Genomic DNA, 72,089 nt, shown 5'->3' with positions numbered 1-72,089 from the left:
GCGTATAGCGTGTGGTGCAGTCCTTCGATTTGCAACAATCGGTCGGGTAACCCCAGCAGGACGAGGTTATGAAGAAGACAAAGAATACTTCTTTTTAATGCTCTTGGCGCATGCCTTTCTTCTTCTTCAGTCTTTTACTGTTCCAATAAACACCGAACGTGCTATAGACGGTTCTGTGACTTCTTTCATTCCTAAAACCGGTCATTGTAACAAATTTATGAGTGAAATAAACAAATGTATTAGTCAGGCTTATTCTGCAACCTTCGTGACCAAGGAATGTGATTATCTAGATGACGTGTGTGCGAGAGTGAAATTATTGGTTCTTACTTTTTTACTTTTGTCCCTTCTTTGGTTTTTACACGTCTATTCTACCATGCTCTGTCATTGTTTTGTTATCACGTGGCTTTGTGAATATACTTTTTCAATTTGTTTTTCTTCTTGTTTACTGTTGCCTCAGGACAAGGAAAAGGGAACTCCTATAGGAATTGTCTTATACATAAGACAATGTATATATATGTATGTATATGTATATATATATATATACACACACCGGATGTTCCACATTAAGTTTTAAGGAATTTTTAAAGATCACCTGTGGCAGGTAGCATCATTCTTATCATTGAGCTGGGTTATTCGAAGAGGCAGACATAATTAGTTGCACGAGAAATTGAAACACATATTCAACTAATTAACAAAAATTGACTAATGAAGTTCTTAGTTAATAACTTTACAACACATATTGCAATTTACGAATGGTAGCCGGTGAGTTTGCAAGAAGCATCCACTTGAAATGAATATCCATGATGACACAAGTTTCGAGATATTATTTCCCAAAGTGTGGGACGAAATACATGGGCATTCCAGTTACTTTAGTGCTTCAATGTATGAAACAGCATTTTGGTAAAAAAATAAATGGAACAACAGTGATTTTTACGGCGAGTTTAAAATAATAATAACTTTATTTCCATCAACTTGGTGGAGGAGGCTGCAAGTAAAAGCTGCTGCAGTAGAGGGAGCTTGACGAGGCCCGCAGCCCCTTTACAGAATATTCGGCAACAACAATTCATACATGTATACACATGTGCATTATACACACATATATATATATATATATATATATACCCACATGTACTCACATACACGCATCATCATCATCATCCTATTTTATCTTCAGTGCAGGACGAAGGCCTCTCCCTGCGATTCTCAATTATTCCTGTATTGCGCAAGCGTATTCCAACTTGCGCCTGCAAATTTCCTGACTTCGTCAACCCATCTGGTTTTCTGCTGACCTCGACTGCGCTTCCCTTCTCTTGGTATCCATTCTGTAACCCTAATGGTCCACCAGTTATCCATCCTACGCATTACATGGCCTGCCCAGCTCCATTTCTTGCGCTTAATGTCAACTAGAATATCGGCTATCCCCGTTTATTCTCTGATATGGGGCAGAAACTTGGAGGTTAACAAAGAAGCTCGAGAACAAGTTAAGGACCGCATAAAGAGTGATGGAACGAAAAATCTTAGGACTAACGTTAAGAGACAGGAAGAGAGCGGTGTGGATCAGAGAACAAACAGGGATAGCCGATATTCTAGTTGACATTAAGCGCAAGAAATGGAGCTGGGCAGGCCATGCGCCCCCCCCCCCCTGAGACCGAGTTAAACCCGCCTTCCCCCACGCGTCCAGCCCCACCAGTCCAACATGTACCTTCAGTGCTCTGTTCACATTGTCATTACAATTCAGGAGGTGGCTTAAGGTCGAATTTTCCTGATTAACAAAAACACTCTATCACTGTCTTGTATTTATTCATTCACTCTTAAATTAATTTGAGTAAAACGCTGAAGAAATCAACATCGTCATCATCCTTGGTGTCATTATATTATTATAATTATTAGGCATTTTATTTGTTGTTGGATTCCTCTCGCTAAAGTTTAACGGTCAGTAACGGCCCTGATCCGCAGGCCAGAGGTGGAACCTGGGCAGCCTTCATGGGGGGGGGGGGGGCCTCATCAAAATATGCAGAAGAGAAGGGGGGGCCTCACTGCATACTATGAGCGCTAAAATGCCTACATTCTAAGGGGATGCCTGGGCCCCCAGGGCTCAGAATCTGCCAGTGCCGCAAGCTCATTTCATTGTAAGCTTCGGCGAGCAGGCACCAAACACAATTAAGCCATGCACAGATACTTGTGCAACTAGCTTAGTACCATGTTTTTGCGGTTTTTGTATGTTTCCACTACTTTCACTGTTCTAAAGCAGTCAGTGTGTAGTAATAGAGCTTTATGAATGCTTGTGCCTATATTATATTTTATGGCGAAAGTAACTGATAGTGCCTTAGTTGTAAGAATGCTTGTTTGCAGATTAACAGCCTCACATGAAATAAAAGAAAGTCCCAGTGCTGCAAACAACACTCTTGCTTGTGAGTTTGAGGCATCAGTGAAAAACTCTGAGCATGCATACTTATATTTCAGTTCTAGATAGTGCAGTCGTAAAAATGCAAACCTAGCACATGCTTGGAAGTTTAAGAAATTAGGTGTCACACTCTTTGCACTGCCACTGTCAAGGTGGCAAATGTTTAGCAGGGGTCATTAAACTATTTTTAATAATCGATATATCTAAGATCTGGCAGCAATGGTCCTAACATGCATTGTGAATGGCAGTCTGCACGTCAGCCATGTAAATAGATCAGAGTATTCAACATATCCTCTACTACAGTGTGGCAGCGGTGTTCAGGATCTGAGTGAAGAAGTAGTTTAATGATTTGAAAATGTAGAGAGGTCGGCCGGAAAATGGAACATCTGGCCTGCTACTCTACGTAAGGGAAGGGGAAGAGGGGAAGAAAGAGGGTCACAATGGGGGATGACAATGGGAGGAACGAGGTGAAAGGACACATTGCATAAATGTTATCACAATCGTGAGTCCAGGCCCGTGTCGCCAAAGAAACGTGAAATAGCACGCATTGTCTCTATCGTCTGCCAACTCTGTGGCCATGCGCCCAGCAAGAGGTCCTCCGACAGTGGTCCATTGTATAAATGCCTCAAGGATCTGAGTGAACTATAGCATAAGTCTACTAAGTGACACACTTGACTGGGGACTGGGAGGTGGGGGAGGGGTGGAATGGGGCTTTGCCAACCACAAACACACACAGACATTTTGGGGAGGGGTCGCGTCCATTGTGCCCCCCCCCTGGCTATATGCAACTGACTTTGCTACAGGAGCCGAGCACTTGGGGCACATTTCTTAGTTAACTTTAGGCGATCTCTAAGGCCAGTGGATGGATGGTGTAAGGGTCACTCCAGGCCAAAGTCTATAAAGAGATACTTCCTGTGCCCATGTAAGATCACAGGGAATGAAGGAGACATACCGGGGAAGTAAGGCGTGTGTACCACCAGCGGTTAGATTTCAGTGCCATATATGGTGTCACATATGAGACAGGTGATTGAGCCAATTGGTCGGCCCAAGAAGTTGAACCAATTCCATCTATGGCCTTGTACTCAATGCACCTCAATAATGAGATGTGAAGAGTTGTAGAGTCTGTAGATTTATTGACAGATGTGTAGCATTTTTAATTGTAACTTATTTGAGATGCTTCACTGCAGTAAGTAATTGGGCACGTTAAGGCGCTCGAGCGCGCTCTAGCAAGCAGAGTGCGCTCTTTTAAACTTGACAGCTGGAAACGGTGCGCGAGAGAGCGCGCCTGCACGGCTTCCGGAAAAATGACGTTAAGTTAAGCTCCGAAGGCGTTGCACTCGAGCGCACTCGAACGTGCTCCTTTGGAGTTCGGAGCGTGCTAACTTAACGTGCCCATTGAGTCTTTTATCGTAAGTGATCAAGGAGTGATTTGCACTATTGTGATGTTGGGTGCTGTACTGATGGACTTGATGGCATCGTGTGAGGTTTGCAATTCAAATAGTAGTGAGTTGGGCGTTACAGCTTTGTAGGTGATGGAAAATATAATATCGGGGTCAGATGGGCTCACATAGTTTTTCTATGCTCAGCATGTCACAGATGCCCATTTCTGGTAAGCCTCACAAGATGCCACAGCGCAAAGTTGTGTCACGTACAAGCTTTTTCCATATCTCGGAATGTAGATAGAGAGAGAATCTGATGGGCTCAGTGTATACCAATTGTGGTTGATCGTCAACTTGCCCTCCCTAAAGCTGCATTGATTAAGGATTAAGTAGCTTAATTTCTAGAAATGCATAGACAGCTATAGTAAGTACCACAGCCATGTAGGTAGCTGCCGAAGATGGATCCCTTGCTTCCTTGAGAAGAGGAATTACAATGGCTTTTTTCTTATGCAGTACGAAGATGCCCGCAATGACAGATTTTGTTTAAAGAATTTAAAGGATCATTATAGTGTTTCAGGGTGCAAGTGTTTTAATATCTCGTGTATATATATAATTAGATCAAGTTCGATCCAGGGGCAGACTTATTACAGAAATTTAAGAAAGCTTTAAGCTCAGAATGATAATGGCATTGTGGAACATACTTGCAGTTGAGTTGTTTTTGTTCAGCTATTTCACATAAAAGAATCTTATAATGTGAATTACTAGGAAACATATGTTCAAAATTTGCACCTCCCACCCTCCCAGGTGAATTCTTTGCCTGGCCTCATAATGTGTTCCCTTAATTGATAATTAGCCAATGGCAAAGCGCGGCTTCGCTTTCGTTTTAGCCTTTCAAGACCACCAAACAAGACCCACGACTGAGTCACCTTTCAGCACAGTTTTGAATGCATTTTCAAGATCTCCAGGATCGGCCCAGTTTACTATTACTCTATCGAGAATCGGCTCATTTTACTGAACGATACGCACGAGGACGTGGCTAATCCCGGGGACGCGGGAAAGTAAGGCTTCTGAGCTGTGGTGCAGTGCGTGCGCAATGGTGGCTGCCGCATCGTTTTCTCCGCGGTCCGAGTCAGTAATGTTTGCGCAGCTATGATGGCAATAAGACGCACAGCGCTGCAGCAAAGGCAGTGTCAAGAGGCCAGTGGATGATCATACTACACAAGAATAGCTTCACTGGTTGCTTCGATCTCGCAAACAACCTCGCGGTGACAGGTAGACAGCTAGCCAATATGGACCCGACCCTTTGAGGTAACATTCGAGTGACAGTGCAAGGGCTGCAGTTTCACGTATCTGTCACACTGTATGTAAGTCTATATTGCGGCGTGAATGCTGTAATGCTGTAAACACAGCATGCGGCTGTGTAAACGTCGACATGTAGTGTACCCTTGCAGCGCTTGTTGCCGTCTGCTGCACACACGCTCGCCAAGTGACTTGCGCCTGAGAGGTAACGGGGGAGAAGCGTGCCTGTTCCCTAGGGCTCTCGGGTGCCGCGCGGGGAATACAGCGCTCAAGATGGTCAATAAAATTGCTTTCTTTCTCTGCAGGCACCTAATAGCTAATATAATATTTTGCTGTCTTGTAATACTGAACGCTAACTATTATTATACAGGAAACCATGACTAGTATGGTTGAAAACATTTTGCGATGATGTCCTTAATCAAAATGTGTATATTAATTAACGCATAAGCAGGGTGTCTACCAAGTTGACATTTTCAGATTCCCTGAGTTTTCCAGGTTTTCCCTGAGTGATTTTGCTAAATTCCCTGAGTGAAACGGAACTTTCTTTTACATCAAGATGGGCTGACACCATGTTGCCTGATGCTGTCACTCTTTAGTAAGCATGTTAAAAAAATGCAAAGCATCAATTGCGATAGCAAATTAGTAGAGAGCTATACGGAGTAAGGATAGTAGTTTTATCGATCAGCTGTATAAACTTAGACATGCAGCAGCACGAGCAATGCGCCGAACTGTTGTCGACGCCGTCGGCGTTTTGCCCGCGTTCGCACCGAACGCGCACGGCGCTGGTGACTGTTGCCTGTGCCTCTGGGGGCGGCTCGGAAGTTTTCGACGAGATCAGAACGGGACACTCGTTGAGCAGCGTCCGAAGTCTTTACCACCTTCTCGCCTCACCACATTTTTATATAAATACGCATTTGGTGGCGCAGCTAAACGTCGCCTCCCCTCCCTCCCTCCATTACCGCAACTTTCGTTCCCTTTCAATTAAATTACAGCTAATTTAGGGACGGGCGAATAGTGGATTTGAGGTTCGAAGCGAGTAGTGATTTGGTCAAATAATTTCGAATCGAATAGTTTGAACAGTATATATCACATATTACAGTAAAACCTAGTTAATTCGAATTTCACGGGATTGAAAAAACAAAATGTCCGAATTATCAGGGTATGCAGAAAACAATAAGCAAATGCTTACTACGTCAGCACGATTTTATTAGTATAATGGATGAGCCTTTCGCTATTTAGCACAAAAGCAGTGCGGAAGCTGCAATTCTCGTCATCTCGTGACTGATTGGCTCTCGCAGCGGCGATCGAGGCCTCGCGACTTCCTTCGCAGCACGGCTGCGGCGCGCGCCATCATTTCCGACACGCTTTGCACTACCGCGCGCACATCCCGATAATTTTTTCGCCAGTAAGCTCAACGCCAACGGATCGCACGTCCATCGTAATATAGCCGGTGCGCTTCATCCTCGACAGCTTTGCCCCGAGTCAAACCGAAACAACTGCTTGTCGCAACCGCGGCCGCTATCGACACGATTATGAACGGCGACTTTGCGGTGCTTAAGGGTATGGCCACGATAGCGGCAAAAACGCCCGCGTCATGCCGCGAGCGGCATCGCATCATGACGCGCGCGGCAAAAGCGGCAGAAATCGGGGGTTTTACGGCTTGCCGAGGGTGCCGAGTGCGACGAGGGTGACGTCACGGAGCCAATGGCAACCGGACCTCCGCCGCACCGCGCCGAGTTATCAATTGACGATTGTCGTCTCTCGCGGTTCTATAGAGGGATTTCTGGACGCTGTCCGATTGCACCCTTTTCGCTCACGGTGATTCCGCGTTCCGAGAGCGCGCGAGCTCATATCGCGCTGCCGCGCGGCGAGACGCGATTGCCACGGTGGACTTCGCGGCAAGGCGCTGACGCGCGGCAACTTGCCGCTAGTGTGACCGTACCCGGCCGACGCACGCACCGAGTCAGAACGAAGCTACCGTTCACTGCAACAACTTCAGACGAAATCGCGGTCGCTATCTATGCGATCATGGATGGCCACTACGCAGCTCTTTAGGCACGCGGCCGACGTGCGTATTGAGTCAAAACGAAAGTAAACGAAACCGCTGCGAAAGAAACCGCGGCAGCTATCGCCGCGATGATGGGTGGCGACTTTGAAATCCCGCGGCCAACGCGTTGTTATGCGCGGCGGTAAACGCAATAAAGGCACAAATAGGCACGAAGCGTTCCGTCGTTGCTGTCATTCACTTACGATTTCCGCTGCTGACTATGGCTATGCGGACTCCGCCGCTTCGTTATGGTTGTGCGCTAGCGCCGTTTCTGCTCTTCTGCGTCGCACATTTCAGGCTCTTTAATGCAAAAACATATAGCCTTCGAGATTTCTGGTTGATGTATGGCAGCCATGACGTGAAGCATAGCCTCCGAGATGTGCACCGACCGTCCGTGGTTTTTGGTTGCCTATTCGGGACCGCTGAATAATTCGAAAATATTGAATCCATGAATTCGAATCGAAGCGAATAACGAACATAGAATTATTCAATGAAATATTCGACAATACCCTATATTCGCCCATCCCTACAGTAATTTTCCCTGATAGAGGCACAAATTCCCTGAGTTTTTCCAGAATATTCAAAATCCCTGAGAATTCCCTGTTTTCCCGGTTGGTAGACACCCTGATAAGACAACTTTCTATCATATTGATCTAGGTTCAACGCATTGTCTAGTAAAATTTTATATATTTCGCTTGTTTTTAGTTTAATTTGTTAAAGTGACGTCACTTCCGTGCGTTGCTGGAGCCGTGTCTGTGTGGACTCGTCTAGAGTGCACTGCGGCACAGGAGATGCTGCCATTTAGAATATGCGCCCGGGCAAGCTTTTCATCGGGCGAGGAGGAAAGGGCGCGCGACGAGCTTTTCCTCCTCTCTGGCTTGAGCGAGCCGGCGCGGCGCGGCTTGAATGTGTTGCCGGTCGCGCGCTGCCGGACGATTTGGAGGTGTTTTAGCTAGTTCTGCGTGCAATTTACGGGATTTCAGTTCTTATGAGGTCGTCGAACAACCACTGTCTAGCCTTTAGGTGCAGCAGTAACTATTGTATCTGGAAATTTCTCTTGGATGTGCAAAAATGCGACGAGCATCATCAGCCGTGGTGTGTGTATGTGTTGTGAACTACATTGGATGTATCGGTTTTCACTCGACGAAGAGTTGTAAAACATTTTCATCAGCCACCGGCATCGTTCTCACGCATTTTAAGTTTAGTAGACTTCAAATCGCTGTCTACGTTCAAGGCCGAAGGCATTGCTCAACACAGCGAGCACTGCGGTTGGCAAACCAACATGATACACACAATTGCTTTGTGCTTCGATCGGCATTGCCTTCTTGCCCTGTAAGGCACAATATACAAAGGGGATCGCATAAAGAGAATCCGACAGCTATTTGTAACGACACAATTTCCGTAAGATGGGTGAATGCGTCGTAGATGACTGAACTTACGAGACTGAAAAAAAAAAGAGTTCATATATGTCCTCCTTTTGCGGCAAAATAAAACAGAACACGGGATAACGACGCAATAAGACTTCGCATGGTCGTGCCGCATGCTTGGACCACTTGGAACATGCGCTATATAGAACAGACAGATCTATAACACAGCATTTAGTACTGCCTCGGACGCTCACGCAGTCTGCAGCTAGTCCTTCGACCACTCGAAAAGTGTGATTTACACTGTACGGTATGCGGCTATTATTAACCAACTTATTTTATGTGAGCTCAAACCTTGCCCAGCAAACAAGGCAGTCGCCCAATGTATCTACAGATAACAACTTGAACGCTTGTCAAAGTAAACAGCACGACTTATTCTACAGCAGAACGGTACCCACGCTGTTAGGATCGTCAAATGTTTCGTAAGTACTCGTTACAGCTAAACCAAAGAATGCTACAGTAAGGTAACATTCGTGAAACGAATTTTCAGAAATACCTAACTGATATTCGAGGCTCATTGTAAGCTCAAACAAACGCGCACACCTCACGCTGGGTGCTCCGTCCGCCCTAACGTCTGCATAAACTCCAGCCGCTTAATTATACTTCAGACTTAAATTCCTTCACTACGCCTCACACGACCATTCCCCACGTAGAAGATGCCATTTCATGCTAAATAGACCGCGCGAGTGCGAAAAAAACCACCAGGAACTGCCGCCGAGCGCATACCACAGCATACAACATGGGCGTTCGCCCAAGCCAGCATGCCAACTGCCCATAGATGGCGCCACTGCCTGCGCAGTGGCCGCGCCCATGAAAAAACGGTCTATAGATACATGTATAAATATATAGATACATGTTGTCAAAACTTACTGTGCTTTATTGCCATCTTTAATACATTGCTTAACGTGGCCGTTAAGCGAAGGCTAGGCTATCTTGAACGTGGCAATCTAGCAACACTGCTTCGCCGCGACGAAACGCGCAGGGACGCGCGGCAACTCGTGCATCGTTTGGGTGCGTGCCCTCTTCCTCTATCGGACGCGACGTGACGTCGAGTGAGCGCGGCGCGTGCTTACGCTTTCCAACGCGTACGTCTGGTTGGAGCTATATTTCCAACGCATACGTCTGGTTAGGGCGCACCACCTGCGTGGAGCGCCGACGGGGACAATGTTTCAGACGGACCACGTGCGAAGATCGCCGAAAGGGGTTAAACAAACGCTTCAAGGGACCAACACCTCCGGAAACACTGCGACGGCTGTGAACGACCCTTGGCCGCGCAAGCGCGCGGGTGGGTGTTATGACGTCAAATTTCAGTTTCTGCCGGCAGCCGCTTGGAGGCAAGGTTCAACAGAAACTCGAAAAATAAAAGATGTTTCTCATTCTTTTTTTAAAGCAGCTTGTTGTATTCGTCGTTTTCAACAGTTCATCTTTTGTTCCCTATGCAAAAAACCACCCGCCAACTTTTGTGTCCATATCCCTTCAAAGGGGTTGAGACACCAAATTTTGAGGCTATAAAAAGCCTGCTATAAAAAGCCTCTGCATGCAAGGACACTCAACATGAAGTGTAGGACACAGCATACGTTTAAAATATATTTAATTCGCTTCCAAAGAGTGCCTAACAGGTAATGGGAATTGATGTCTCTTGCTGTAGCGAAAAATGCGATGTGCAGTCGGCAACACACAATGTAATGCTTCTTCCTCCTCTATCGTTACTGCTGCTACGTGTAACGATGGCGCGTACCCACTATAGGGGATTTCAGCAGCTGTCAAAGTGCCAAGTATACCTTTTTTTCTGCAGACGAAACAGGAAAAGTATGCATGTATTCGACAATGTAAATCCGCTTGTTGATAAAATTTTCGGCAGAACCAATTTTGGCATGACTGTCAACGTTAATGCGAATGTTAATGGCAGCAATTTTGGCAATGTAGTGAAACACCGTACTGCCACTGCCGAAACGAGTCCTTTACGAGACGTTTTGGCATTGTAGCCATAGAATAAAGAACGTCAGAACATAGAATAAAGTAGTGGCAGCGTGTAGAACTGCGTTCCTCTCGCGAACTTCCCTCTGGACAGACTGCGCCATCTAGTGCGTCTGAATAGGTCAGGCACTCATACAACCCATACACTGTTGGACGCACAGTGTGGAAGGCAATAGCCGTACCAGCGACAACGTACGCAGACGACGCGCTGGCCTACTCCAGCGAAACCATAAAATGCCTGGAGTCCCATCAAATAGAACTGGGCCGCTGGCTGCTGGGGGGTAGCATGGCTACAACTAATGCAGCAGTAAGCGGGGAAATGAGCTGGTCCTCGTATGAGGCAAGGGAGGCGAGGTCCAAAATACAATACGCCGGCAGACTCAAGTTCATGGCAAACACAAACTACAGTCGTAGAATATACCTACACCTAAGATACGAAAACATCAAGACAGCCTGGATATGGAAATACATGTCCCTAGACACAAAATACAATCAAAACTCCAAACACCACGAAACTAAGACAGAGACAGAATGGCGCAAGGCAGTCGTCAAAGAAATCAATGATGCTGGAACAACAATATGGCGCGCTGGCAGTAGCAAAGAAGCAAAGCCTGGCACTCTATCACCAACACAAGCCGGAACCGTGCCCATCACCACACTATCGAGAAGACAGAGGCAGCGCCCTACTGTTTCAAGCCCGCACTGGCGCGCGCTCTCCTCACAAACCAACGCCGCCACGAACTATTCGGCGTGGATCCGACGTGTCGCTTGTGTGGTGCACAAGAAGAAACCCTCCTCCACGTCTTACAGCAATGCCCGAGGCTTCCCCCAGACGCCCGATCGTGTACCCTGCCCGAGAGCCTAGCGCTGACCGGTAACACCGAGAAGGAGCGAGCAGCACGCGCCGAGGCCACGAAGACCCGGCTAGAGCAGTGGGAACGTCAGGGCAGGCACGCCGAAAAATCAGGCAAAGTAACAACCGAGCAGTCATTTGACTCTCCAGCTAGAGCCACCTCATCACAGCAACGGTGAACTCTGACAGCGGCAGGTTTGCCGACGCCGGCCACGCCAGGTGCGCCAGCCTCTGCCGGCTACAGCTGATCGTGACCGACGAAGCGGCAACGCGGTTGGATGGACGTTGCGGGGGACGCACGGACTTGACCCAGGCATGGCTGATGGATCGGATCGTACTGGCTTTGGTGATAATCCGAGACGACTGGTGAACAGTGAACCGGACCAACCAGACGGCCTGAAAGACTGTGATGAACTGTGTTTTGTTTTTTCCTCTTTGCTTTATACGCCTCTTTCTTTTTTTCTTGTTCTTTACGTCTCCTGTGGCATTGACAAACGCCCGCCCTGCGTCAAAAGGGATCAGGACCACTCACTTACTTACAACGCGGGTTTGGTTCCGACCAGCGCTGGAAAATTTTTCTTTACAGTGAAGCTGTATATGGCTAAGATCCGGGTTTTCGTGTCGTCTGTGTGCAGAAACTATCATCATCAGCAATGGCTCGCTCGCGCCCCTCGGCGCAACTGCGTGAACGCGCTCGTGTTACTACTCACGCATTCGTCATCGGTCTTCTTCCACAGCTGGCTCCGTTGCCGCTCATCATTCCAGCGTAGTATTCCATTTCTCTTCTGTCATCGTAATGGGGAGGCCGCATTTACAGGGGTATGAGCCATTCATTGTCTTACGTGACGAATGCATTTAATAACAGAGGTGATACGCGAATGTGTGCACGTACCTATCGTCACAATGACCACCGATCCGGACAATGTGTTCGTACCTTTGTTCAAAATTGTGTTGCACTATACTTCTGTTAGACTACAGCTGTACGAGCTCAGGAGCGCAATTTCAAAATTTTCTTTGCATATTCACTTAGCTCGTACCATTCATTTAAGGCATTCAGTCTTCTAGCACTGTACTTTTTATTTCTGAGGGTGGTGACTATGACTGAGGGTGGCATTACCTCGTTATTTGTTGTATAATGAGGTCTTTTGCCTGATGGTGTGCCGCATGCATAAATAAAAATGTAGTTTCAAAAAACCACTCGTGTGGGCAGGACAAACTTGGCCAATCCCCCGTAGTGGGCACACACCATAATACAGGAAGCAAGCAAGAAAAAATCTGTTGCTTTTCTATGCAGGTGCTGGTGCCTGCCCATCAAAGGTTGGAAACCTCACAAGGTCAACCTGAATGACTTCGTTCTACATTAAATTTTGCGAGTCAGGCCGATAATGCTGACCTCAGTTGAGCTCGAGTGTTGAAGTGACTTTTCAGCAGCTAGTTGTTACACAAGTGGTACTCCTGAACTAACAAGTCAACGGCAATTATTAAACTTTCCCGATATAAGCTTTTACATATTCAGAAATAAGTCTACAGGTAGGCATTACTTTCCTATATCTTAAGATGTCTTGAAACACCCATTTCCAGGCCAATCTTGGGTATGAGCCACATTTTCTCTGGACAATAGCAGTGGCATGTTTCACAGCTGAAACACAGGTGTTTCACAGCTGATGTATTGAGTTTGCTGTATTATAATTGAGTCACCTGTATAGGAGGCATCAACACATTGGAAACTGAGTATCTGAACTTGGAACTCAAGAAATTAAATTGACTTTGAGGACCCTACCTCAGCCACTGAAAGTTGGAGAGATCTGAATGTACCTCAACCTGATGCGATCAGGTTGGGTGCGATCACCAAATCTGATGAGGCAGAGTTGCAGTCGAATATTAAGAGGTCTTGTTGTGCTGTACACATATCGTGCACACAAGGTCACCGCATGTATTTTTCATGGTAGACTCAAGGATGGGACAGGTTAGAAGCCCCAACAGTTTCCGCACTTCAAACAGTTAAAAACGTCGAACAGGCGTAACAGTACCTTTGCATAAATAAACACATTGATTTATGTGTAGGAGATCATAATGTACTATACAGATAAAAGAATTAAAATTAGTTTATTGGGCGTTTGACCCCTGCAGCAGAGAAGCATACAAAACATACACAAAATACATCCGTGTAGACAACCGTCCTGTTTGAATAAGGCACTGCCACCTACAGTCTAATATGACTTGTGACATCTTTGAGACAGCAGTAGGACGGGGGAGGCCGACAATTTTTACAAAATACTTGCCTACCATGGCACAAGCTAAAAGGGCTGCTCTCGGTACGCCTGCAAACCTGTGAATGTTACAATACACAAAACCCACTGACAGGACAAAGGGGGAAGAAAGAAGGGGAATAGCACACTTTTGTATGTATGCCCACAGCACATCTCTTGTGGGATACATAGGCACTTTATTAGCGATGATTTAATTGTGCACTTGGCACACGAGCAACAATACAGACTGTCAAGCAGGACATAGTCTTAAGATCACACTCAGCTTTTCAGCAACATTGTTCTTGTGGTATATGGTGTCTCTTGGGCTGCCATGAAGAGGGTGGTGGTGCTGATACCATCACAATTTTTTTGTATGCACTTTTTAAAATATTGCGCTACCCCATCTTTCAATACCTTATTTTTTGTAAAACTTGATGCAACATTAATGAAATCGTAGAAGACCACATTGGCAAGTTTTACAAGAAATTCGGCAGAGTTGGCAAGTACGACTTGTATGAAATCAAGTGTGGACTAGAAATCCCAAATCAAGCTGGTCATCTTGCCCTTATGAGGCAGCCCAGCTTTTTCTCTATAACAAAATCAATGAGCTGCTCAATTACTTATTACTCCAGTTATAGTATACAATTAAAAAAAGTATTCTCACAGAATGATGAATCGTGGACGAAGATAAAATCACAAGAAAACTGATAACAATCTACCTTAACCATTGGTAATGCTCGTGTCCAATGAACAAAAACAAGCATAAAAACTGACACAAGAACTGTAGAGCACTATAACTTATTTAAGAACAAGTGCTTGTTGAATGTCAGTTTATTAAGTATTAGACAGTTTTTGTTTAGCGTGTTTACCGTAATAGCAGGCTTACCGGAAAAGCGGGATCGTAATTCGCATGCACAGAACCGCTAACCGACCCATACCATTTACCGTAGGCACGCTATTTCTCAGAATTAACGTTACTGTCTTTGCGTGGTTTACGTAGTTTACATAAAACATGGCGGCAGTTGCCCGCTTCAAACTGAATTTGGCATTGTTTTTGTAGAATTCACTTCGTTCATAGCAAATGACTGTGTAAACGGCTTTCGCTTAGTCTCATGCTGCTTCGACGAGAGAGTGTTATGGCTAACCTTGAGAAATGTTCGAGATCGCTTCTCGTTTTGAACACACCTAAGCCTAATGAGGGAACTTTTCTCTGAGATGCGAGTCGCAAATGTCGGTAAAGTAGGGAGATAGGCGCGATGACGGCATATGGCCTCTGAGATGGGAAGATTTCGGAGGCTATGGTGTACAGCTTGTACTGCTTCTCTGTTTCTCTGCAGATCGGCGGACATGGGAAGTAAAAATACAACGTGCTCCTGGCTGCTATTGCGCTGCCTATTGCACTTTCCGGACGCACACACACATAGAATTAGGTGCCCTATGTAAGCGAAATTCAAAGCATAATAGAATAGCGTCTCGCACGTAAACTACACTAAAACTCTATTGCTGCAAAGTTCGTTTGCGGAACGGTAACGCTATTTCTCTTAACCCCGCTATTGCACTAACGTTAAGCTAAAACTGTCTATTATGATTCTCTAATGAAGTTAAAATAATCAGTGGAGACAGGTAAAATGTAAAACAATGAACAAAGCTTAAAACATGATTAAACACCTAGAGCAGGAAATTCTCCAGCACAAGACATTTTAAAATAAAATCGAACACATTAAATAAACCTGTGCCGGTCTCACATTATACATCGATATTCCACAGACAGCGAGTTTTCAAATCACAGCATTCAAGCGTATGATGCAAAATGCGTGTTCTCGTGGCAACGTACGGACCCACAATGTGACTGCAACAAGAAACTATCAGATACGCAAGTTATATTTTAAAAAATCCGTGTAAACATTTTATATACGCTGCTTATATAACAATGCATCTACCATTACGTTATGCACAACGCTAAAATACAAAACTGGGTTGACTAGCTTGTAGTAAGAAAGAAGGAAAAGATCATCGTGCAGTAACATTTATAAGGTGTCCTTGACACTGGAAAGCTCCTCTTCTTCATTTGCCTGCCAAACAAAACAAGCACCAAAAAAATATAAATGCAAATCAGACAAACAGTTTACATGTAGATACAAGACTTGAACTGAATAACAGTGGTCGAACGAGGGAAGCCTAAGCATGGAGCCAATGTTTTTTTGTTTCAACAAGCAGACCAATGTAGACAAGTCGAAACACTGGCTCCAAGGCTCAGGTTTCTATTGTTTGGCCACTGTTGGTGATGTTAAGTGCGTCGTAACTAGTATTAGTAAATTGACTGTAGATTGTATCAATAGCTTTTTTTAGACTATCAACAAAAGCTATCACTACTACTATCAATAGCACTTGATAGTTTTGCAATTCTTGGCTAGTAATATTACCATAAATATTGAGAAAGCTAACCATCAGTAACACTCAGTTTATGTCATGAAAATTGTGTGGAATGTCGCGAAAATTTAGATTACTGATGGTTATATCGATAGTACTGTCGATAGTGCACCAATTTGTAGAAACAAGTATCGCAGCATATTACGCAGGGCTTCCCAACACTTAATAGTACATTTCCTAGAGCTTAGACCTTTATGACAAATAAAATGTGATGCCAGTGCTTTAACTTCAGCCACCAGGGGTTCCTGCATCCAAAGCACAGAATCAATCAGAATGTGGTTGCCCCAGCCAGAGACCAATCCCAAGACTTCATGTTCAGCACCAGAACACCATAGACACTCAGCCACAACACCATGCCGAACATGAATGGTGTTCTAAATAACACACACGCACTTTGTTTGCAACCCTGTCCCTAATATTGACCATCGTTGAAGTGGCCGTATGTAGGGCCTTCATCAATTAACACAACCAGCGTGTATGTTCCTGCTCATGCTTTCAAGAATAGAGTGGGCCCAGCATGGATGCTGACAAATTGAATTGAGAAGAAACGTTACGCTATGCTTTCATGTGGGTTCTTCTCATGGCTGTTAAAATATCCAAAAACTGCATTAAATTACAAATGCAATGCAATATTACTTTGCTAAGTACAGAAATAATGTATTGTGTACTATAGAAGTTTTTCAAGAAAAGAGAACATTTTGTCAAATAAAAAAACTTCACATCCATACACGAGCTAAGGTGTGGATGTACTGTACACTCCAGAATGAACTTCGAATGGAAAAATGCAGCACTGCGCCTCGCAAACTTGATTACCGAAACTGCCACACGCAATTCTGGTACAATGCAGTGCTAAGTGCACTCTTGCACCAAAAGCAAGTGCTCGAATGAACCACACCAGCTGTGCGAGCTTCATCCCAGCATGTTAGTACGACAGACCTACATAGCACCCACAAAATGACGGTAAAATAACCTGCCATGTAATGCCACAAGCACCACATTGCTCACCGAGAAGGGGTTCTCGATTGTTCCATCGTCCATACTCAGGTTGAACGGCACTGGCGGAGGGGTAGAGTTGGACCTGAAATGAGCCCAGTTTGCAAATGCTACCACCTCTCCTAGTATGGTGGCTGCATGCCGTGAAGAGCCCGCTCCTGGCAAGCTCTAGGGGAGGTTTCTTTCCCTAAAAATACTAGATAAGAAATGCACAGGCCAAGCACCTAATGGGAGGGTCAACTCAAAGCCTAGAGTCCCACCACGTTTATTTTAAAAAAATCTAATAACGTTTTGATGCAATGGAAACATGTACATTACTGCAAAGGGGCCAATATAACATGTTGCAACATTAAGTCTCTGTCAAAAGGGGCAAAAGCAGCTAATATAAGTTCATCTTCCACATACTTACCTAGGGCAATCGCATAGTATACACTGTCTATTGACCCTTTTCGCGGCGATCCCGTGGGCGCTGCCATGTTTGATCACGTGGTGACGCGTCCATTGCTTGCCTCAACTGCCTCCGTTGCCTCCTTGTTTACAATGGAAGTGTATGACGCCGGCGCGGCTAAGAAAACCTCTGTTTTCGGAGATATCGTAGACGGTGACTAGGTGGACGACACGAAGCTTTGATCACAGCTTCAGCGAACATGCAAAAGTGCTTTCGGAGCTGATTAAGCTATGTCCAAATGGCGCAAGCAGCGTATATGGTGCTTGTTCTAAGAGCGGGGCTAAATAGGGATTCCAAGCTATCCCAGCTTTCCGATTATGAATTCAGTCAGGATTAGCGTGTTTTGCTCTTTGTTCTTTATTCGGCAAATATTTTGAAGCAGTGGCTTGTCAGTTTTCTCACTCAGTGAAGTTCCTCGGTTCGGCCACTATCTGATTATTTTCTGCCGAATCGCTCGCGGGTGTGCTCAGTTCGGATAGATTGTTCTTGCTGCGCACAATGCTTGAAACGTAGCTGTTTTAGACATTGTAATGCCCTGTAGCAAATATATATTACAGCTAGTAACTCGCTTACTCTTGTGGACCGTCACGAAACATTCAGCTTCGACCATTCGTGCGCCATAGGTGGAGTCCGCCATTTATTGTGCGTATACAGTGCGCATATATTCAAGTGTGTGCCCATTCACTTATTCTTGATACGTCGGCAGTAGAGTGGGCGTAAGTTTTCCTGCCGTTTGGGACAGATGTGTATAGATAACGTGCGCGAAACTTACTATGACAGGAAGCGGCGCTACTCCCTTTGTCATTGTTTAACGAGTGGTACTCACTCTTGCCGACGTTCTGGGGATGAAGCCCTTTCTTTGAAGGTTAGTGATACAAGGCTGGCGGATGAGCAAATTTCTGTATTCTCGAGGAAAGCCGTACATCACGAAGTGCCGGTAACACGTTCGGACAGTTGCAGCAGTGGTCCGCGAACTTGGCCAAAAAGATTAATTCTATTCCTTAACATGCCAGTCACTATTTTTCCAGCCAACTGCTGTACACGTCTCCCATCCACATGATTCAATCTAGCATGATTGGAGCACAGTGTGTTAGCGAAAACTCAGTTGCATTTCCGACAGCTGATCGCGCAGAAGCAAGATAGAAGCGGTAATGGTTTCGTATTCGTGCGCGGTCGCTGAGGAGAGGTATGGCGTGCTGCCGTGAACGCCATCTCGTTTCTCTAAAACAAACTGCTCCGCGAAAAGGGTCAATACAGTGAACACTTGCTAACTTCAACTCTGATACCTCAAAATAGATGTTAAGTCAAATTTTTTTCCAGCCGTGTGTCAGTCCATGTGTTTTTCATCTCTTAAAAGTTCTTGTGCCGGACTCCGAATTATCTTGATATCCTGACTTTGAAAATACTAGGGAAAAGGCAGCCTTGGCAGCGTCGCTTGCACTCGCTATTCACCCAGCGGCAGTTCGATAGCTGAGCTAGATGCCACGCCACGCTCCTCGGCTTGTCTTCCCCCTTATTTTTGTCAATCACTGCTCACTGCCACTTCAGTGTGGCCTCACATGCAGCGTTGAGCTGGTCTTTTTTTCCCCCCTCCCATTTAGGACACTGTCAGTGACGCACCAATATGGTCACAGTACATCAACCGTGACTTTGAGCAAGATGATCAGCACTTTTGAGCCAGCACGATCAGCCCACACATTGCAACTAAAAGAAGCCAGCATGCAAGCCCACTACAGCACTTCAACGCGGTCACGGCATGATAAGGACGCCCGCTTGAGGATGCCACATCACTTGTGCATGTCTGCTAACAATATGACAGTTGGGCTCTTTCACAGTTCAGTTTCGGTCTTCTAAGTGAAATTGTCCGGCACTTTGATGCAGAAAGTAGGAGCATCAGCTTTTTGCATGTCTGGAACCAGTTATGCTCGGTTGACTGGCTTCAAATATTATGTTAGGGTAAATCACCCCGTCTCTGTGTCAAGCACGCCGTCTTGGCACGGTGCCAATAATGCCGTTGCCCATAGATGCCAGTGTGTTCGGCACTGATGCACATGAAAGTGACCGGAATTATTACTATCGGCATTTTAGAAAGGTTCCATGTGGTCTATGCACGGCCAGGGGTATTCCTATTTTTGCGATTTCACTTATCTCAAAACTGTACAGTACATACTTGCCAACCTGCGAGCTTAAAAATTTGCAACAACCTCGCTGACATGACACAGACGGGGGACAAGCTTGACCCGAGCACAGGCTTTTGGGAAACACACACACTTAATGACAATTTAGCCTTAGACGCAGCACACAAGCAGAAGTAAACATGGAGCAAGTTCTGGTGTCCCTCTCATCCATAGAGTTCCCTACTAAAATTACAAGGTGCTGTGATCGTTCATCAATCATGGGAATCATGTCCAACCTCCGTAGCTTCAGATGTTCTTGTGGCATTATTTACTACACTGGATCTGCCTAAAGTATTAGCGTCAATTCTTAAGGCAATCTCATTTTTTTTAAACGCACGAGGCAATAATATTGCACATGCATAACAGAATATTTTACCGATAATGATCATTTTGCACGTGCACAAAGCTGTCTGAAGTCAGAAGGATGGAGTTTAGGCTGGCTGAAACTCTATGCTTACAGCTCCTATATACGTTAGGGAGGTTTAGAATAGGGGTCTAGAACTTGGGGTAGCCAAACAAGCGACCACTTTGCGTTCGCAGTTGGCCCCGCTGGGAAGGTGCTTTTGAATAGGGTTGCCGGCTTGCGTTAGCATAACACAATTGCAGCGCCCTTCCTCCAAGCGGAAAGCAAATGAAAACATAATGCCAGAGAAAAAACAAACATGACATAATGTGATCCGTAATATTCTACAGGATGAAAAGTATACACGAGAGTTTATTATTTTCAATGAGGAGGCAATGATGTATTTTTCAGATGTTCACGGCGATGTTGAGACAACGCAAAGCCAATTTGGGGCACCAACATTATTTTCGAAATTGAGCGCTAGGGGCGTGAAAAAACCCAAACCCAAAGATGCCGTTTGGGTATGGCGCATGCACTGTGGCAATACGCCAATCATTAGGGGCCCCCAACTTCGGTTGCCACTATTCTAAAACAGCCTACAGTATTTTCCGGTCTATAAGTCGCACCTTTGTATAAGATGCACCTGTTCACTCGGTAAGCGATTTAAAAGTATTACAGTGATGTTTCAATCCGTGAACACGGGTCATGCGCAAGCGTATGAGTGCCATATATTTCCTATATACAGTCAACAAACGATTTTCCGGATTCCCGATTTTTCGCACATGCCCGATAATTCGGACTTTCGCGGCACCACCCCAGAGAATCAATGTATAAGAACGTCTGAAGTTTCGGACGCAATGAACCTGCACCGTCCGATTTTTCAGACTTTTTGCTATGACCGCAGGTCCAAAAAGACATTTATCTAAGCCACCACTGCCGCCACTTACGCGGTGAAGCACCGCCGCCAGCAATGTTACGCAGTGAAGCATACAAAGAGTGGCAAGGGGCAATTGTCACAGGACACGGTATGTTCCCCGTAATTATACACGCGTGTACAGTGCAGTCCACTTATAACGATATCGAGAAAAACGAGAAATCCGATCGTTATAACCGATTATCGCTATATCTGGACTGCGAAAAAAAAAAATGCCGAATATACCTTTGCAGTCCCGAAACCGAAACTGACACTCGCGATAAAAAATCGATGTCGTAGAAAGTACGCCGTAAAAAATGAAACTTTTATTTATACCTCTAAATAGCGTCTCAATCGTTAGGCACGCTGAAATAAAAATCTGCACTTGCTTCCGCGGTAGTTCCGGATTCACAACCGCCGTGTGCATCGCGTCCATCTGCTGCGCGAACACTGGCGGCTATAATTTAGCGTGCATGAATTCAATGAGCGACTCGATCGACGATGTTGCACTTTGGTTGAACCTCGGGGTCGGTGTCAAAGGCGGGCCATTGTCAATCTCGTCGTCACTGCTGCTGCTGTCATCGCCTCCGTCGCACAACGCCGCCGTCTGTCGCGACAACGATCGCCCCGTCGGAGTTCTCTTCGCAGAACGAGGCAGCACTATTTTCACTCAGAAGCTCCTCCATCGAAGCACCACCATCGTCAGTAGCGACGTGCTCCCAGAGTTCGGACACCACCTTGTTGGTTTCACCCATGGGGTTTTCGTCGTGGCGCACGAAGCCGCCTTTTCCGTTGATCGGCATGGACACTGCTTCTAGCCTTCATGATCGTGGCGCTCCCGGTTTTCATAATCGTCGATATCATCCACTGCGCGAGCTCGTACTTCGAGTCTTGCAAAATTTGCAGCTTCGTCTCGAGAGACGCAGCTTTGCGCTTTGACGGCGCACCTCCCGCTGCTTCCGCAGTGCATACATAGGCCGCGCAGGCGCCGCTTGCTTATCGCTTTCTCCCCTCCTCTTACAAAATCATTTTCGTCTCAAGGGGCGCACCTGCCGCTGCTTCCGTTGAGAGAGAGCGCGGCAGGGAGCGCAGGCGCCCTTCGCCAGAGGAGGCGTTGCCTTCACGTTGCCATCGCCTTTCTTCCGCCCTCTGCTCGCGCGACCGCCGGGGACGCGGGGGTGAAGCAGCTGGCGCCATCTTGTGCACGCTGCACCAACTTGCGATGCTCTCCGTGGCTTTCGCAATCGGCGCGCGGGCGGGATGCGCTGCGCGGTAATGGCGGCAGATACGAACTCGCGTAGGCAAACTTTTCGCCCCGTCTCGGTTAAGGGCCAGGTACCCGCCATCTCCTATCTATTATAGTACGAGCACCGATACGCCTAATAAGTGTACTGGCAGGCCTCTAGAGCTATTTCGGATGTGCCTGTGGCGATTTGAGCCTTTGGTGGCAGTAAAAGGTATGCATTCATTTTTTCAGACTGCACGATTTTTCAGACGTTTTCGCGGGCCCTAGGGAGTCCGAAAAAGCTTAACTGCGATAGAAATGATACGGACGCTGCAGGCGCATTTCTGCTGTCATGGTTGCAGCGATGTTCTGTATAAAGTCCAAGGGCGATAACATTGTCTAAGCATGTCGTATGCTGTACATGCGAGTGAACGCGTGCGAGAGTGAGCCAAATCGCGCAGAAGGGAGGAAAGCGGGACGGCAGCGCGGGAGGAAGAGAAGCGGCTTGTACTTTGGTAGCAACTGCGTAGTTTGCGCTGTGGTGCATGCTGTATCTTGACAGCGATCTGCAGATGCGATGACTTCGAGGTCGGTCAGCTCGCCGAGCCTGCCGCCACTTGCATTGCTGTTCCGTCCTTCTCGCAAGGCCCTCGGGAACTCGATCACGAGAACCCGGTACATTGATAGCGCACACAAAACCCATCGCAATTACGTTAACCAGTGTGCTTCGCGTGGCCATAACATCAAATTCAATTTTGACGGCAGTTTTTCCAGAAAAAAAATGTCCACAAGTCGCATCGTTTTATAAGATGCACTGACGAAAAATTGAGAAAAAAATGCGTTTTATACAGCGGAAAATACAGTAACAGCACTACAGTTTCCTCTAGTAATTTCTGTAGGAAACTATGCTTTCATCATCAGAAGACTTCCAACCGAAGGTTCGTAGCCCAACAAGCCATTTTTTTACAATGTATTTTTGTAAGCCTCTACGCATTTCTAAAACGATCCTAAATTCGTTAACTTTACGGGAAATCCGAGAAAGTTAGCTGGTATATCGACAGATTCAGGTGCATAGTGCAACTCAGCCTGGAGATTTGGTGCATCACATAATGCGCGCTAAACAAGTGCAAATGCCCCTCCCAGCCTAAGCCTGTGCAGAAGACTGGCATTGCTGCATCTACTTTACGGCAGTAGCCCAAATGACAGCTTAGGGTCCAGTCTCTGGAGGCATGGAAACGAGACGTGCGTATGTATGCACCTACAGAGAAATAAGAGTGGTGATATAATCAGCCACTGAACACTAGCCAGAGCACAAGATATAACCTTCCACTAGACACAATACAATATATGAAACAAATGCAACATAGCAAAATAAATGTAATATAACAAACACTGATATAAAGGATTATGGGAAATAACTAAGTTAATCTAAAATGTTTCTTGCTGTTATCTGCATGTAAACAACCCAGTTGAATCTCGTAATAACAGTCACATATGACATGAATATACCCTCGATATATTTAATATTCGTTTAAGTGTACAGACTGATTATTAGTGTAAAGAAATATTAATTTCAGATTTGTTTTGCTGTATCCAAGAAGTCACTATATCCACATTTAGTATATTGACATTTTAATGCATATGCTTATAACGAATACAACGGAGATACCCTCGTGTCAGATGCGACTGCCATTTTCTTAGATTCCAATATAGTTTAAAGTAAAGCACAAAAATCAACTGAAAGTAAGGGTGCGACATTTCTAAAGGGGTGTGTAGGCGTAAAATTTCATACTAAAATCACTAGAGAATTCTGGTGCTTATGTGCGCGCTGCAAGTACAGCACTTCATTCAGCATTGGAATGATAACTTCAGCACCATCTCTCAAACCCTATAAACATTGTTCAGCATCACAGTGTTCATTGCTCTTGATGGAAATGACAGGGGCTGTACTACCCACCATTCCCATGGTGTTCGAACGATAACAGTGTTAGATTTCTCCTCTAGTGATTCTTGTAGAAAACTATGCATGCGAGAGCATCCTCTTGGAAGCAAAAATGAAGCTCACAGACCTCGAACGCCGGGAGAACAAGGCCGTGGGTGTGCTGTGCAACCGCTGGTCATGCCTATGCCGAAGCGGCTTAGGTGTTGACCTGCCAGGGGAGGAGAAATACATCATTGCAGCCCACAAAAACATTAATTCCACTTGCGTCAAAAAGTGGCAGATTTATCTGCCCACAATTCTGCTTCTTCGGGTACATCTGGATATCTATTACCGTCGTCAGCCTATTTTATGTACACTAAAGGACAAAAGCTTCTCCCAGCAATCTACAACCAACTTGGATCAGCCAATGCTGTGCTATGCCCAAAAATAATTTCTTTTCATCACCCCCTAGTTGTCCGCTGTCCTTGACTGTTTCCCTTAATTTGGTATCCATTCCATAACTCTATTAGACCAATCGCTCTAAGCATTAGGTGGCCTGCCCATCTCCATTTATTCTTGAACTAAAATATTAGCTACCCACATTTCCTCTCGAATCCACACTGCTGTCTTCCTCTACCATCTTCCTGCCTCTTAACGTTTCCTTGGCTTTAAACCTGCCATAACTCTGGTGGTGTGGGTTTCCCTCAGATTTATTTATTTATGTTTTTATCAACGAGGTGCTCAAAAACACGCCTCTTAACATTACGCACATTTTTAGTTCCACTGCTCATTGCACCGTACTTAGCTTCTTACCAAGGTTATTTACCTCAAAGTTGCAGCCCAAGATGTTTGTACTAGTGGAATCAATGACTGTACACTTTTCGTTTCAAGTATAGGGGTAAGCTACCCATCACGACTTGGCAATACCTGCTGTATGCGCCCTCCAATCCATTTTTATTCCTTTGAGGCACGAAGTCATTCTGTCCCTTGTCTGCTTCTGCAAATGGTTGCGAATAAAAAATAAAAAAATAGCTCCTCCAGTTCCCTTATTCATCTTGCTCAGAGAGGTTGGTTATACTTCGTAGATTACTAAATTATCTTATTGATGAGATCCATTGCTGAAACTTCCTTCCTTTAGCCAGCCTTGACTTCACTCTAGATTGAGCGAAGTCAAGTGTTGCCGTGATCCTATTGGAAATTATCTTGGAGAGTCCCTCTTGTACGGTTAGCTTGTGAAACAGCTACAAGAAGAGGGGCACAAATTCACACATGCACGCGAGGTATAGATTAGAGGAGGAGCATCTCCTGTGTATTTGTGCTCATGTAGAATACCAAAAGCAAGCTAATAGGCCTATAATTCCCATCTTCAATGGGACCCCAAACCACTTTTTATCTAAGTTGAGAAATGCATTTGAAGTTAAAATAGGCTATTTTAGAAATACTTCTGCCACAAAAAGTACTTCAATGTGTTCAGCAGAAGCAGAGTTATTGCCAAACAAACACGACCTTCGCGGTGCTTCTGATCCTTCTTCAATGATTTGCACTGTGCAGGCTACGGCGGAGCGGTGTGTGCCCACAACCTCCCCCTACTGAATGTCACTGCAATGCGGCGTTCAAATTTGATTGTGGATGTTAACGTAGACACCACTACTTCTGATATTGCCGTCAACGATGCGCCAAACGTAAGCCAAATGCAGTTGTCCTCAGTGAGCCACAGCGCCCTTAGCCTGCGGACTCGTCACATAACCCCTGGGCAGCCGCAGTATCTATGCCACGTAGCAGACCACAGCTAAACGCAACTGTAGCTACATGCATGACAGGGCTTGAGTGTGTGCTCGCGCTCATATGCTGCAATCTGACCATGGTGCGGACGGCTTTGTCTACCACCAGATTGACCAACGGATAGTAACCACATCCAACATGTGCATTTTGAAGTGCTATCAATAAGTTTGCCAAGGCGTCTAGCCAGGAGTACCCACGAGTCGGAGCGCACTGGCAAGCGTGCATGTTGTCTGGCCTTAAGCAGTGGTGGTCCAGCCAGTTTAAGGATTGGAGCAATTTTTCGAGCAGGAAAAAAGCTGTTTTGTAGCAATTTAGGAGCAGCCACATTAGCCTTTTGTAGCAGTTCTGTAGCACAAAATTTTGCTTTCTGGATCAGTTGGAGCAGGCGAAAAGCAAGTGCATGACATTTGGTGCAGCTTATTACTACTACACAATTTTTAACTACTTCTTTAGAGCAAATGGACACAACCAAACAGTCTAACGCAGCCATTCAGCTCGTGTGCCCAGAGCAGAAAACGTTGCAAACAGACTCTATTTGCCTATGTAAATAGCACTTGTAGACTACTCTCAGTAGTCTACAAGTGCTATCAGACATAATATATGCAATCAGATGTAATACAAAAGCGACTAGAAATGCAGAAAAACAATTTTATGCAACAACAATGCCTAGCTGCGGGCCCGATGAGTCGACGTTTGATGTCGACTCATTGACATCAAACACACAGTCCCAAGTGCCGATGCGCAAAATGCCTAGCCGCAGGCTCGAGGAGTCGACATTCGATGTGCTTAGTCGTGCAGTCCCAAGTGCCGATGCGTGAAATGCCTAGTCGTGGGCTCGAGGAGTCGATGTTCGATGTGTTTAGTCGTGCAGTCCCAAGTGCTGATGCGCGAAATGCCTAGCCGCGAGCCCGAGGAGTCGACGCTCGATGTGCTTAGTCGCGCAGTACCAAGTGCCGATGCGCGAAATTCCTAGCTGCAGGCTCGAGGAGTCGACACTCTATGTGCTTAGTCGTGCAGTCCTAAGTGCCGATGCGCGAAATGCCTAGTCGTGGGCTCAAGAAGTTGACCCTCGATATGTTTAGTTGCGCAGTCCCAAGTGCCGATTCGCGAAATGCCTAGCCGCGAGCCCGAGGAGTCACCGCTCGACGTGCTTAGTCGCAAATTCTGAAACATGGAGTGCTGAAAGGCTTAACTGTGTGTCTGATCAAGGATTCCGTGCGTGAAGCTTGGTCGCGAAGTCTGCATCGCCGGTGCTCGGAATGCTTAGCCGCGGGTCTGTCCACAAATGGAGGGATCGGCCACGCTACTCTGATGTCCTCGTAGCGCCCATGGCAAAGGTGCACTTTGGCGCACTTGGCGCAAGTGTTGTGACAGTGCGCGAAGCCAGTGTAGTAAAAGAGAGCAGTTCGGTGAAAACAACATCGAGAGCGAATGGGTGAGTGCAAGAAGCCGACGACGAAGAAGCGACGTGCGTGAAATCTGACGCGCTGTCAAAACAAACGACTAAAAGAAAGCGACCATTAAGGGCCGTACACGATGGTTGACGTAAGAGAAAAGAAAGGAAGAAGAAGAGATGTGGAAGAGACCCTAGAACGACGTGTTGGTGTTCGGACACAAGCGAGCGCCGAAGAAGTTAGCGTCCGCCGGGAGCGGGAGTAAGCCATCGGGCCGAGGGCCCGAGCTTCCAGACTCCTACCGGCAGAACCTTGTCTGCCTAGCCTCCGGAGCTACGACACGGTCCCACGGCGTGACTGCAGTGAGCTGTCGGGCCATGGGCTCGAGCTTCCAGATTCTACAGGCAGAACCAGGACTGCCTAACCTTCCGAGCCAGCAGAAGGTCCCTTCTTGTGACAACCTGGAGTTCGCTCAAGGAGCGACCAGTGCCTTCCTCCGACGACGGCTCCTCACCGACGCGACCAGGTGCCCAAACTGTTGGTGAGAAGCACCCCGCTCTCATTCTACTGTGCTTGTGTAGTCGGACACACCTAGCAACTATAGCATTAGAACTGCGGTGACTTTAATTTGTGAGAACCGTCTTTATTAAAAGCAGTGTAGAGTGCTCTTTATTTTTTTTATCCTATGTTTTTGTATGTTATGTTTCTGCTTTCTTTATGCAAATATATGTTCTTTTACTTCTGAGGTCAAACGCTCTCATCCTTCATTTGAATAGAAAACATGGATAGTGATATTACTTTAAGTCCCTTTCCATAAACGAACCGTGACAGCAAGTTGCACTTCAGTGGGCGCAGACGAGTACAATTGTAGCAAAACGGTGCAAATGGCGCAGTTGGACCACCACTGTTTAAGTTTCGCGGGGTTTGAGGCTAGCTCAGCATTTAAAACTAGTCGAAATTAACGAGACCTGATGGCTACGACACCGACAAGCAGGGTGGGCAAAGTTTAATTTTTCCATAGGCGGCCATGACCAAGCGTGAGGAGACGATAGTTGGCTTCTTCCGAAAGTACGTAATTATTATTAAAATTCGAAAGCAGATTTTCGCTTACTTCAGCCTGTTTATTAAACTTCGTCAATAAGTATACACAGTTAACAGTAGGAAGAACTGCACTGATCCAAACACTGTTCTTGATTGACATCAGCTATTCACCAACAGCAGCCGCATTTCCTGTATGCTTTATTACGAAATAAAGCATCCAAAAAAGATTGAAGAGCAGGCTTCTGTTGAAAAGAGAGCGTTTGAGAAAAAGGTGGCTTCCCACTCCACTTGCGAGCTCCACACGCTGTGCACGACTGCAAAACTTAGCCGAGATGTGCACAGCAGCGTATGCTACCCGCAGACAGTATTTGTTCATCAAGCCCGAGGGGTGGTTCAGGACCCCTTTAACTTGTTCTCGAGCTTCTTTGTTAACCTTCAAGTTTCTGCCCCATATGTTAGCATCGGTAGAATGCAATGATTGTACACTTTTCTTTTCAACAACAGTGGTGAGCTCCCAGTCAGGATTTGGCAATGCCTGCCGTATGCACTCCAACCATATTTTATTCTGTAAATTTCCTTCACATGATTAGGGTCCCCAGTGAGTAACTCACCTATATAAACATACTTCTTTACAGACTCTAGAGGCTGACTGGCCATCCTGAATTCTTGTTCTCTTCCCTATTGAACATTATCTTTGTCTTCGGCATATTAATCTGCAACCTCACTCTCACACTTTCTCGGTTAAGGTCCTCAATCGTTTGTTGTATTTCGTCCCCTTGTTGCTGAACAGGACAATGTCATCTGCAAACCAAAGGTTGCCAAGATATTCGTTGTTGATCTTCACTCCTAAGCCTTCTCAGTCTAATAGCTGAATACCTCTAAGCATGCAGTGAATAGAGGATTGGAGAAATTGTGTCTCTTTGCTTGAACCCTTTCTTGATTGGTATTTTTCCACTTATCTTGTGGAGAATTAAGGTAGCTGTGGAGCATTTGTAGATACTTGCGAAGATATTGACGCATTCCTCCTGTACTCCTTGATTACGCAATGTCTCCATGACTGCTGGTATCTCTACCGAGTCAAATGCCTTTTCATAATCTATGAAGCCATATAGAGAGGCTGATTGTACTCCACAGGTTTCTCAATACCTGACGGATGACATGGAAGTGTTGCCCCAACTCTATTGGAAATTATCTAGGTGAATATTTTATACAATATTGAAAGCAAGCTAATGGGGCTATAGTTCTTTAATGTTTCCCTTCTTATGGATTAGTAGCATAATAGTGTCAAATAAGGGTTGCTTTGCAAGCTGCACTTTGCAGTGCTGCGTGCACAATAAGGTAAATTCAATGAATAATTTGTGCCCAATTATTTCGGCTTACATGGCCGTTTTGAAATGTTGAAACAGAACTAGGCTCTTACGGCAATTTTCTTCAACTTCCCAATATAAACACGTGCCTTAAATTTTATAACTAAGAAGTTAATTATTGCAATTAGTGATGCGATTGCTTTTTTTTTGCAAGTGATGTCCACCTGGGCACAATTTGTAGCACCGTGACTCGAGTAGCTGTTGTATGCTTTAAAAAAAAAGTGTTCAAAGTAAAAAAAAACACTGACTGACCAAGCAAAAAATAAAAATCTACGTGCTACTGAAAAACGGGAACAAGCTTCTTGGTCACTGCGAATGTATAAAATTATTTCAAATCAATAGACCGATGGAAACTTGGCAGAAAAGGAGAAATTCTAATTCTAAATTATTTCGCTCCTTTTCTAGATGTTATGCAAGAAGGTCAACACAATAAATTAAAATTGGAAATTATTTGAAGAAAATAAGTTGACTAATTGGAATATGGTTTTTAGTCTCTGTATGATGCCACTACTTATGTTGATGAATTCATTTTCACTAATATTTTATTTTCTTTATTTATTGTCTGGCCTCAAAATCGCAACTGGCCACCAATGCGGCCCTCTGACCAAAATGTTTGGAGATCCCTGGTTTAGAGAACCGGCATTTCTCGAACCAACCTTTCAAGTAAGTGGCCACCATCACAGAAGCTGCGTTCAAAGCTGCTCAAGTTCACCCCAAGAAAGTCTTGGTGCTCCCCGAGGTCGTGATTCAGAGACTCTCCGAACGTTTCATCTGCAACAACAAAATATATATTGTCAAGTACATATGAAGGTTATAGAATTGGGAATCCACATTGGCTTAGACAGAATCTTGCTTCCAAAAATGAATGACTACACACAAACAGTACGAGACAATTCTTAAATTGCAATGTTTTAAAGGCACTGTGTAATGCTTCGGGTGCATGTGAAAGAAGCTCAGGTGGTCAAAATGAATCTGGAGCCCTCCACTACGGAGACTTGCATAACCTCCTCGGCACTTTTGGGACATTCAACCTGATAATTTATTCAGGCTCAGAGTGTCATATGTTATGCACCTGGTTTTTAATTTCGACGTTTCTTTTCGTTACAGTACATGAAAAGAGACCTCAGAACAAAAAGCCACAGGAGGTGGCTTGAAAGTGTTCAGGCACTTGCAGTTAGCTGGTTAGCTCTGATGCTTGATTGAGTTCTGCCCCCATTGAAATGCGGCTACCAAGGAGGCAATTGAACCTGCAACTGTGTGCTCAATTGCCAGAGCAGTGTTGGCCACATTTTTTTTAGAAAGTAGCAAGGTTGCAAATGAAAACAATTCATTTTTAGTGAAAAATTACTAAGTGATGATGACTTCCTTAGAGGTTTGTCTGTTTTAAATGTCCTTAGATGTTCTCCTTATTTTTTGATCTACAGCTTTAAATTACCACATGTGGTGGCAAGTCAATGGTTGGAATGAGAAAAATAAAAATCCTCAATTTTCTAAAACGGTATCGGATACCAAGATTATGATCTTCCCAGAAAAGGAGCTCTGATGCACCTGAATGGCTCAGAAATTAGCTATCCCGCATGTCTTCAGAAGCAACAACAAATAGAGGTGCAGATAACCCCTCAGGATAAAAATGGGAGCTAGTGCATTCAACTTAGGTCAAAGCAACCTGAAGAAATTGACCCGGGTAATGTACTGTCTATATTAGCATTGCTAAAAAAGCTGCTAGAACTAAAGAGACAACTGTGTCATTAGGGTACCGAAAAAATTAAAAAATTGGAGCTTTCTCACCAAGTTAACGCAGCAGCACAACAGCCATGGCCACTGAGCCACCCATGATTAAAGGGCTAGGAATACCATCACGCAAAGAAAGCTCGTAATGGTGCAGCTGGGCAGACAAACAAATAAGTACACACCGTCTGAAAAGCAGTCGCTGTCCAGGTATGACGTCCGGCCAGCAACACTGGGGACGGGAGGATGCAAAGAGTGGCTTGATGCAGGAGAGTGGAACCCTCCAGGTGGCTACAAGGTATGACTGCAACCAGAACCAGATCAGCAGCAACATGTCTTGCACCCAGCTAACCTGGAGAACAGAAATTGTTGATGCAAATGTTTTATTCTGGTTAAACATTCCCAGCCGAGAGTGTTTAGAGAGCTCTAGCAGAGCATAGCTCTAGTGCAGGAAGGCACTGGGAATGCAGTGCTTGCGAAACGCGGTGAACTGTTGTTGCACTGACCATATGTGTCCCAGTTATCTGTTGGCATGAGCACACTGACAAGGGAATAATGACAAAGTTATTTTTGTAAACAACTGACTCACTATCTAGTAAAACCCCAGTGATACTATAACGGCTGGTACGAATTTCGGTGCGATACCCATTCGTAACATTCCCAGGCTGAAATACATTGCTCTTAATACGAAAAGCATCGGCTGTAACGAATGCGTTGCCATGCCGCTACAGCCACCATAGCGCTGTGGATCATACAAACGCATGAGCAACAGCGGCGGCAGTGGACAAGCCAGCGGAGCGACTGGCACAGGCAAGCGGGATCTGAGCGGGATTTATAGTTGGCAAGCAACCAACTACGTCACGCGGCTGTGCAATCTCTCATTGGTTACCTCGTTGAGTGGACCGGACCACATCACAGCCTAGCTGATGCTTTGACCAGCGAGAAAGGTGAGGACCGCTGCAGCAACAACGACTGTGGCAGCAGCCACGACAGCTAAAACGCTACCTGCACTCGATGTACAGTGGCGTTCAGTGGCGGGCAAAAACAATCCCGAGATGACGTGCGCGTAATTTTAGGCCTTCCAGAAGGTGATCGTTGACGATTTGGGCAAAAAGGATACGAACACGGATAGAACCCCGTTGATGCATTTTCAAGGGACCCCCAAAAAAGTCGCAGTTTCGCCCGAAAGGTGAAGCAACGAACACATCTCGCTCGATGACCACGAAAAGTAGCTCTCAAAACGCTGGAGTTAGGAAGCACTAGGCGCACTTTGTGAACATTGCACATCGTTTTGAAGATGAGACCCATGCAGGTGCGCACTTTGCGCACGTCACAGATCGCTTTCAAGATACAGCGCCCGCGTGGCCACGCTGTGTCGCCAACATGCCGGTCGCTTGTTGCAACGTACAAGCTGGCTCCACCACTAAATTTACATGACCGACACATTCAAACACAACGTAAGATGCAGGAAAATTACAGATTGGCGACGTATCAAGGGGAACTTATTACATGGAAGTCAATTGTAGAATTTAGGTAGGGACCACGAAAACGTGACATAGCAGCCGAGAAAACGCAGCAGTGAGGAATGTATCAATGGGGTTCCACTACATATCAGGAATTTTTTCGGCTAAAAATTAATTCACCTTTTCTTGATTTTGTGCGTGTTTTGATGATACGAATATTTCAAGCGACCCCGCGGAATTTGTATCACCGAGATTTTACTGTATATAATGAACACAGATTGAACAAGCTACCCGATATATAGTACACTGATAATGATGTCCAAAAGAACAAAAATCCAATCGTTATAACCGATCATCACTATATCTGGACTGCCGTAAAAACGTACCTTTGTAGCTCCAAAACCAAATTTGCCACTTGCGATAAAAAAATTTACGTTGTAGAAAGGAGGCTGTGCAATATAAAATGTTTATTTATACCCCTAAACAGGGTGTTAGGCGCACTGAAGTATCAGAAATCTGCACTTGCATTGGTGGAAGTTTCAGGTTCACAACCGTGGTGTGCATTGCGTCCAAGTGCTGCGCGAACACTGGCGGCTTTAATTTAGCATGCATGAAATCAATGAGTGACTCAATAGACAACAGTGCACTTTGGGTGAACATCGGGGTCGGTGTCAAAGATGCACCATTGTCAATCTCGTCGTGACTGCCGCTGCTGTCGTTGCCTCAGTTGCACAATGCCTCCGTCCATCGCGATGACGATCAGGCCGTCAGAGATCTCTTCACAAAATGAGGCAGCACTATCTGCACTCAGAAACTCCTCCGTCAAAGCACCACCTACTATTTCACTGTCACTAAGCACGTGCTCCCAGAGTTCGGTAATGTCAGCAGCTTCCACTGTGTTGGTTTCAACCATAGGAGGTTTCACCCTGGCGCACAAAGCCCGACTTTTCAGGTCATCAGCATGGCCACTGGTTCTAGCCTTCACGAACGCAGTGCTCCCAGTTTTCAATATCGCCGACGTCATCAACTGCATGAGCTTGTAGTTCTTTGAGTCTTGCAAAATTTGCAGCGTTGTTTCAAGCAACAAAGCTTTACGTCTTGTCGGCGCACTTTCCACTGCTTCTGCAGCGCATGATGTTTACAGCTTCGCTTTCCAACCACCTTCACAGCGTGGATTGGAGACCATTTATTTTATTTTTCTGGACACTTGCACGATTGCGAATTACGCAGATGCGAAGCAGCTGGCGCCATCTTGTGGCACACTGCCAAAACTTGCGATGCTATTCGTAGATTTTGCAATCGGCGCTGCGTGGAAATGGCGGCAGATACGACATCGCGTAGGCAAGTTTTTCACCCCCGTCTCAGGGAACTTAGCAGCGCTAATTTCACGATTTTTCTGCTATAACGCCGCCCAGAAGGCAAAATTTGTGTTGTTATATCCGACATGCAGTGAACGACATATCATTATATACAGTCGAACCCAGATATATTGAGTCTGAAGGGGATGACAAAAAAGTTCGATATATGAAATAAAAATTTTATACAAAAATTTTCAAGGGGTTTTACTACTGTTTGTTACACATAATAATGTGTTATACAGTTAAACATGCTTATAATGAACCTCCATATAACGACTGCCTGAATAATAATTATTAAATGAATTAAATTTTACTGAAATAATGAATTTTCCCCGCAGACAACCTAGAAATTGCGCCCCAAATTTTGTCATTTTTACGCGAGCAGCAACCGGAAGCACCTTTACTGCCACGATGGAATGCAAAGCGGCGGCAGCGCGCTTGGTGCGCTCGAATTCACGGTGATTGTGAGGCGAGAGCGACCGCACGTGTGCGTGCGTGCGAGCGTGCGCAAGGCGGGCCTGCATCCCTCAACCTGGCGATCTGGCCACCGCAGGCGTGACCTTTCCCCCTCCCTTCATTCAAACCTGATCCCACCGCTTGCTGCAGCTGGCCTAGCCCGCCAAGCCGGCACTCTCCTTTTCCAGTTGATGAGCCTAGCTCCTGTAGCTTCGACCGTGTGCTGTAGTACGTGTGCTTAGGGATTAGTCTACCAATTTAGTTAAACAGCAAATGTTTACAAGTTTATACGGCCAATAAAACTACTATCCTTACTTCGTATAGCTCTCTGCTAATTTGCTGTCCCAATCGATGCTTCGCCTTTCGGGCGAAACTGGGACTTTTTTTGTTCATCGCAACTTTAGTGTATTGGGAGTAAATCTTGAGCGATAGTTGTATTTCTGTAGGAAAGCATGAGGTGCGCGGTACTGTAAAGGATTTTTTTTCCTTTCTTTTGGTCACGGAAAACAGGTGCGCTTTACAATCGAGGGCGGATTAGAATCGAGCAAATACGGTAATCGTTTCTTTTCCGAATTTTCGTGCCGAACCTGCATATAACGAAATCCTCTTTATAACGAAGTTTTTGGGGAATTAGTCAATTTCGATATATCCAGGTTTACGGCACGTGGGTTCGATATATATATGGGTTCGACTGTATATGGTTTTTTTTTCTCATAGCCCTAATGCATAAGTTGATAACTTTCAAGTCCACTGATCGTTATAACTAATACAGTGTAGACCATTTATAACATAAGTCGCGAATATCCGCACTATAACCGAAGCAACAATTTTCAAGGCCCGCACATATGCAAAACATGTGCACCGAGCCGCCACGCATATGCGACAGTCGACGAATGCGGCTAGAACATTTGCATTCAATTTACAGTTGAATCTCGTTAATTCAAAATAATTCAAGCAGCGGCGCCTCCGACCGGCATTGCTCCGGTGCAGGAGAGACCCCTCAATGTCGCGCGAAAAAAAAAAAAGTGGCAGAAATTTCACCCTCTCTCAAATGGCAAGGTCGCCGATTCTGCGTTGCGCCGGAACATGTGTGTACGTGCCGACGTCTCAGCCACGCTACATTCTAGCCACTGTAGCCACGTGTAGAAAATGGCAGTGAACCCTTCTTTCTCCTTTATGCTTCCTCTACTTTCTAGTCATGTGTTGACCTTGCACGCTGCGGCTACGGTGCAGAGGGAAGCAGCGGCGGTGTCCCAGGCCGGCCAACAAAACTGACCATGCCGGCAAACGCACGTTTCCCAATAACGGCAGAAAACTAAACTTCGGGGAGCTGCCGCCGGGCCGGCTGGAGCGGTGGCGCCTGCACGGCGGTGGGCGCGCACGGTGACAGTCGAAAGTGAGGGAGCTACGAGGGAGGGCGAGGGGAGCCACCGAAGCGGCGGAGTTGCTGAGGCAAAATCTGCTTCCCTGCCGCCCTCCTCCCTCACATTCCACGGTCTCTGCGTGCGCCCTTCGCCATGCCGTGCCGGCGCCGCCCACTCCCCGAAGTTTCGTTTACTGCCGTTATCGTGAAGCGAGCGTTGGCAGTTTCGTGGCCCCTCGCTCGCAATGCGCGCCTTGATATTTCACGACTCGCACTCAAGATTCTGGTTTCAGCCTCACTGGCTGCTCGTTTGCACCACATGCCCTTCTCCTCCACTTCGTCTCTCTCGCTTCCTCGAGCACTCCTTGGGGCACCCGTTTGAGGGGAACGTTCGCCATCTCCACTGACTTCCGTACTCCCAGGCAGCCGCACTGTAACCAGTATTTCATTTCCTGCAACTGCACTATAAGCAATACGTGTATACATGGAGTGCTATGGGAAAATTAACGGGAGTCTGAAAAGACCGCACTATATCCGGTCCTGCACTATAAGTGGTTACGTTATAAGTGGTCTATACTGTATATTGTTTTATGTGGTATCCTTATAAGTGGACTGCACTGTAATGAACTATTCGTGAAGATTGGCTGTACAGTGCAGTCCATGTATAACGATACCCCATATAACGATATATCGGTTATAACGATGAGTCAACCTAAGAGTATCAACTTATGCATTAGGGCTATGAGAAAAAACTCATATATAACGATATACTATTCACCACATATCGGATATAACGATCAAAATCTTGCTTCTGGGCAGCGTTTTTCATGCAGAATAATCGCTAAATTTGCGTTCCTAAGTTGCCTGTTCATAAGATAGGGCGAAAGTTTGCCTACGCGAGTTCGTATTTGCTGCCATTACCCCGCAGCGCATCCCGCCCGCGCACAGGTTGCGAACGAAAGCCACAGAGAGCATCACAAGTTGACGCAGCGTGCACAAGATGGCGCCAGCTGCTTGGCACCCGTGTCGGCCAAGGTCGCGTGAATGTTCAGAGGAGAGGTGGGAAGAAAGTGATAAGCGAGCGGTGCCTGCGTGACCTATGCTGCCTTTACAATCTCCCGCTCTCAGCGAGCACGGAAATTTGCCGCGGAAGGTGTGCCGACAAAGCGCCAAGCCGTCTCTCGAGACGAAGCTGCAAATTTAGCAAGACTCGAAGAAGTATGAGCTCGTGCAGCCGATGATATCGACGATTATGAAAACAGGGAGCACCACGATCATGAAGGCTAGAAGCAGTGGCCATGCCGATCAACAGAAAAAGTGGGCTTTGTGCGCCAGGACGAAACCCTCATGGGTGAAACTAACACGGTGGAAGCCACTGACATTACCGAACTCTGGGAACACATCGCTACTGACGATGAAATAGGTGGTGCTTCTATGGAGGAGTTTCTAAGTGCAGGTAGTGCTGCCTCGTTCTGTGAAGTGATCTCCTCTGAGGCAATCGTCCCGAAAGACGGCAGCGTTGTGCAACAAAGGCGACGACAGCAGCGGCAGTTACGACGAGATTGACAATGGCCCGTCATTGACAATGACCCCGATGTTCAACCAAAGTGCAATGTCATCGATCGAGTCGCTCATCGATTTCACGCACGCTAAATTAGAGCCACCACTGTTCGCACAGCAGCTGGAAGCAATGCACACGGCTCCGAAACATCTGCGAAAGCAAGCGTAGATTTCTATTTCAGTGCGCCTAACGATTGTGATGCTATTTAGAGGTATAAAGAAACATTTTATTTTTCCCAGCCTACTTTCTACAACGTCAATTTTTTACCGCAAGTGGCAAATTTGATTTCGGGATTACAAAAATATATATGTTTTTTTTAAACGGCAGTCCAGATATAGCGATGATCGGTTATAACAATCAAATTTTTCGTTCTTGATATCATTATAAGTGGACTGTACTGTATTATAGATCTGAGACAATATTGGCTACAGTGAAGCAAACAACTGTTCATATCTCAAAATATGTGTTTGGTAGCAAAAATGTCGAATGATGGAAGCGAAATGCAAAAACGCCCATGTGCTTGCGTTGCAGTGGAAGTTAAAAAACCCCATGTGGTCAAAATTAATCTGAAGCTATTCACCAGGGCGTGCCTCATTATCAGAACTGGGTTTGCCACGTAAAACCCCAGAAAGAAGATGCTACAAAACATCAACTTTCAGAAACAGCACATTCCAGGAATTGTGTGTTTTGGCTAGTGGCTTGCCTACCAGCTTGTGTACTTATACAGTAAAATCTCGTTACTACGAGCCCGACATTAACAAACTTTTCAGAAATCCCCTGCTGACTTATAGTTTCAATATAGCAATATTTGAGTACTACGAACTTCAGAACACCGAACTTTTGAGAATAACGATTGTTAATCAGTTTCGATGTCATGTTAACAATGCCTCAGTACTACGAACTCATATTCCACAATTAGGGATTCTTCGATTTCCGTGTATCCAGTCACGGCAGCTGAAACATGAGGCTAGCAGATGACAAGGCGCAGAAAGCAGACGCCACGGCGCACAGGTCTGGAAAATCAGAGATGGCGCCTGAGGGAAAAAGAACAAAACGCTGGCACGCAGCATCGGCACGTCGGAAAGCAGGGCGGCCGCCTATCGAAAGGCCAATAGCCCACAATAATCACTCCACGAGTTCCGAAAAAGACTCGAAAGCAACACGACAATCACGCGAATTGGTGACAGCGGCATGTCACAAGGGAAGCAAGCGGCTGTCGCCTGCGTGTGCCATACAGGTTTGTTTTTTCGCGCATGCCTTTTCCGTACCACCCAACCCTCAGATGACATGCTGGCGCGCATTGCACTGGATCGCTGCCTGGTTTAGGACGGTGCCCTTGCACTCTACAGTGGCGCAGGGTGCCCGAAGGCCCCGCGTGGATGGATATTCCAACAGCGCCGCTCAGTAAAGCAGCGGGACCAGCAGGTGCGCATCGGGTCGGGCATCACCGCAACATACTTTCGCTCTCGACTAGCGCTCTTTCGTTCCGAGGAAGGGTAACAGTGGGTGAGCTGAGCAGTCAGGCTAGCCGTTCTTTCTCAGAAGGTCCCGAAGTGGCGATTGTCACACGCAGGACCGTTCGAACATGCGACGACTCATCAGGTTTTGCGAGCACAGAGAGCGAAAGCGGGACTGTGCAAAAGCGTAGAATGCGTCGCAGGACCATGTGTGCGAAGAACGTCACTGTCTGCAGTCGCTCCGTCCAGACAAGTGTCGCCTAGCAACGGAGCCACATCTCTTCCTTCTTTTGCTCTTCTTTCCGCGCGCCTCTTTCGCGCTTTCTGCGGCCGCCGTAGTAGCTACGTGCACGGAGAAATGTAACTTCCGTACTTGCAGAGTTGCCACACGGTCACACTTTGTACTTGCCAGCCAGTGTCATTTACGCGTGCTTGCGCTTTCATATAGTTAAGGTGTCCGCCTCGAGCGAGACAGTTGCGGTGTCCACGGCAAGGATTGCGAAAATAAACAAACAAGAAACATTGCGCTTTGAAGGCAACATGGAGCTTTCTTTTTGTCGGTAGATTTCTCGGCGTCAGCATCTGTTTTGAGCGCGTCACTTATTACACGGTGCTTTGGTGGCGCGTGGCGCCAGAATCTGTGGCAAATAGCAACAGCACGGGCCGAGAGCCAACAGCGATGCCTTCGTGGATAGCTCATATGGTGACAACTTATGAACTGATAAGTTAATGGGCGGAATGTTTAAGTTTGGGGCTTTCACTACAACGACTTTTAAGAATAACGAACTATTTATCACAGTCCCCTGAAGCTTGTTATATCGAGATTTCACTGTAATGAATATCGGACTAACGACAGTTTACTGTCTGAAGAAGCTTCCCTTTTCTTTTTCTTCCAAGACAAGAGTTGTGCAACATGTTTCTACTACACTAGTTCACAGGATAGCACCATCACTGCAGCTCCCATCTGTCCGTAATATGCAGCTATGCCAATGAAGAACATCAATGCGCTTTTGCTTTAGCAAAGCAATGCAACACCCATATTCAAACAAAAGCAAACTGTGCCTGGTCCTCTGTCACTCCAAGCTGCTATGCATCACTTGACCATGAATAAACCTTTTTGTTTGAAATTAAAGAAGACAACTGCTTCACGACCTGCAACTGCTCACGGCCAGACTTGGTTTCCTAGGGCACTGCTGCTTTGTGAAGTTAAGAAATGCAAGCATGGAAGAGGCGAGTTGCTCACCGCTCTCCTTCGTGCCACGTAAAGCTTTCGCCGAAGGCGGACCTGGCGGACGTCTGGCAGGGCCAGCAGCTGGTCAGCCGTGATGCGCTGCTGTGGATCGGGGTGCATCATCTGCTGGATCACGCTGTGCAGCTGCGGTGAAAGACCTGCAAAATTACAAATGCACGGTCTCCAATGAGAACAACAAGGACAAGGATTATGTCAGGCTGGACTCGTACCATAAAGCAAAGTCATAGAGGGGAACTCCACAATGGGTTGTGTGCAATGTGTGGCAGCATGGTTGGCAGCAACGCAGCCTATGCTAGCACCCTGAAAAGGCCGGGTGACCAGGATGTCTATGATGAATTATCAATAACAGTCAACAGGGCTGTCCCAAAGCGCCCATATGATCAGGCCAATAGAGCCAGTGCAGGATACAGGAATATGCGTCGTACATAGTGGAGTTGAGTATCAAAAAGTGTATAATCAAATTTTTGAATCAACATATACTTCAGCTTTCAAAATATTGTGTCACTTTACGTACAAAAACTGAATAAAGAAAACATGCTACAAATCAACATTTACCTTTAAGGGTGGATGTAGCAATTGGGAATAGATGAAATTTGGCATGCAGGTGTGATTTGTTATGCTGATATGATAATTGAAATCAGTTTTGTGCTATCATAGTTTGAGTTACAACACTTGACAGCCTCTAATGATCATCCCCAAATTAATTAATTAATTACACATATGTTCGCCAAGATTTTCACATCCGCATGTTCACAAAGGCCCATTCTGTGCAATAAAGCTATTGGTTTATTTTTTAAATGCCGAAATGAACACTAAATTATTTTTGAACTTTCCTATGCATATTGTCTTACTAACGACCCTTACAAAAAAAATTTTTATGAGGTGCAGATAAAAATGGACAGCTTTGTTCCACTCATCAATGTTTCAGAATCTAAGTGCAAAAGACAGAATGATTTTGTCTTCATTCATTGTGAAATAGCACCGGGATGACTGAAAGAAACTGCACAAACAATGAAACCTGTGAAAACGGAGCTCGAAGCCCGACTTTTTTTGCAATTTTTGATGACAGCACTCTAAAAAAAGCTGTATTTTCGATTTCTATTGTGTATTTTATTATATTCCACCACGAAGTAAATGAAGGTCCAAGGATCGCGAAAAAAAATTAATCGAATAATCGAAAATTTTGACCAATTTGACCACTTCAATTGCCACGACCCCCCTTAATATCACACCAGGAACACTGAAAGGGCATATCAAGCATGTTAAGCTCTCCGGTCCAGCTGTGGACACAAAAAAAAACAATGTTTTGTGGCAGCACCGTGTCATGGGACACGAAACCATCTTGGCGTTACAGAAACTTTATTTCACTTATCAGAAAGAAAGAAACTTGCTTTAACAAACCAATTTTATTAACGTGCTGCCGGGATTTTCTTCAACATCCATATACTAGCAGCTGCTGCAGAGACTCTCTCCTGCCTCCAAGTGCTGTGCACGCAGGTAGACTTTGTCGAAGAGACACCAAGATGCCGTTTTAGTTGCAACATTGTAGACCAACACGTTGTGTTTTTTGTGTAGTGCAAGTGAAGTTTGGACATTGGGGTTATTGCTTGCTCGATCCTGCTCATGTAGCCTCAGCCAACTGATTGTGAACAAAAATAAATAATGATTAAAGCATTAACTGTTCAATATTTCACTTTAAAAAATCTTGAAAAAAATCATTAACTGGTAATCGTTCAATCTCCTCACCCTAGTGGAAAACACAGAATCACTAAACACAGATATAGTGAAACATTTGCAATGTGTTTGGTAGATTTCAGGCAATTGAAAACAACACCACTACAATGCTTCCAAAGAGTGTGCAAACTCCATTATACAGCCTTCCTGTCTAGTCTATGATTTACAAGTGGATTGGGTTTGCACACATCTGCGAATACCATGCGAATACAGTAGAACCCCGCTGATACGTTTTTCATGGGACGGTAAAAAAAAAGTAAGCACTTGGAAATGCAAGAGTCGAGAAACAAGAAAAATATAGAAATGAGAGTAGTGGTGAACTGCACACAATTTTATTATAATTCTTACGTGTGAAAAAAAAAGTCATCATTTGCCACCTGTCAAAGGTTCCGAAATTTAGAGAGCCACAGCCAATTTGCACGACGCCCTTTTTGGGTAATCCAATGATTGCTTTAAATTTTTTGCCTCTGAAAGGAAGCAGTGACAGCTCACCAAATTTGTTCAGCACCAGGCCTATAGAGTAGTAAATGCGGCAGTTGCAAGAGGAAGTACATGCTCACGCTGTGCAAGGTAATGAGGCAAGGTTCCCGATCGCAGAGCGTGCCAGTTGTCACCTCGACTGGGCAGCTCCAGGTCACAGGCCAGCTCTAGTACCGTGATACCTAGACTGAAAGAAGTAGACAGAACAAATGAAGTGTTAGCCAGTTTGAGGCCAACCCCATCTCATTCGTGTAAAATAATTTATTGAAAAGTAAACTTTCGAGAAAGAAATTATTAAAGGGGTGGTGGTTGTGGTTGGCTGCAGGCAGATCTGAGATGGAATAATGTAAGCATTCTGTTCCATCGATTTTCTTTTTTAGATATGATCAGTGGTGCGCAGTGCTTTGCCTACGTTTTCACAATGGTCAGCCAGTTGTGCGCAATGGACAATAAGAGAAATGGAATAGAGTGAAAGGAATCTTAGCAAGGTAAAAGTTTGGGCTAGTCGGTTGGTCATCCTAAATAGGCTTACTGCATTGTATGCATATTTAGAATAAAGGAATCCTAGCCTTGCTGGATGAAAGGAATCCTAGCCTTACCCTTGCAGTAATTGCCATTGATGGCTCTGCCTCTGCACTGTCAAATCCTGCATCTGCAGCATTAACATATACACAACAGGCGAAATCCTGTGACCGTCCACCCCGACATTCCTTTGGACACCATTCAGAACTTACAAACAGCAGTGTGGTTGTCTTTCAATTAAAGAAAAATGGGTGCTGCACCACTTTTAATTAAGTCAAGAAATGCACGTGAAGCTAAAATAGAAAATTTCAGAAACACTTTGCAGCAAAAAGCATTTCAATGCGTTCAGAAGAAACGGAGTTATTGGCAACCAAACACACCCCTCGTGGTACATCTGCTCCTTCACCCCGTGGTGGCTGCGGTATCTACGCTACATAGCAGACCACAGCTACATACAATGCGCAGCGTTTGCTTTGAGCATGACAGGGCTTGAGTGCGCGATCACATGCTCCTGTCTGGCCATGCTATGTGGTGCAGACCGGCTTTGTCCTTTACCAGCTTGACCGACGGATAGTAGCCACATCCGAATTCTGCATTTTGAAGCACTGTCAATAGCTCAACATGAAGCGAAGTCCGCCAAGGATTCTAACCAGGAGCAGCCAGGAGTGAGCACGGCTGGCAAGTGTGCGTGACGTCCCTTAAGTTTCGCGCAATTTGAGGCTAGTTGTGGGTCCAAACCTAATTGAAATTAGAGAGACCCGAAAGCTACGATACAAATAAGCAGTCTGGTGAAAGTTCAGTAGGTACGTGGGCGTCCGCAACCGAGCATGAGCAGACGATAGTCAGCTTCTTCAGGAAGCATATTCTTATCGAATTTCGAAAGCAGTTTTTCGCTTACTTCAGCCTATTTATTAAACTGCATCAATAAATATACACGGTAACAGTAGGAAGAAGGGCATTGATCCAAACACTCATCTTGAATGATGTCAGCTATTGGCCAATAGCAGCCACGTATGGGCATATGCTACATGACGAAATACAGTTGAACCTGCTTATAACGAACCTCCATATAATGAATTCCTGGATATAACGAAGTTTTTCTATTCCCCGCTGTTACTTCATAGAAGCACATGTATTTGAGACCTCTACGTAACGAAGTGGCAGCGGGAGACCCCCTCGATATAACGAATTTTCCCCTTCGACAACCTAGAGATTTTGCCCCAAATTTTGTCATTTTTGCGCGAGCAGCAACCGGAAGCACCTTCACCGCCACGACGAAATGCGAAGCGAGCGCACGTGTGTGAGGCGGGCCTGCATCCCTTGACCCGGTGATCTTGCCGCCGCAGGCGTGACCTTTCCCCCTCCCTTCATTCAAACCTGATCCTGCCGCTTGCTGCAGCTGGCCTAGCCCACCAAGCCGGCACTCTCTCCTTTTCCAGTTGATTTTGTCGACGTGCTGGTACACAGTGCGACACATCACACTCGATGAGCGTGTGCACGTGCTGTCAAACGCTGGCGGCATGTGGAAGCGCCGCAGGAGAAGCGAGCGAAGCTACCTTTGTGCTGTTGTCTATCACTTCAACGCAAACTGAGTGCCGAGAACACACAGCACGCACAAAGCTACGAGCCGCCGACGCACCTACACTGCTAGACTCTGCCCCAACGCAGATCGCTTTCAAGATACGGTCCGCGCGCCGCCGCAAAGTACCCAGTTGATGCCAGAGTACAGTACAACGCCGCCCCGCTATCCCTCCCCCCTCGCTCCCTTGCCGGTGCCTCGAGCGCAACGGAAGAAGGCGCGCTTCCTCCCTGCTTTTCTTGTGCGCGTGAGAATTAGATGCAGTCGTTGGCTCCCCTCGCACGTTTTCACTCGCACATACAGCATACGGCGCGTGGTGACTGTGTTATCGCCCTTGGACTTTATACTGAATATCTATGAGCCAAAACCAATTTTAGGGCCACAATGCATCATAGACACCATCTTTATATAGCAAATACGGATCTCAAGGGCCATACTTTTGCTGGCGGAAACCGAAAATACGCCATAGTTGTCCCCCCCCGGCACTTTGGGAAGCCAATGCCATCGTCAAGCCACCAAGCCAAGCAACATGAAAAGTCAAAATGGTCGCTCGAGCCGGCGCGGGATGGCAGTTCGCAACGTATGATGCGGGAAAGGTCCCACAGTTGCTGACACAACAGCGGGGTTACTGCAGTGGTGCCACTGATGAATTGAGATTTGGAGCAATTTTTGGAGCAGCAAAATCATAATTTTGGAGCAGTTTGGAGCATCCAAATTCAGATTTCAGAGCACTTTGGAGCTAATAAATGGCAGCTGCTGGACACGTCCCAAGCTATTTCAAACACTCAAAATTGACAAGTGTTATTCCAGAAAGTATTTGCTTGCTGTAAAACAATGTTGCTCTGCCTCTAAGTACATGAGTTTCCCTTTAATTTAGATGAAGACAACAAACCTGTTGACACAGTGTGCTGTAATTAGTTTATTTCAAATTGAGTGAAGCTGCTCATACGTTTCCTTTTACATCGTATGATTTTTTTCAATGACAGCTGACACTTTGTGATGTTTTCAACAAGGCTTTAGCATCAGTCAGAAGCACCTGGCCAGACTCAATGTCATCAATGCTTTTCTGAACCAGGCCAGCCTTGATGAGCTTCTCGTAACGGTCAGTCATTGCTTCAGACGACACCAGGTACTTTTCAATGGTATCGACTGGTTCAACTGGCGTTGACTGATTATTATAACACCAGCAATTCAAACAAGCTCGATTATTCGGATTACTTTGAGGCACCATCACTGGCCCATAAGTTTAAAGTATAAGTACGACCGAAATTTCGGACACCTTAAGGTACGCCACTCTATATACCGTATTTACACGATTGTAAGTCGACTCGAATGTAGGTCGACCCCCCCAAAATTGCATGTCTCAAAAAAAAAAAAAAAAAATTGGGAGGGGGGGGGAGAAAAATCACGCGAGTGAATTTTACACAAGGGAAACTTATTGATGGGGTTGCTAAGACTCTAGTGACTCATCGTCACTAGAGTTGACCTCACTGGTACTGCTGCAGTCATAGCTGCTGCGGTCCCAAAGCACGCATTCATCAAAAGTGAGTCCACACTTTGCGAACGACTGCACCACGACATCGCGCGGTACAGCCCCCCACGCAGAGAGGACCCACCCGCACACGGTAGCCAGAGAGGACAAATTTTCTCGCGCTGAAGCCGCCACTGCCGCACCACACGTTCACTGACTACAGACTTGCGTCCCGCTGCGCAGTTGTTAGTTTCGTCAACATGGAGGATAGCAGCCCGTTTGAACGCTGCTGAGAACAAGCGCCGAAAGTTCTTGGCACTCATGACAGGCGCGACGATTCAGCACAACAGCAGAAGTGACAGATGCGAGCGGCTGTCGAAAACAATCGTCTCTCAAAGAAAAGCTCTTCCGCGAGCTACCAATACCCCCCAAACGGCGGCTCTTCCGCCATCTACCAATACCCCCTAAACGGCAGCTCTTCCATGATCGATGCTCCCACAAGAGCCGTGCGCTCGTGGTGCGCGCAATCAAAATGTATGCAATACAGTAAATTATTACGCTACGCTTCTACCGTAACCATAAAAACGTAGGCGCAAAGTTGTAACGAGGCCGTAGCGCCCCTGATTTCTCGTTTCTCTTGCCGTTACTAGCGGTACACGGTTCGGTTTCGATTCTAAGTTGACCCCCCAACATTGGATTGCCAAATTTGAAAAAATCGGTCGACCTACAATCGTGTAATATGGTAATTAGGACTCCGCCTGCACGACAGCGTGCCAATCTGACTGCCGAGTTGAGCGGAAATAGCAATATTTTGGCGTTGATACGTCGCTGACATCGCCGCAGCATGGTGGTCGGCCATGTTTCCGACACCTGGAAACCGAAACTAGCGAAGCGTAGTTACCAGCGCCGACCGCGCCCAAACCGTCGGGCAAGCGAACTCCGGCAAATCATTCAGGAGTACATTCGGGTTGACTCCGCGCTTCCAGCATTTATTTATTGACGTGTTAGCTAGCAACACCCTTGCGGCAACTTAGGTTGTTTAAGCGGCGCCGACTACACCCTCGATGTCTCCGCCGATGAGGACACTGATTATAAAAAAAACAAAAAACGCCATCATTCGGCTATGATAGCGCAGTGTACTACTGCGCGGTGTTTTTGTAGCGATGCATTCCGCTCAATACTATATGTCGCCCTTATCATCCACCGTTATCTGCCGGTCGATATATATAACGCAGGCGGAGCGCCACAAGGAGTGACAGCAAAAAAGGCATCGCTACAAATTCGCGGTCCAGGTGTTGCCAAAGGTTGAGGATTCGGTGCATGCATTGATTGTACTTTCATCTATTTGTGGTGACAGCATAACAATGGTAGAGATACGGACTGACCAGATCGTAGGCAAGCGTACGTGCGCACAGAACCGCGTTGACAAACTTCGGCTTTAATTTTTGGACGATCCCTTTCTGGCATACTTTCGCTTTCGCAACATTTCGCGCGACTAGCACTGGACACATCGACGGATGATAGTGTTCCTGGCACACTATAGCAAGTATGCCGAAGCTGATGCTAGTGAAGCGAAATCCCGCGAAAGTGAATGTATCCCCGAAAGTGGTCAACCGCGAAAAAGGTACTTTTTTGGCCACTGGTGGAATAAATTCAGTTCTTTTTTGGCGCATTTATTATTTCCGACTCCCAATTATTTTGACTTTTAGGCGGTCCCCATCGAGCATGAATTATCGATCGCCGACGTATAGATAATGTACGTCTGCGGGCCACTGCGGCCACACATGTAATGCGCAGTCGCTAATTTTGGCGCACTTCGGCGCAAAATCATGCATTTTAATCAGGATGGCGCAGCAAATCTCGTATGGCGCAATCTGGCGCATTTGGCGCAGGTGTGGGAGCACTGAATGCATTGGGTTCTATGGGAGCTGTGCGAGGACCGGCCGAAAACGACATAATAGCCGTGAAAACGCAGCCCCCGGGAACGTAACAGCGGGGTTCTACTGTAACACTATATGAAGCTACAACACCATCGTCACGCTCACTCTTCGTTTCCGATGCCTTGCGCTTGTGCGAAACAACACGCGTCCATGCATCCGATACCTGGTGTGACATTCCAAGGATGAGTGCTGCGACGAAAACGGAAAACGGGTGTGCGTTACAATTGAGGGTGCGTTAGAATCGAGTAAATATGGTAAGCGTTTCTTTTTCGAATTTTCGTGCCGAACCTGCATATAACGAAATCCTCTTTATAACGAAGTTTTTCGGGAATTTGTCAATTTTGTTATATCCAGGTTTAACTGTACAGTGCCCGGAAAGAGCGAAAGATTCTGTTGAAAAGAAAGTGTTTGAGAAAACGGTGATCTCACTGCTCCATTTGAGAGTTCGATGCGCCGCACAATACTGCAAAATTTTGCCAAGATGTTCCCAGCAGTGTATGCTATCTGTGGACTGCGTTTTTTCACCATGCCTAAGGTGTGGTTCAGGACCTCTTAAATTCTGGGGCTTTACATGCCAAAACCACGTTCAGGTTCTGATGAGACATGCTGTAGTGTGGCACTCGAAATGAATTTTGACCACCTGAGTTTTACTATGTAAAGCTAAACAGGGGCGTTTTTGCATTTCACCCCCCCTTGAAATGTGGCCACCGCAGCTGAGGTCTAAACTGTGACCTTGACTTTCAACTACAGCCTGTATTGTTGTGCCCAATTTCCTTGATGTTCCAGCATAGCATAGGTGATCTGATGAGAACCAGCATATTCAGCATGACATGGTCAGCCGCAATTGCATGGAACTTGAGAATGGTAGACTTCCCAGAAATTTGTGTCGGCAAGCTTACGTTTGTACTCCTCGAATTTAGAGCAGGTCAGCAGCTTTGTCGGGCGGGGCATTTCGGCGGAAAGTTCTGACCTGCCTGCTTGGTGAGAATCGTTGCGACACAAGACACCGACACACGTTGAACTGGTGGGGCCCACCAGCTTTGTCATTTTCCTATGCATAGCATTTTTTAAACAACATCGGGAAACCAAAACAAAGTCTAGCTGGCAGACGATGCTGGAATACAACTGCCACCAGACCAAACATGACGCTCACTTCGTGCCGCCTGCAGCACGAAACGGCGGTGCGTTTGAGTGATCGCCTATTAAAAGCGTGCAGTATTCTTCCAACAGTACTATTCCACACGCAATGTGAAACAAATAAGTGAAGATGCTTATCGCAATAGGGTTCGCAGCAAGAGCTGGGAGTGCGAAGCGCAAGAACCTGTGAAGAAATCTGTACTGGATGAGGAAATTGAGGTGCCGGCAGTCCCAGGCGACCTGAGCAGGTGCCTACTGCTGTCGATCACACGTGCCTCGCGCCTTTTCCTGTTGGCATGGGATCTAACCACCGGATAATGCATTATACGATCACAGTTTGGCGATTCACTGAACAATGGTGACGAAACATAGTGTTTTCCGGGAATGTATAAACCATTAAAAGTGAAGTGCAACTGTATTTGCTCATTTTTTGTGTTCTCGATTGCACACGTTGGCACCGGGAAATCACACGAAACGGGAGTGTCTCAACGGGGTTCCACTGTACCTGAAGATGTCGGCTGCCTTGGTGAAGTGGCCCTCCATCAGCTCTGGTGCAAGGTAGCAAGGGTCGCCGTCCAGAGGGTCTGAGGGGTCATCCTGCAAGATAAAACACCTGGTGAAAACAATTTTGGTGGGCATACTTTGGTACAAGAATTGCAGTTCTTTAAAAGGAGATGCGGGCCTTTGAGCCAAAATTTTTTAAATCTTTATTCGTTGAGCTATGGTGCTGTAAACTTCTACATATATGTAATTTGATGGGCTTATTTCAAATACGAAGTCCATTTTTGTTTATCTCCTTTAAATATATCTTCTGCAAACGTTTGCAAAGAATGTGTCCTTTCGATTTCGCTAAATAGGGCACCAATACTTTTTGTATAGTTCAAGGAATGCCGTAAGACCAACCCTATTGCTCTGCCTCACCTAGAACACGAGTGCAAGGTTTCAAAGTTGGAACTCGAAACAGTGTTTTTCTGGTGCCTAACTTTGAAGTCTCGCAACTCGTGTTCTAAATAAGGTAGAGCAATAAGGTTGGTCTTATGGCATTCCTTGAATGATACAGAAGCCATTGATACCCTGTTTGCCAAAATCGAAAGAACACATATTTTGCAAACCTTTGCAAAAACTTATTTCAAGGAAGCTCACATAAAATTAGAACTAGAGGAGATAAACAAAAATGGACTGCATATTCAAAATACAGTGGAACCTCGATGATACGAATCTCACGGGGTCACGAAAAATATTCGTATTAGCCGAAATTCGTATCATCGAAATACAATTAAAACGCTAAATTAAAGAGTCAGAGGTGAACTCACTCAGGCACATGCCCGTAAAAAGCATTTACAGTATAGATCACTTATAACGTAACCGTTTATAGTAAAGAACTGGCAACAATGCAGCCTTTTCCGACTCCCGTTTACCCTCCCATAGAACTCCATGTATACGCATACCGCTTACAGTGCAGCCGCGTGAGACGAAATACCGGTTATAATGCGGCTTCCAGGGTAAAATATCGCCGACAAGGGTGGTAGCGAGCACGCTTCTCAACGAGGTGTGCCCACCGATGGGAGAGGAGATCAACGAGGGCGATGCGGAGGAGGAGCATGAGACGTGGAGCATGAGTCCAAGGGCGATAAAACGTCGCTGCGCGCAGCATGTGCCAGTAAAAGTGCGCCTTCATGGAGAGCGAACGCACAGCGGAGAGAAAACGCGACTTCCGTGGCGCGAGAGGCCGTGGGGGTAAGGGAGGGGGGCGTGACGACGCTGTGCTACGTCACCAAATGCGTATCTTGCAACCGAGCGCAAGGGTAACTGGCGATGCAATCTCCCACGCGAAAGGAGCAAAGCGGGAAGGTAGCGCGAGAGGGAGGGAGTGGGGGGGGGGGCTTTTACTGTGTCAACAAATGCGTTCTTCTACTTTGCGCCTGTGCCGGCTGTCGGTGTTGTCGCGCACACCTTATCTTGAAAGCGATCTCCACACGGCTCTGACCTTTGTATGCCCCGTGCTTATGCCGCTCAGTTTCCATTGAAGCGATAGACCGCACGAGCCTTCGCTTGTGTCGGCGGCCGCGCGTGGGGAAGAGCGGCCGCCGCAGCGAGCGAAGAGACAAAAGGAAAAGCGCAAAAGCAACAAATGCGCCGCCGCTTCAAACTCTTCGCGCCCAGTCGCGGCTTCCGCGCTGTCCGGCGCTGCGTCCGCGCCTTCGCACCAAAAGAGAAAGGGAAAACTGCGCGTGACTGCTCGCTGTTCTCTTTCGCGGCCGTCGGTGGGGCGGCATTTATTCGTATCAACCGACGCGGGTCGAAAATCGATTCGTAACAACCGTTTTCTAGCACGTTGCAAAGTAATGGGGTTCGGCCGGGGCCTCAGAAAAATTCGTATCCGGAAATTCGTATTAGCCGTGATCGTATCATCGAGATTCCACTGTAAGCACATATCATTACATATATATACAACCTTTCAGCACCGTGTCTCGAAGAATAAATTTTTTTATTCTAGAACCCATTTTCCCCCTTAAAGCAGGTACAAATACAAACTAAATGAAAATATTAACCAAGCTCCCCCCCCCAACACAGCTTTTATTCCAGCTCGGAAACAGCCAGATGAACTCAACATCCCTTTGATTGCTTCTATGCTCAGGCATTTTCTTATGCCACATACATTTCCATACACAGCTGCAAACGCTAGAGCAACTCCTTTACTGCCTGCATTTGCCACAAAATAAACAGGCATCACCTATGCAAGACATAGGAAGGCATTCTGCGTTTCAATGTAACATTTCTTTACATATATTGAAACTCTGTTACATAAAAAATAACAAACAGATGTCTGTGTGACTGCATGGTTTACACATTATCTGTAGCACCCCTCCTCCAAAACCGTGCATCAAGTACTAGAGGCACAGCAATTGGCAAACAAGAAGCAATTTGACTTCACATTAGCTACACAAGTTATAGCGGCAGAGATTATTCCACATTAAAAACCATTTCACCATTAAGCACACGGAGTGGCAGACTCGAAGTGCCTGTACTGTGGCCTGCAGTACAGGCTGCAGAACTTGGACAGAAACACGACAGCTACCACGACACCCATCAGGGTGTCCACTTCAGGTACCAGATGGGACTAGCATAATAATTCCCCTAGAATCCAGAATATATTTGCAACATTACCAGCTTAAACGAATGCTATAGAGAAACAGTACATCAGTTAAGACTGAAGTCTTCCACCAAAATATTTTCATTGGTTCTGTGGTAAGAGATTGACTACTACTAGACAAGAAAATGATGACTGAACTAGTAGATCTTTAATTTTATGTTGAAGGCACAGAGCCAGTACGTTGGTATGAAATCATGAACTTCAATACAGTTTCTTGTGTTTGTGCCCCAAAGGAGCTCAGTAGAAATTCTGTAAACTTGTCAAGGTCAGTCTTTAGCTCCTTTAGATTACCATGTAGTCCACCAATGTTGCCATTGTAGCTGCCCTATGTTTTTTTCCCCAACAGTGTTGCTAAATAGCTGATTTTCTTTTAAGCGTATGCATTGTCTACTAGTACTGTATTTCGTCCCTCTATCACTACTTTGTAGCTCCTCCCTTCTATAATGCTTCATAAAGAAAGCCAGAGTGTATCAAAAATAAATAAATAAAAATATAAAATAATATGTAGTCCATCAGCAAACTGAACTTCCAAGGTGGTATTGCCACCTGTATTTCACTTCTTGCGTCTTCAGAATCTGTCACGGTACGAGTGGCTTTTTCGGTATTGCAGAAGGGCAACTTACAAATAAAGCTTGACACATTTTTCTCTTTAGTGTTCCTGAAGAGTAGTCTGCGTAAGCATTTTCACGAAATTCAGGTGTTGTCCTTATGTCTCCACTCATTCTTGATCGTATGTGTTTCAGAGACTTGGCTTGGTGATAGGAATCTCTACTGCTTTCCTTCATATAATGCCTAATATTGCGACTGTACTTCCTCTCAACATGGTGGTGCAGCCATAATTATTCTTTCTGGGATCAGGTTCAGACGAAGGCTAGATCTTCATCTAAACATCTGCGACTGCGAGTCAGTGCGGATCGAAGTTGATTACTCTGTATTAGGTGAAGATTATAAAAACGTCTACGGTTCCATTTATCGATCTCCACATTCCCTGATTGCGGCCTTTTGTGATGCACTGGATACCATTCTTGATATTATCTCGAGAAAAAACAAGTCCGTTGTCCTAATAGGCAACAAATATTAACTTACTTGATGCTTCTTCCTCATGCCTTCTCTAATACGCTAGTTGTTTTCATGGTTACGGCCTCAAATCTCTTCTTTCTCTTTCTACTTGCTGCTGTGTTGATGGCTCAGGAACACTAAATGATCATGCTCTGTCCAACCTCCTCTTCCCTCTTTCTGCATTCATTCTTCAGTCACATAACAGATCATTTTCCCATAGCTCTTTGCTTTCACAGCAGTCTTCGTGTCAATAACACAAGTTTTGTTAAACACTTGTTTGATCGTGTTAAATTTGTAGAATATCAAACTCTGATTGGTCTTGTGTTACGTCAATGGACAATGTTGAGCCAGCTTGCAGAAACTTTGTCTCAAGAATAACCAACTGTATCACTTCATCCGTGACGTCAGTACAGTGTCCTAAAGGTTATTCCTCTCCTAGGAATACCTGGTTAACACAAGGATTACTTATTAGCTTATGTAAAAAGATTACCTATATAAAAAAACCAAAAGGCAACCATTTATTCTGTACCTAAAAGATCGCTACAAACAATACTGTAATACTTTGAATACACTGATAAAGAATGCAAAGAAGAGCTACAGTTAAACCTGGATATAACGAAATTGACAAATTCCCAAAAAACTTCGTCATAAAGAGGATTTCGTTAAATGCAGGTTCGGCAAAAAAAAAACGCTAACCCTATTTACTCCGATTGTAACGCCCACCCGTTTTCCGTTTTCGTCAAAGCTCTCATCCTTGGAATGTCCCACCAGGTACTGGATGCGTGGACGCGTGTCGTTTCGCACAAGCGTGAGGCATCGGAAACGAGCGAGCGTCACGGTAGCGTCGTATAGTGTTACAGTAGAACCACGCTGTTACATTCCCGGGTGCTGCGTTTTCCCGGCTGTTACGTCGTTTTCGGCCGGTCCCGGCACAGCTCCCATTGAACCCAATGCATTGTTAACCCCGCTGTTGCGTCGCAACTGTGGGACCACTCCCGCATCATACGTTGCGAACAGCCACCCCGCGCCGGCCCGAATGGCCATTTTGACTTTTCATGTCGCTTGGCTTGGTGGCTTGACGATGGCATTGGCCGCCCAAAGTGCCGGGGGCGACAACTATGACGTATTTTCGGTTTCCGCCAGCAAAAGTGTGGCCCTTGAGATCCATATTTCCTATCTAAAGATAGTGTCTATGACGCGTTGTGGCCCTAAAATTGGTTTTGGCTCATAGATGTTCCGTATAAAGTCCAAGGGCGATAACGCAGTCGCCACGTGCCGTATGCTGTATGGGCGAGTGAAAACGTGCGAGGGGAGCTGACGACCGCATCTAAATTTCCCGGTGCAAGAAAGAAAAGCAGAGAGAGAGTGAGTGAGATTTCCAATTACAAACCAATTGGTATTCTTACATTCTTTAGCAAAGTTACTGAAAAACTAATCCACATTTGTCTGTCTAGCTATCTTGAAAAATTTAACTTATTTCACCCTAGACAATTTTGATTCTGTCACAGGTATTCAACTAACCTTGCTCTCATTTACTTCACTGATAAATGCAAAATAGAAATTGACAAAGGTAACTACAATGGTTCTATTTTTTGGGGTTTCACTAAAGCTTTTGATACAATTAATCATGATATTCTATTCTCTAAACTTGCTTCTTATGGCATTGAAGGAACCCTTCTAAACCTTTTTTGAAGTTACTTATCTGATCGTGAGCAAGTAACATACATTTCTGGTATTTCTTCTAACAAAAGAATAATTAACATTGGGGTTCCACAAGGCTTAATTCTTGGTCCGCTTTTATTTTTATTATACATTAACCATCTACCTAAATGTCTAACTTCACTAGCTGAATGCATCCCATATGCCGATGACACCACTCTTTTATCTTCGGGTAACTGTCTCTTAGGTGTAGCTAAAGGGACTCCTGAGGATTCATGATGGGAATGTCATGACATGCGTGTCATGTAGGGCATGAAAGAGCCGTCTACGTCTTGGTGCTGTCATGGTCGTTTCATTAACTATCTTATAACGACCCTTAATGCTGACCTTATAGATATCTCGACTTGGTGTGCTAAAAACAAACTTATAATAATTGCTTCTAAACCTCAGTTTATATTCTTCAGTTCTAGGCCCACTAACGATTCGCAAGTTGTGTCAATGTTTATTGATTTGCATGCTATTTATCCATCCAACCAATGTTCTTTCCTTGGCGTCGAACTTGATTTGCACTTAAAATTTAACTTACACATCCATGAACTACAAAGAAAAACTTCATACGGTATTAAGATTCTACTCAAAGCTACATGTTATTTTGATTTACATACTCTAGTTACTCAATACTATGCATTCCTTCATAGACATCTTAACTATTGCATAACTTTCTAGGGTTAAACCTATCACTCTCACCTTTCTGCCTTACAACATGTCCAAAATCAAGCAATCCGAATTACTAAAAGTAATCGCTGATCACATGTTACCGAACTGTACCGCAATCTTAACACACTCTGCATTACTAATATTGTGAAATTTCATATTTACATAATTGCATATCGAGCAATAAATGACCATCACCTTCTTAAATTTGTTTTCATGCAAGGACTTACCAGTACAAACATTACAGGCTTTAAATGCGAAGCAGTTCTTGGCGAACATTTGCTACTTTGACAGTATCTATCTAGCCGCCCACATCTTTGTGCTCTCATGGTTGTTTCGTTAACTTTGTATCTACCAAAATTGGCATACTATGACAAGAGTATATGATGAACATAAATGATGTCATAACATGAATGTCATGACATGCGTGTCGTAGGTCATGACAATGACCCAGCGGAAAAGGTTAACACTCAAAAACCACTGAAAAGGGTTCGGACGTGGTTACTAAGTGAAGGAAACACTAAATGATGCCGGTAGAAGTCATAGTCATGAGCAATCGCCCATAAAAAATGACAATGACTCAGTGAAAAAAGATTAACACTAAAAAAACCACTGGAATGGTTTCTGACGTGGGTACTAATTGAAGGAGTCATTAAAGGATGATGGTAGAATTCATAGTCATGCGATGACTAAGCAAAAATGACAATGACTCAGCGAAAAAAGATGAACACTCAAAACCCAATGGAATGGGTTCGGATGTGGTATTAAGTGAAGGAAAAGGCTAAAGGTTGATGGTCGAAGTTATAGTCATGAGCATGACTATGGCTTTCACCTTAAGGTCTCTTAGGCGTAGCTAAAGGGACTCCTGAGGATTCATGACAGGAATGTCATGACATGCATGTCATGTAGGGCACGAAAGAGCCGCCTACGTCTTGGTGCTGTCATGGTCGTTTCGTTAAATTGGTAGGCTCCCCGCACACTGCTTCGCATAACATCGATTCCCCCCCCCCCCCAGTGTGGGATCCGCCGTTTTTTCTCTAAACAACAATTTTTTACTTCCAAAAGTTTGTACTAACTACGGTACTCAAAGAGTTGATTTTGTTTTATTTAAATTGTGGAATTCTTTGCCACAAGCTGTTTCTATTTCATCATTTAAACGTTTGCTTCACGATTTTATTTGTAACCAATATCACAATTCGACTAGTGAAATACCCTGACCTTTACCATTAAATGCTGAATACTGACTATTCATTTATTGACTAGAATTGTTTAATCACTGAACCTGTTTAATTGTATTCATAATTGTGTTACTGCTCATATTTTATTGTAACAGTTTTTTATTATTCTTTTTGCTGTTTAGCAATTTTACATTTCATGTAACCTATCATAGGAGGTCCCCCTACAGTGTTTTCACTATGGGACCTCCTTCTGCATGATATCATACCCACTTCTGTACATGAACAAGAAGAAAGGGAACCGAGGGGCCCGATTTTTAATAAGCATATCATAAGAAGCCAACAAACAATAACACCAAGGACAACAGCGGAAATTAATTGTACTAATTAATTGAATTAAAGAAAATGTTCAATTAATGGAAAATGAAAACGGATGAAAAAACAACTGTCCGCAGGTGGGGAACGAACCCACGTCTTCGCATTACGCGTGCAATGCTCTCACCATTGAGTTACCGCAGAACCGTTTTTCCATCCACTTTCTGGGGTATTTATGTTTTACAACTAAAAATCGGGCCCCTTGGTTCCCTTTCTTCTCGTTCACTAATAACGAGGGCTCGAATCCGGCAACAATGATGCCTTCAGGTAGCATATGTGGGTTTATTGACCAGTTGCCATCACCCAAAAAGATCACGTGCTCGTGATGCCTGCGGCAGAAAGGATGTTCCACATCTGCCCTATGGTATGTGAGTGGTGGCGCTGGCTAACACTCCCAGGGTTAGTTCTAGTTGTAAAATATAAATACCCCAGAAAGTGGATGGGAAAACGGTTCCACGGTAGCTCAATGGTGAGAGCATCGCACGCGTAATGCGAAGACGTGGGTTCGTTCCCCACCTGCGGACAGTTGTTTTTTCATCCGTTTTCATTTTCCATTATTTGATCATTTTCTTTAATTCAAATAATAAGTACAATTATTTTCCCCTATGTTGTTCTTGGTGTTATTGTTTGTTGGCCACTTCTGTACATGTATTTTATCACAATAAACTGCAAAGAGTCTCAGTACTTGCTCCCATCTTTCCACCACCATCACAAGGGAGCAACACATAGGCAACATACGAACCCGCTTGAGGTCGAGGACGAGGCCAAAGTCACCTAGCTTGTAGTAGCCATCCTTAGAGATGAAGATGTTTTCCGGCTTGATGTCCATGTGGGCCAGGTCATGGTCGTGCAAATGTTTCACACCCTGCGACAACACAACAGACTCCAATAAAGACAGCTGCTGCTCAATCCACTGCCGCGTTTATGCAGAGCTAAGGCACCTTTATCACAATGTATGCATTTGTACACACAATGTTTTTGTCAGTTATGCTTAGCAGTTGCAAGGACCAAACCACGGACACTGAGCATAAGTTAGTTTTGGCCACCCAGGGTTCCTTAATGGGCCCCTAGATGCACACGAGCATTTTTGTGAGAGTCCCTACCAAGACTTCCTACAAGTTTGCTCAGATTTCTGTTGCTCCGAGTGTTCTTTCATTTCCCCTTCATCGAAATGCAGCTGGGCATTGAACCACTGACCTCTTACTTGTCAGCATAATGCCACAGCCACTGAGCCATCACGGTAGGCAAAAAGCCAACTCCAAAATAGCCATTGGTGTCTGCTTACCAGTGACGTGATAAGTGACAGTGGATAACAAAAGCAATGATCAATGAAATGTCCTGCATACCGTAAAATTCCGAGCAAGCGCCCCCACCCGTGCAAGACCCCCCCCCCCCTATCTTCACTGCCAACTTCAAATTTCCGCGCCGTTCCGGGAAAGCGCCCCCCCCCCTCCCGCTCCACATTAACACTGGCCTGCCACATCCAGTCCACGAAAATAATGGCAAATTCGGCAAATCGCACCGGTGCGCATCGGGGCGCCCCGATGAGCCATTTCATCGAATCATGGTCGTACCCGGGCGCCCCAGTGTGCACACGAGTGCATCGGGGCGAACTGCGGCTGGCGGTCTGTAGTTCACGGACCGGGCCGACGGCGAGATTTGACTCTCGCACGGCACAGAGGAGTTCCCTACGGCACAGCGACGTGACCACTCGGCGACAAAGGAGTGGTCACGGCTACGTTCTGGCATCGCCGGCAGCTTCACCGCTGCTAATCACTCGCCACCGATATCGTCACTAGGCCTTTTTCAGTTCACTTCAAATATGTAGCAGACGGCGCTTCAGCACGAACCGCCGACGCTCCTAAGCAGCAATGTTTTGTTACCGTTGTTTCCGCTTTACTCTTCCCTCGCAATAATTTCACACGATGAAGAAAACATGCTGATATTTGCTGCGCCACCACCTGCGATGCGAGCATGGCCGAGCCGCGGTTCGCTGTCCGCCGTCGGTAGCCCATGCACTGCAGCTGAGCTTCACTTGTATCGGAACTCTCATTAGTGCTAAACGTTTCACCGTGGACATGGTTTTTAATAAAGTGAACGTTACGCATCACTTTACTCTAGCGGACATAATTTTGCCTGGAATAGAAGCTGCATAACCAATGTTCGTGTCGCCGGTCACGGCGACGCGCCAGTGCAGCATCGATGCGCTCTTTCTGTAGTTATTTCGGTGGTTTTGAGTAACGGTGGCTTTGAGAGTGATAAACACCACTAACAAATCTTTGGCTTAATAAAGTTCATGTTCAATAAAATTTTAATGCTATTCCCACTGCGCTTTTTTTTTTGCGGGAAAATTTTGTCGGGCCATCTTGAATTTTGGTGCCGTTCCGGGATAGCGGCCCCCCTAACTTTACCGGTAATTTCGACTTGCTCGAGGGGGGAGGGGGGGGGGCGGTTGCTCGGAATTTTACGATAAAGATAAAAATAGAGGAAAGGTAGGGATGTTAGCCAGAAAAAGATACCAGTAGCTACTCCACATGAGGGAAGGGAATAAAGGGTTTTAAAGCGACAGGAAGAAAGACAAGCAGGAAAATGGCGCACAGAATAGCAAGGCAGAGCTTTTGATATTATCAATAGAAGAATTGGTAGCCTACTATCGATATTGACAGCACTATCATTAATGTAAAACCACTTGACGCACACATTAATTAACAAAGCAACAAACTTGGCGACGTTCCCTGCTTCGAACATCGTGAACTGAACAGTACCAATAATTATCGAAAAATATTTTGGCCTGTCGACTGTGTTTTCTTTTTACACTATTGATAGTTTCAAAAAATTATTGATACTACTAACAGTCAGTTTACCAAAAGTTTTGCATCCCTGAAAATCCTGAAGCGGCACATGTCACTATCGCAGTATCTTACAAGCCCGTTGAATGCCAGAACTAGCGCTCTAGTGGATGTTGGTGCATACATTCGTTATGTGCTCATACCAGCAGTAGGTCGACAAGGAACTCCCAGACGAGCTGCTCGGACAGGTTGTGGTGCTTCTCGGTGTAGGTAGCCAGGCTGCACTCGCACAGCTCCGTCTGGATGTACAACCGGTAGTCCTCCTCCCAGGCTTTGATGAAGCGCACGCAGTGCGGGTGTGGCGGCAGCAGCTCGTGCTTGGCCACCTCCTGCAGCTGCCGCCAACGGTCGCGCTGGCCCCGAAACTCACGATTGGCTACCTTAACCGCATACCACCGGCCGTCATCCAGGCACCGCACCTTGTACACCTGGCGATATGCAGCGACGATTCTCGTCAGACATCTCGGGAAATAAATAAATGAAGAGCTGCGAATTGGGCTGTTGGTATGGCATTTTTTACACAGTAAGGGAACACATACACAGCTGTAACTTTTCAAGAATATTCAAAGTGTTAAGCAATGCAATAAAAGGTAAACCTACCACTCCAAAAGAGCCTTCCCCCAGTTTCTGGTCCACGTAGAAGCACTGGTGCAGGTAGGAGACAGGAGCATGTTCGTTGTAGTGTGAACTGTGAAACGCTATTAACAATTCTGCCGTCAAGTATAATTCCTGGCTTGCAAATGATAAGTGGACAGCCAAACAAAACACAAGTGCAGCTTCGTTCATGGCTTATCACTGTTCCCAAGCATGGCCATTCAAATACTGCTCAACGACTGCCCAACCACTCCCACATCATGGTCTTGCATTCTGGCATGTGACCGAGAGAAAGCCTTGTCATCTTGCAATGTGTCATGGCATTGTTTACCGAGCAGCCCGTACCTCACTGTAAAATTCATGTTTTTTGATATCTACACACAAAAAAGCAGACTAAAAAGTAATGGCTAGCTATAGAAGCTTTTTCTGCCAGCCAGGTTATGTACCACCAATCTATGCTACTATTTGGTGCTACCCCCTCACCTTCTGGTGTGGCACGGAATGAAAGTGCTGCCATATTATTTCAACTTCACTTTTTCAACTGTGAAAGGCCAAAGAGGGAAACCCCTGCTTCATGCAGGAATAGGAATTGATTTCAAGCCAATGAAGAAACCGGCTACATACAACAGAATAGCACTACTAGGCAAAGCAGTCAAAGATGCTCAAATTGAGCAAACGACGTTCCCTCACAATAGGGAAATGTGGAAGTTGTGCCCTGGTACATGTAAAAGTGACTGCAATAACGAGGCCATGAACAGATACAAGTTTTGTATTCAGTCATATCTAGCCCATATAATTTTACTCGTGAAAGCAAGATGTAGTTTGTGTTCCCGAAGGCTGTTGTGTGTCAATTGTGTGATATAAAATAAAAATAATACAAGCTAGAAAGACAGAGAAAGACACAAAGGTGTGCGATGAAATTTTGAAGGCAATGGGCCATCATTTACGAGTGTATGATAAATGGCCGCACATTATGTGCCACAGTAAAAGAGGTTTCAAGGTGCATAGTATCTGCGCCTTGCTAGTGCAAGATCACCAACATGCACCGGAAGCAGCGGTTGATGAGATAGCACACGTATATAAGCAGCACTGCATGGTAGAGCAATGTCAACTTTGCAAGTCCTGTCAGTCTCAAACCTTATGGGAAGAGCGTCTCGCACTTTTTTTCAAAAAAGAACAATGTGAAATGAAGCAGAAATCTAGTACAAGAAGAACAATTAAAGCTATTTATAGGTAAAATTACAGTCCAAGAATAATACTGGAATAAATAAAAATGCAACTTGGCCAGCTAGAGACCCACCTCAATTGATCCTGGCAGATGAACTTTTTCATAACTTGTAAAAAGAAACTGCACATTTTTGTTGGTATTGCTGGTTTCTATTATGCAACTGTACTTCAATATTTAACATTTCCTTTTTCGGCGTCTTTCATTGCATGATTAGCTTAGAGATGTCACAGGTCCACGTCAATCTACTTCTCATAGCTTTCTGTCAGCGGTCCCTCCCGTAGTTAGGTAAATAAAGGTCAACTACCATAGTTAAAAGAATGTTCCTCTGCTCGGCAGGCTGACAGCTGCATGCTTGCTGCAGCTGAAATTCGCAGCTAATGGTTGTCACGATGTGCAGTCTCATTTGAAAATAAATAATAAATTATGGGGTTGTACGTGCCAAAACCACCATCTGATTACGAGGCACGCTGTAGTGGGGGGCTGCAGAATAATTTGGACCACCTGGGGTTCTTTATCGTGTACCTAAATCTAAGTACATGGGTGTTTTCACCTTTCGCCCCCATTGAAATGCAACTGCCATTGCTGGGACTCGATCCCGTGACCTCGTGCTTAGCAGCCCAATCCCATAGCCACTAAGCAACCACGGCAGGTGCAGTCACATTTGCAACTATGCAAGTAACAGTGGGGAAAGGAGGCTCAAAGGATACAGCATTCAGAACCACTAAAGCTGACTGCTTGAGCATGCCGCGGTAGGTCTGAACGCCAACTGGTTCTACCCACGGATGGCACCACCCGCGGTGGCCGTGGCTGGCGTCTTCTCTGAGCTTGGCTATCCTGCAGAGAGATTTGGGAGAAGATATGACCAGGCAAACCAAGCACACTTTGCCTTGAAGAAGCATGGGACTGCTACTCTGCTGAAGACGAGATGCCACCTATAAGAAGTGATGTGCCAGAGGTGGTAGATGTACCCATGTATTGCTAACACCAAAGTAGAAACAACAATTCTACGTACAATCATAGTCCTTTAATAGCTTTTTCTGGTCACGAAACTCCCGCTTCAGTTTGATATAGAGTCGGCGCCTGCTGCTAGGGGCGCCATAGTAAAAGAAAGGCCACCTAGCCTAGCGGCCGCCGCAGGCGGCGGTATTTTTTCTACTCTGGTCACGTTGAGATCGAAAGCCCAGCTTTTTTTCGATTTTATTTAAATTCTATTTTTTCGTAGTAGTTACAGTATCCAAACTTCCAACATCTGAGAGTGTTTTCTAAGCGAAATCAAGGCGCGTACAAAAAGTAAACAATCTCAAAGTCAGCTGGCAGCTCCGTGTGTCAGCAGACGACGCGCATAGAATTCTTTTTACTAAAAAATCTGTCATTAGTCAGCCGAACCGGCTTCGATTAAAACCTTTTAAGTGACTTTTATGCGCTGTACAAAGAATAAGACATTAGCAGCGTGGCATTGCCAGTAAACAACAACCTGAGCTCAAGATCGTGTGCTGTCACCAAATTCCGATTGGACTCCAGCCATTCAGGCGATGGTGACAGATTCTAATCGCACATAACATAAAATGTTCTATGAGGTCAGAATTAATTTGGAACAGGTACATTGGCAGATCGTAGCCGTGAATGAAACGCTTGCTTGAAGGGAAATAGTCACTTTTCATGTATCGCAAGCTTTGCTAGTTTTCGTGCATATTATTCCAAATGTGTGACAAAGTTCTCAAACGCGATTTTCGTTGTGAATATACCCAATGAAAACCAAACGGATTATTATGCCCGATTGACTCAGCACTGCGCTTATTATTCTCTAACTCGCACAAGCAGAGTGCCAATAGCTGTTGCTATCAGCATGCGAAATCCATAGGCAAGCACTCAAACTAAGTGGTTATGCCAATAATTTGCCGTCTATAAATATCAACACACAGACAGTGCAATCATGGTTACAGGTGATAAATATTTTATTGTTTAAACCAGAACAAAGTTTTTATATGTGCTTATGTTCTCATGGAAGTATTAATAGGCACCGATGATGTTATTTGCAATATATAAATGAAACAAATCTTGTAAACAGAACAGGCTACTGAGAATCACACACACAGGCCGTCGAAAACACGAGGATAACGAGCAATGGCAGTAGGCCTGAGGCGCGGCTTGTCCCTCGGCAACGATATGGCCGTCACCGTTTATCGTGAAATTTTCCGTACAGAGATGGATGATGGTTCAAAGTACTTCGCACACACACGCACATGCTTGGACTCGAAGCTGAAATCATCCGTTTCTTGCTGTGGTATGGCTCGCTTCCAATTCTCGAAGTGCTCACGAATACTCAGCATGCGAAACAGCGATACCTTTTCGGCAGTGCCTTTGTAGCTGGAACAGCCCGCCGGCACACAACACCTGAACGGCATCATCAAGCGAACGTGCCGCTTCAATTGTAGAATGCCAGAATTCAGATCTTGCCTAAATATCAATCACAAATACAAAGTACGCATTCAAACTTTCAGCCCACGCTGACTGCACCTGATCACTCCGGGTTTAACATGGAGAAAGGTGGCCTCTCAGCTGTGGTGACGCCGCAGCACGGCGGCTTCATGCGACATATCAAGCTCTCCCATAGAGTAACAGCGGAGTTTCGTGACCAGAAAAGTGTTGAGGGACTATGGTACAATGCACACAAAGATGGGGCAAAAATAATGGGAGATGCATACAGCCTTGTGTGCCATTTTTTGTCTAGGAGATCAAATCGTTCAAGCTTTTAGCCGACCAAAAAAAAGGCCCACTTATGCGACCTTGCAGACTTGCAGCCCCATTTCCAGCAAAGATGTTTCACTTGAGCTAGTCTCATTGTTAACTTTAGTTACCCGAAATTAAAACGTTGCCTGCAATGCTTTTGGGAATATGATCTCGGTGGCGGTTACAGTTCTCCGAGGCCACAGTGGTAGAATAGGAGAGGTGGCCAAATGAGCGCCGCAAGCGCGTTGTTACACTTCTCGAGTTTCTATAGCGGTCGCCAGGGGGCGACAGGGGTTTTATGGGCTCAAAGACGCACATCGTAAGCTTTCGCTGTGCTGTAAAAGTTGGTCATTATCGCAATTCTTTGTGGCTTTAAAGCATTGTTTATGTTTTTATTATCTTGTAGAGGCTGTCTGCCGGCCTTAACCACAAAAATGAGGGCATCAGGCTCTATGGAGCTTAACATTTCTAACTGGCACAGTTAATCTCGACAACATTGACACAGAGCTCTGATAGCAAGGGACGCGCATGTAGTTTTCTGGAAGCGCGAAAATTCTTACCAGCGAGTGCACAGCCTATAAAAATATTTGGTTTTCATGTCATGGTGGGTAGCATTGGGCTTATGGGCATAGTTGATTTATGATCGCCTGGCTCTAACTAAATTTCACTGTTGCGGGGTCACCACTTGTTTAATTATTGTTCAGCTCCATTGAGGCGCCGTTCAGGTGCCTGCGCCAGTAGCGTCAGGTGGCGAGTGCGAACATGCAGGCACCTACGAAATGCTGGACACAGCAAACGACGGAAGTAGACAGACCGCCGCGCCTTCGTATTCGCGGCCGACCTTGGTTGGCCACTCTGAGCAACAACGAACAGGAACAGCACGAAACATGCAGTAAGTGAAGCTGCGGTGACCATTGTAGACGCGGCGCAGTGGACTTCACTTGGGGTGCACACTGCAGACAGATCGCGCAAATTGAAGGGATATCACGGTGTTGCAGAAAGCGTCGATGAACTGATTTTTATATCAGCCGGTCCACCCAGTGATTTAATATTTCAGTGATGTGCATTGAAACTGCTGACTTCTCGACCCATTTTTCATTAATACTAATATTGTGAGACGTTGACCGATGCGATGCCTTTATTTCCGAGCAGTCGCCCGAGTTAGAGACGAAGCACCGCACGAGACAAAAAATGATGATGAGTCGTATGTACAGATGACGATGATGATATGCACAAATAGCGCTCACACAAGATCATGAGTCGTTTGTACAGATGACGACGACGATATGCGCAAAATGCGCTCACACTAACTTCCCCCCCTTCAGGAAAGCGGTCAGCAAGACCGCAAGCTAGAAAGGGTAGGTACGGCGAATGTAGGGTTTCAGGCGAGATACATGAACGATTTCCGTAGTGCGGCGGCGGCGGTCAGTAGCTGAGGTGACAGGAGTGACGCGGTAGTTAACGGCCGAAGTTCGTTCCAAAACGGTGTAGGGGCCGAGATATCTGTGGAGAAATTTTTCACAGAGCCCCGGTACGCGAACAGGTGTCCACAAAAGAACTTCGTCGCCTGGGCGGAACGAAGCAACGCGACGCGTCGCATCATAGCGAATTTTCCTTTTGTCCTGAATGGTAGCGGTGTTGGCGCGCGCAAGTTCACGGCACCGGGAGATGCGAGCGGCAAATTCTTCAGGAACAGATGCGGATGGAGCAGCAGGTGCTGAAAGGAGTGTAGTGTCCAAGACGAAAGACGGCGCATGACCGTACACAAGGAAGAAGGGACTGTAATTGGTTGTACGTTGGACAGCAGTATTATACGCAAACGTCACAAAAGGTAGGATGGTGTTCCAGTTGGTGTGATCGGGTCGAACATACATTGACATCATGTCAGACAAAGTTCGATGAAAACGCTCCGTAAGACCATTTGTTTGCGGATGGTACGATGATGTGGTCTTATGGATGGTGCCCGAGGCCTGGAAGACTTCACGTAGGACATGCGATAGGAACGTCTTGCCACGGTCACTCAGGAGGACACGCGGTGCGCTGTGGCGCAAAACGATACTGTGCACGAAAAACTCGGCGACTTCGGAGGCAGTACCAGAGCGAAGAGCAGCTGTCTCAGCGTACCGCGTTAGATGATCCACTGCGGTAACGATCCAGCGGTGACCAGCAGGCGTGAGTGGGAGGAGCCCGTACAAGTCTATGCCCACAATTTCGAAGGGGGTGGACGGGCATGGTAGAAGCTGCAGAGGACCGGCTGGAAGGGATGTCGAGCGTTTTCTGTGCTGGCATGACGCGCAGGATCCAACGTATTTGGCGACAGAGGTGGAAAGGCCCGGCCAGAAACAACGCGTTTTGATGCGGTCGTAGGTCTTATGAAAGCCCAAGTGGCCAGCCGTCGCGTCGTCGTGAAATTCTTCTAATACTTGGAGTCGAAGTGAGCGCAGTATGACTGGTACCCATCGGTTACCGGAAGGATGGTAGATTGATCGAAATAACGCTCCACCTTGAAGCTTAAAACGCAAAAGTTGTCGTCTTAAGCGACTGTTGGGGGGTCGTGCCAAGCCAGTAAGTCGGTCGATCAGCGTACGGCAGTATGGGTCAGTACGTTGGAGTGAGACGAGGTCAGTAGACGGGAGAAAGTCAACTGAGGCAACCGACTGTCCCGGGCTACTACTGGGCGTGTGCTGAGACGTGTGGCTAGATGGTGACGTGCATACCGAAGGTGAAGCATGGGCGTTTGGGGACAGCGGGCAGCGTGACAAAGCGTCGGCATCTTGATGTTGTTTGCCGGACCTATACGTGACAGTGAATTCATATTCCTGTAAGCGCAGTACCCAACGGCCAAGGCGTCCAGACAAGTTTTTCAGGGACGACAACCAACAGAGAGCATGAAGGTCGGTCACAACTGTGAAATGGCGGCCGTAGAGATAGGGACGAAATTTTTGTATTGACCACACGATGGCGAGGCATTCCTGTTCTATAATCGTGTAGTTGCGCTCAGCAGGAGAAAGAGCACGACTTGCATAAGCCACGACTTGCTCTTCGGACTTCTGATTCCGCTGCAGCAGGACAGCGCCAATTCCATGCCCACTGGCATCAGTGTGTAGAATAGTCGGGCCCGTTGCATCGAAATGACGGAGCACGGGCCCTGACGTGAGAACTCGTTTGAGGGTCTGGAAGGCGGCTTCACAGTCGTTCGACCACACAAAGGACGCGCGCGAAGTCAGAATTTGTGCAGAGGAGCGGCGATGGTGGCGAAGTCACGGACAAAGCGGCGAAAGTAGGACGCCAGTCCTAGAAAGCTGCGGAGTTCTTTAAGTGCGGTTGGTGGCGGGAATTGCAGTACTGCAGCGATTTTATCGGGATCAGGGTGGATGCCATGCTTACTGACGACGTGGTCCAATACTTTAATGCTTCGGCTTGCAAAGCGACACTTTTTAGTATTGAGTTGGAGACCAGCTTTTGCTAGACACGCGAGAACTTGCTCTAGACGTTGTAGGTGCTGGGAGAAACTCGACGAAAAGATGACAATGTCGTCCAAGTAACAAAGGCAGGTCTTCCATTTTAAGCCACGGAGTACTGTATCTATCATACGTTCAAACGTAGCTGGTGCATTGCACAGTCCAAAAGGCATCATGTTAAATTCGAAAAGACCATCAGGTGTAGCAAACGCAGTCTTTTCTTTATCTGGCTCATGCATGGGAATCTGCCAATATCCGGAGCGCAAGTCGAGGCTCGAGAAATACTCGGCACCTTGTAAGGTATCCAAAGCATCGTCAATACGAGGCATTGGATAAACATCCTTATGGGTAATTTTGTTTAGTGCCCTATAATCGATGCAAAAGCGTACAGAACCATCCTTTTTTTAACAAGCACACTAGGAGAAGACCAAGGGCTTGCTGAAGGCCTTATAATGTTGCGTGTCAGCATGTCGTTCACTTGTTCTTCTATAACTTTTCGCTCCGAAGGTGACACACGGTACGGGCGACGGCGAATGATGCGAGAGCCGTCTGTTTCAATTCGATGAGTAGTTACAGTGGTCTGACCCAGGCCTCGCGAAGAAACGTCAAAACAAGCTTCATGCTTCATTAAAATGGTGAGGAGTGCATTGGTCTGGGCCGGATTGAGATCTACACTCAAGGTGGCCTTAATAGCACTAGTGTGGCCTTTTGCGGGCGTACAATGCACGGAAGATGTGGCAGGCGAAACACTGACGACACATACCGGCGCAGCGTCGGCGAGTTTGGTGACAGTAGACCCTTTCGGCAGTAGTATTGGCTCAGGAGTCGTATTAAAGGCTGTGAGGCTGGCATAGCCACACGAGAACCGGACCAAGCAAGAAGCGATCGCGAGTCCTCGAGAAATGCAACGCTGAGAAGGTAGAACCACTGCGTCTCCGTCGACAATGTCTGTTGACCCAACGGTAAGAATACGTTCTTCATCTGGTGGGATAAGAAAATCCGCTGCTGCAATAAGGTTGGGACACGGGGAATCGAAAACTGGATAAGTCTCGGTGTCGCTGATGTGAATCCTTGAGTCGCCGCACGAAATTAGTGCAGAAGCAGCGGACAGGAAGTCCCATCCTAATATAATCTGATGAGCGCACGTCGAAAGCACCGCAAGTTGCACATGATGACGAATACCGTCCATCAGAACGCGAGCTGTGCACTGTCCGGTAGGAAAGATGGGAACGTCATTGGCACCACATAGGACCGGACCAACATACGGCGTTTGCACTTTTCGCAGACGAAAGCACAGTTCACGATGTATAACAGAAATAGCGGCTCCAGTATCTACAAGGGCGTCGACGGAAACACCTTCCACACAAACCGAGAGCAAATTGGTGGGGCGAGCAGGAGGAATTGGGAGAGTCTGACACGATGCAGTTTCTCCTCCAAAAACTGCAGCCTCTAGTTTTCTGAACGGGTGTCCACAACATGGGAAGAAGCACGCAAGGGAGATGAGGAATGGCGGTAAGGTGAAGGAGAGTGACGCCGGGGCGAGCGGGATGCTCGAGCCATGTCCTGGGAAGGTGAAGGAGAGCGACCAGAGGAGGTTGTGTACGGTCCGGGAACGTAGGAATCTGGCCCTGGTGTCCTGTCTCGCTCAAAGTTGGCGTAGCCTCGCCTTTCACCTGGGTGACACCAGGGAACGTAGTAATCAAACCTAGGTGCGCTGCCTCGCTCAAAGGTAGCATAGCCTCGCCTTTCATCCTGCTGACGCCGACGGCAGTAGCGAGAAATGTGGCCGCGAATACCGCAGCAGAAACAAACCGGGCGCGACGACCTCCACGGAGAGTAGTACGGCTATGCAGGAGTATTCGCTGCCAGCGAAGCTAGGGGGTCACGGTAAGCTTTGGCAGGTGGAGACTGAACGGTCGAGGGAGGCCGGGAGGCAATTTCGGCATAACTTGGCGGATGAAATGGTCCAGTAGACTTTTCCATTGGGGCGTTTGTCATCGACGCCAGTTCGTCCTTGATAATGTCACGCAGTCCAGTAGGAGCGGGGCGAACGGTCGCAAGCGTCGTAGGTCCATAAAGGTGTCCGTGAAGTTCCTCCCTGATGAGAGTGCATATCAGGGCTCGCAACTCAGCATCACCGTTGAGACGAGGGTCGCAAGAGGCGCGTGGCAGGCGAATAGACTGCAGTGTGTCTAGACGTTGGCATGCTGTGATAATATCACCAACACAGGTTGGGCTCTGCATGACGAGAGCATTAAAGGCGACTGTGTTGATGCCCTTCAGTATGTGGCGAACGCGGTCAGCTTCCGCCATGTCACTCTGTGCACGGCGGCAGAGAGCGAGGACGTCCTCAATGTAGGATGTATAGGACTCGTTCTGGTCTTGTACGCGCGTTGCCAGCCTCTGTTTTGCGATTTCGGAGCGTCCAGACGACATGCCGAATATCTGGCGAAATTGCTGGGTGAATGATGGCCAGTCCGAAAAGTCACTTTCGTGGTTAAAAAACCACGTCTTCGCAACTTCGGTTAGGTAAAAGGAGACATACCGCAATTTGTGCGTGTCGTCCCAATGGTTGGCGTCGCTGGCTCTGTTGTAGTGATCGAGCCAATCGTCCACGTCATCGCCGCGGAGGCCGGCAAAGACGGGAGGATAGCGGTGTGTGGTGTTCACCGTCCAGGTAGGCCCAGCTGGCTGAGCAGAGGTGGTAGCAGCACTGGTGGATGGGTTGGTTTCTGCCATCACCCTGGTAGGCGAGAGCAAACGACGACCGGGCCGGAGCTCCAGGGGAATCGGGAAAGTAAGAGGACGTGGGAATCGAAGCACCTCCACCACTTGTGAGACGTTGACCGATGCGATGCCTTTATTTCCGAGCAGTCGCCCGAGTCAGAGATGAAGCACCACACGAGACAAAAGATGATGATGAGTCGTATGTACAGATGATGACGACGATATGCACACATAGCGCTCACACAAGATGATGAGTCGTTTGTACAGATGACGACGACGATATGCACAAAATGCGCTCACAATATGAACAATATATATATAACGGCGTACAGATCGTGCGCATGGAAGCAGAGGAAGTTGAAGAATAAAGGCCGTGTTCGGGCGACCATACTTGTCGCCATCCACAACCTCTTGTTCACATCACACAAGTCGACAGGATGAAGAGCTGGCAGCCAACTCATCAGCTGCCCATCAACATGGAAGTATTCCACACCACGCTGTGAAACCTCAGCACACAGATGCACCATCGAAACTGACCAGCATCATGACCGCATCGCCGCAAGCCCTGGACATACACAAGTACACCGGATCAGCAGAAGATGGGCCCATGGAAGATTGGTTCCGCCTCTTCGAGCTCCACGCATCCGATGCATCATGGTCAAAACAGGATATGGTTGCCAATTTCAATGAATACGTCACCAGTGAGGCATTTCGCTTCTACCTCATGCACATCTTTGAAAATAACGAATAATGGCAGACAATCAAAGAAGAGATCGGTGAGTCGATTTAAAGTATATGTCGCAGATCCCTCCGTTATCCACCAGCTGGACACATTTCAATCAGGTCGCCGCTGTTACATACAGACTCAACGTAGCTATCATCAGGGGCGAACAAGGCCTCGTATGAGGAAATTGTGGATGAGTTTCTCATGTAGTGATCCTCCCGAAAAGATGACGCAGAAACGCACACCTAGCATGATGATGACTACCACAGAGCCATCTTCACCATCTACACTCTCGACACACCGCAGGAATCATGTCCCTGAACCATCGCTCGTTTCGAATGCGCGGATATGACTCTTCTCCACAGTTCATGCTTTACACGACTGAGCACTGTGTCACGACATCGCAGACAGACGACAACCTTTTTTTTGCGAGCACATGGCTAAGCCGCATCCACTGCGACATCCTCCAGCGA

At 46.1% G+C, this 72,089-nt stretch overlaps 1 protein-coding gene across 1 annotated transcript; it reads right to left on the bottom strand.

Moving 5' to 3' along the window:
• Positions 1-17,066: 17,066 nt before the first annotated feature.
• On the bottom strand, positions 17,067-64,379 carry LOC119445132 (membrane-associated tyrosine- and threonine-specific cdc2-inhibitory kinase). Its single transcript, XM_049662909.1, has 12 exons — positions 64,218-64,379; positions 62,682-62,808; positions 60,753-60,850; positions 60,296-60,580; positions 58,046-58,168; positions 49,673-49,764; positions 42,599-42,705; positions 40,296-40,441; positions 31,580-31,746; positions 30,323-30,437; positions 24,231-24,311; positions 17,067-17,140 (listed from the first exon to the last, which is right to left on the bottom strand). Exons 1-10 carry the CDS (start codon positions 64,377-64,379, stop codon positions 30,434-30,436), a joined length of 1,311 nt encoding a protein of 436 aa, XP_049518866.1. The 3' UTR covers positions 17,067-17,140; positions 24,231-24,311; positions 30,323-30,433.
• Between the last annotated feature and the right edge of the window lie 7,710 nt (positions 64,380-72,089).

This window comes from Dermacentor silvarum, chromosome 1, assembly GCF_013339745.2.
Source record: "Dermacentor silvarum isolate Dsil-2018 chromosome 1, BIME_Dsil_1.4, whole genome shotgun sequence".
Taxonomy (NCBI): Eukaryota; Metazoa; Arthropoda; class Arachnida; order Ixodida; family Ixodidae; genus Dermacentor; species Dermacentor silvarum.
This window is presented reverse-complemented; position numbering and strand designations above follow the sequence as displayed.

What these genes read in the sequence shown, in the direction of transcription:
- LOC119445132 (XM_049662909.1), bottom strand. Translation starts at nt 64,379, where the DNA reads ATGCCGTTCAGGTGTTGTGTGCCGGCGGGCTGTTCCAGCTACAAAGGC. An exon ending in TCAGCTTCGAGTCCAAGCAT is followed by an intron (nt 62,809 to 64,217) that starts GTGCGTGTGTGT and finishes ATCTCTCTGCAG; the next exon opens with GATAGCCAAGCTCAGAGAAG. An exon ending in GCCTCATTACCTTGCACAGC is followed by an intron (nt 40,442 to 42,598) that starts GTGAGCATGTAC and finishes GTAATTTTGCAG; the next exon opens with GTCTTTCACCGCAGCTGCAC.